General features: G+C 46.2%; 1 protein-coding gene across 7 annotated transcripts; it reads left to right on the forward strand.

Annotated features, from left to right (window-relative positions):
• The first annotated feature begins 19,729 nt into the window (after nt 1-19,729).
• On the forward strand, nt 19,730-56,472 carry SFXN1 (sideroflexin 1). Of its 7 annotated transcripts, none has more exons than XM_057312340.1 (12): nt 19,730-19,900; nt 30,933-31,107; nt 36,560-36,730; nt 37,473-37,571; nt 39,137-39,212; nt 39,786-39,871; nt 41,255-41,382; nt 43,198-43,247; nt 49,111-49,234; nt 50,200-50,249; nt 50,654-50,701; nt 54,331-56,472. In XM_057312340.1, exons 2-12 carry the CDS (start codon nt 30,944-30,946, stop codon nt 54,358-54,360), a joined length of 1,026 nt encoding a protein of 341 aa, XP_057168323.1. In that variant the 5' UTR covers nt 19,730-19,900; nt 30,933-30,943; the 3' UTR covers nt 54,361-56,472. The 7 variants fall into 7 exon arrangements, with proteins under 7 accessions (XP_057168323.1, XP_048080322.1, XP_048080321.1 ...); XM_048224364.2 differs by lacking the exon at nt 49,111-49,234 and adding an exon at nt 49,279-49,351 and having other exon boundaries at nt 19,820-19,900; XM_057312337.1 differs by lacking the exon at nt 19,730-19,900 and adding an exon at nt 27,879-28,397.
• Nucleotides 56,473-71,420: the final 14,948 nt, after the last annotated feature.

The following is a 71,420-nucleotide window of genomic DNA, read 5'->3' on the forward strand; positions in this document are numbered from 1 at the left end:
TAGAGCGCAGGGCGAAATGGAGCAAGAGGGCCTCGTAGAGAAGGATCTCCCCAGCTTCTTCCCAGCTGCCCAGGACAATGCCTCACAGGTCAGACTTGGAACGAATTGGTACAATTACAGGCACCATCGCTGTGCCTTCCTGTGCAAGGGGCATCCGAGTCAGGGTGCCCGGCTTCCCGCCCTTTCCCTGCCGCTGCTGCCTCTGTGGGCTCTCTCTCTTCCCGGAGCTTGGTTTCTTCCTCTGTAAAACGGTGGTGGCATCGCAGAAGTGTTCTAAGTATTAAATGAGATGATGTTTGCAGAGGGCTTGGCACTGAGCCTAGGTACTCAGCCCCCCATGGGCAGAAATCCCTGAGGACTCATTAGAAAACCAATAGCCTTAGCTCCTTGAGAACCTGGCACCACACTGGAAGCTACAATTTCCTCTGTAAAAACCCAGAACCTAAGTAATAATTCCATTCAATTAGCCGGTACAACCTGCACCTTGGTTTTAAAGGAAAGGCCTGTATTCCTGACACAGACCATCCTGTGCCTCCGCCCCCAGCTCTCTGCTCCCACCCTTAGCCTTGCTCTCACACCCAGCAACACCATGAGTCATGAGTCAAAATCACAGACGCAACTTTGCCACACACGTGCCCAAAGAACCAGGTTCTTGTAGAACCGTCAGCCACGCTTAACATAATACTTACAGATCATTTTCCTTAAAGCAGTCATTCCCCCAAGCTTCTTGACTTCATCTTTCTTTCCCTTTTACTAATAAGTACAAATTAAAGGTATGCTTCTGATTCAAGATGGTCACATGAGCTTGAACATTTAACTCCCCACATTCTACCCACCCCATCCTGAAATGTTTCCAGTGCATTCCACCTGGAAATACACAACTAGGAGAAATTCAGCATTAACCCTGGAAAACAGGAAAAAGTGAGGTCTTTTTTCCAGGATAAAGGGCAGATGGGATTGGACTAGAGGAAGGAGGACTTCCCTGGCATTTTCCATATGGGAAGAAACCCCCAAAAGAACACACTACCGAGATCGAGGTAACAGACACTGGAGGTCAGGATAAGGCCCACTGAGAAGTGCCCTCAATGTCCAAATCCTCCCAGAGCCGATAACCTTGGCAATGCCCACTGCTCTTTAACTTAAAACAAGGATGACAACTACACCCAGAATACCCAGGCCCCCGGAGTCTCGTCCATATAGAAAGCCCAGTGGTGACTGGTCAGGTTCCAGATGGCATCACATTTAATGAAATACCAGTCCAATGGCCAAAAAATACTTGATATGAAATTTAACTCTTACCCAAAAGCTTGTTGGAAACAAATGACATTCATAATTTACTCCTTCCCATCCTCGTTTCTCTCAAGCTAGGCGGCTGCTTCAGGGAAAAAAAAAAAAAAAAAAAAAAAAAAACAACTCTCTTTCTTTGCTTGAAAAATCCCCTAAATTCTTCCCAAACTAGTCCAGGCTGACCTTTGTCATTTTCTCTGAACTCATTCCCCGGACAGGTCTAGGTGATCAAATCAACATACAACCCTTCTGTGGTGGTGGAGAGATATTCCTCACCCACAGGTAAATGTCTGCCATTTTCAACGTCAGAACATCCAATCTCCTTACCCGTAATGCACAAAAAAGGCTCAGGAACCCAGCTAGAGAAGGAGGAAGGAATCTGCGAATACCCAAGGGGGTGATTTTGTTTCCTGTCACCAGGAAACCATGAGAGTTGAACAATTTCTCATGATTCCAAGACAAACACCAGAGATCTCGTTCTAGCAGACTTAGTTCACTCATTTTTGAACATGATTGCCGAGGGAGCAGGAAAGAGTAAAATGTATGTTAAATCCCATGGTTTTTTTTCACTTTGCAGAGTGTGAATTTCAGAGGAACTTACAATTTGGCTAGAGATTTCAGCTTTTTTTCCATTTTTTTTTTCTCTCTTGAAGCCAAGGTGAAACAAAGGCTTCCGTTTTGCTCTATAAAAGTCTCCCCCACAAACATCAAGAACGCGAATATAAATGGAACAGGTATTCGCATTAGATCATGCTGGGAATGTCAACCCAAACACAAAAGCACCTTTATTTCCCAAATTGGCATGTCTTTTAAGCACCGCCCGTGATTTATGCACTGCAGGAAGTAGGAAGTTAAAATGATGCTTTTCAACAAATTTTTATTTAGAGTTTGTAAATCAATACAAAAGGCACGTTATCACAGGGCTATCTTAATCTCATAAAAGAATAAATAAAACAACTGAACTGTCATGTATAACAAAGATACATTTGGGAGGCTTTGGGATTATTAAAGCTGATTTTATACCAAAAATGATGGCTTATAATGTCAATAAAAAAAAAAAGAAGCAAGCTTGGCTGACCTTGACTAAGTAACTGGAATGCTTGTTTTCGACCATAAATATAGCATCTCTGAAATTCCCAATCCCATGTCGTATTTTCTTTTCCTATAGTTACGATACAATTCAAAAATCAACACGATTAAAAATCTTGAAATCAACAAATAATACTTTGTGTAGTGGTTGAGATGTACGTCGGCACACATCATACTCTCTCTGTTATTGCATATAGTCCTGGCTCCCATGTCCTCTCCCTCTTTTTCTGCCTTCCTTAAGCTTAACTGAAGAGGTCTTATTTTATCTCCTGGTATTGCCTTATGTTCTATAATTCTTTGTTGTTTTCGTGGTTGCTTTAGAGTTTACACCCCATGTAAGATTTTCATGATATAACTTCTATAATAGGAGCCTAAGGCAGATGCTTAACGGACTGAGCCACCGAGGAGCCCCATCCCTGTACCATTTCTGATGCTCTTCATTCTTTTGTCTAGATTCCTACCATCATCTGGTACCATCTTTCTGCTTGCAGAACGACCTCTGACTTGTCTGGTGGTGCAGGTCCGCTGGTGATTGATTCTTTCAGCTTTTGTATCTCTGAAAAATCTTTATTTTCCCTTTGTTTTTGAGAGAGATTTTTGTTCAGGTTAGAATTCCAGATCGACAGAGCTTTTCTCTTGGTGCTCTAAGAGGTTGGCCCACTGTCTTCTCACTTGTACTGTTTGCAGTGAGAAATCTGCTGTTACTGGGTCCCTCTCTACCGAACACGTCTTTTTACCCCTGGGTGCTTTCAAGATTTTTTTTTTCTCTATCGCTGGTTTTGATCAATTTAATCGAGATGGACCTTTGTGTAGTTTTCTTCAACTTCTTGGTGTGCTGGGGATTCGTTGAGTTTCTCAGTTCTGTGGGTTTACAGTTTTTGTGTAGTTTGAAAGAATTATCTATTCAAGTATTTTTTTTTTGTTCGTTTTTTGTCTTCCCCCGTTCTTCTCTTTTTCAGGTTCTTCAAGTACATATATATTAGATGCTTGAGGCTGGTGAACACCTCGCTGATGCTCTTCTGTTTCATTCACTCTTTTTCCTCAGTATTTCCTCTTGGGTAGTTTCTATTGCTGTATCTTTAAGTTCACTGGTTTTTTTTCTTGAATGTCTAGTCTGTTGTTAATCTCATCCAGTGTATTTTTCATCTCACATTTTGTAGTTTTCATCTCTATTAATTCAGTTTGCATCTTTTTTTTTTACATCTGTGCCCCTACTTCACTTTCAGACTCTATGAAATATAACTGTTTTCATGTCCCTCTTCACTGACTCTAACCTCTATGTCTGTTCAATTGATTGCTGTTTCTTCTCATTGTGGGTTGTATTTTTCTCATTCTTTTCATGTTTGGTGATTCCTGATTGGATGCCACATCCTGTGAATTTTATCCTGTTGGGTGCTAGCTAGATCTTTTCGTATTCCTGCCAAGATTCTTGAGCCTCGCTCTAGAACACATTTATACTCAAAAACAGTTTGATCCTTTCAGGTCTTTGCTTTTAAGGCTCACTAGGTAGAACCAAAGCAGAGTTTATTCTGGGGCTAATATTGTCCAGGACTGAGGCAAGATTCCTTTGTGTACTCTACCAAACGACTCGTAAATTTTGAGGATTTTCCAGTCTGGCTGGTGGCAACAAGCACTGTTCGTGGCCCCTATGAGTTCCAGATACTATTCCCTATCATCGGCACACCCCCATTTCCTCATATCACGCACCAACTGGCTCTCTGCTGAATACTCAAAAGAACTCTGAAGGTATCTGGTGTTCTCTTTCTCTCTCTCTCTTTTTCTGCAGGTCTCCCCTCTCCAGTGGTCTATTCTGCAACCTCTAGATGCCTTGGTGTCCCTAGACTTGCCATTCTGTCTCTTCAGCTCAAGGAGTCCACCAGATTCCACCTGTGCTCCCTTTCCCTGTGCCATGGCCTGGAAATGCTCTTGAGTCAGTAAGCTAAGGTGGTTGTGAGGCTCACCTCATTTGTTTCCCATCTCTCCAGGATCACTGTCCTTTGTTGCCTGATGTCCGGTATCTTGAAAACCATTGTTTTGTGTGTTCTGCCCACTTCATCAGTTGTCCCGGATGAGAGGCTCAATCCAGCCCCTGTTACTCCACCTTGTTTGGAAATAGAAGTATTGACATTTTAGATCTCAAATCTAAAAGAGCAAAGGAATGTAAGCAGGCAACAGAAATTGGGATTGGAAGTGGAGGCTTGTTACACTATACTGATCTTCTTCTGTTTTTTTACACCCCAAAACTGCTACTGACCCACAGCTCGGGGCTGCCCTGAGCACCAGCTCTAGTCCTGGCCCACTTGTTATTACGACTCCAGAATTTTCCCTTTCCCTTGCCTAAACCCCTCAGTCTTGAGAGAAATATGGAATCAGTTTGGTCCGGCATGGCCTTCTGGGCTGTGAACAGAGTGAACTCTGAGAAAAGTTAGAGTGCTTACAAACGCCGTCATGCATTCCATAAATATTTATTGAGTGCCTGTTATTGGCCAAGTACCCTTCAGATGCTGGAAATGCAGCAGGGAACAAAATAAACATCCTTGACCTCACGGAGTTTATATTTCTATGCTAAACGATAGAGAGATTTCACACAACACAGCATAAACTTGTTACGAGTTTCAATTTTGTTGAAAAATATTAATGCTCTTGCTAGCAAGATCATAAACTAAGCTAGGATGAAAGACAGGCTAATTCAAGAAAATTGTTTATACTGAGTAAATACAGAATCTATTTCAGTCACCTTAAAGAGTCTTCCTCGGGGCATTTAGAGAACACATGAAGCCCAGGGGAGACGCTTTGCAGAGAAAATGCCTCAGCTGGCTCTTGAGGCTGTAAACCAGCGCTCTGTGGAGAAACAAAAGCTGCTGATTTGTGTGTTGGGTCCATGAGACCATAATGAGTGGACAGCCTCAGAGAATCCTTCACAACAGAATCCATGAGCTGAGGCCCTTCTCCCAGCCTACCTCTGCCATTGGGTAAGTGACTTCCCCTCCTCACAGCATAACCGCCAACCAGTCTTGCTGTTCCCACTCCCAGCTTCAGCTGCCTCACCTCTGAGAGAGGACAGCATGGCTTCTAGTAGAAGGAGTGATGAGTCAGACAGGCCCGGCTCTGAATCTTGGCTCTGCTAATATCTAGCTGTGGGAAATTAGTCAAGGTTTTTTCACCTTTCTGACCTCCTTGTTCTCCCCCCTTGAAAATGCAAATACTACTATTTGCCATCCAAGGTTGTTGAGATTAAATAAGACCCCAGCTAGGAAATGTCAGGTAGGCAGGTGGAGATCAGGAAATGTTACTTCGCTTTACATTCCGTCTTAGCAAAAGCTGTTTGTCGAATGTCATTTGTTGGGTTTTGCCAGCTCAGCATCCGTTTACCGTTCTCTGGTAAAAGCATCCCAGATTTATAGGAGGGAATTTCCTCTTCTTTATTGACTACACTCTGCCGGTGTGATACAGTAGCCTGCCCCTCTGTAGCTAAGTGGATGGACAATGGTCTTCCTCCCTAAGATCTGAATTTTAAGCAGAAAGACAGAGAAGCTGATGGGGCGCCTGGGTGGCACAGCGGTTAGGCGTCTGCCTTCGGCTCAGGGCGTGATCCCGGCGTTATGGGATCGAGCCCCACATCAGGCTCCTCCGCTATGAGCCTGCTTCTTCCTCTCCCGCTCCCCCTGCTTGTGTTCTCTCTCTCGCTGGCTGTCTCTATCTCTGTCAAATAAATAAATTAAATCTTTAAAAAAAAAAAGAAAGAAAGAAAGACAGAGAAGCTGAAAACGTTTCGCGGTCATTCATCCCACTGGTACCGCCCTGCCTGGACCGTTTCTGCTGTGAGATTCCATATGACTCCTGCTCCCAGAGAGCGCTTTGCTCCCCATCCACTCCCACGCCTGTCCTGCATCCTCCCCTCTGTTCAGTGTTACCTTTCCAGAGGAATTCCTTTCATTTAGGTTAACCATAGCGACTTTCTGTGACTTACAACCAGAGAGCTCTATCAGATGAGCAAAACAAAAAGCAAAAAACAAACAAAAACCCAAATTTCATGTTTTATTTGGATTTAAGTCAACTGGAGCCACCAGTTTTACTTGCCTGGCCGGCAAGGGGGACTATTAGACACAGGACGTGCCAGAATTTTCCTAATTAACTGAAGAACCTATATATTCTATGTACCAGTAGGTCTTCCCAATGACTTATTTCATTTAAAGCCATCATTCCCTGTAACAAACACATTTACTAGAGTAAGTGAATAATGTAGTGTGTTTACATATTTCTAGTGATCCCTAGAGTTGCCCCTGCTACCTCCACCTGGAATCCTTGGAGCCAACATGCACTGAATCCCCACGTTTTTGGACAATGGAATTTATCTGATTGACTGCTTCTCCAAAGAGTAGAAGCACCCATCCCAGCTTTTGGAGGCTGGATTGGAACCAAGGAGACTTCCCAGAGAAGACAACACCCAATCTCATTGTAAAATAAAGGTAGGAATTATCCAGATGAAAAAGGAGGGAAAAGTATGTTTGGCAGAGGGAACAATATATGCAAAGACTTGGAGGGAGTGATCGTGGTGGGGGGCAGGGAGAAGACGGGGGAAATGACAGATGAGGTTGGAAGATTGGAAGGCATATAAAGAGCACCTTCCCTTATTTTGGAAATCCAAAGCATTTTTAAGGTCAGTATGTTCTTACTCAGAGGCTTATGGGGGGGTCTCAACATATCCAACAGGTCTCAGTTCGTGAGGCAGAGAAGTTAGAGCAGAAGCCCCCGTATATCTCAGTGGTTGCAGTCTGGAAGACATGGGGAACTTTGAAAAGGACGGAGACAATGCCCAGCAATCTTACAGACAGAATCTGGGGGCCTCGAAAGCAGGTTTCCTCTCCATACTGCCCATAAGTTGTGCAGCCGCAGTCTTCAGCCACCCACCTCTCTGAAACTCTTGTGTTGCCAAATGTCTACTCAACATCTCCTCCATGTCTTACAGTTGCGTTGTTAGTTTCATCATCTTCCTTCAAAATTTGCTGTTCTTCTTGTGATTCCTGTCTTGAAGGAAGATACCTCAACTCTCCCAGGCACTACAGCAGAAACCTATGCATGACCTGATGTCTTCTCCTTTGGTCCAGTTCAAAGTCATACACTCCTGTCCATTCTTCTTCTGGGATTCTTGGAAACATCTGCCCCCTTTTCTCAACTCCTACAACTACTCTTCTAATCTGGTCTCAACATCTCTCACTTGGTCACCACAGCCAGCCTCTTAATCATCATCCCAGGATGTGCCCAGGACACCAGTTGTTAGGTCATGGGTTCTATAGCTTTAATCATCAGAGACACCTTGTGAAGGGAGATTAGCAGAGACGAGCAGAATCGTTCATCGATCCCTCCATATCACTACCGGAGGCTACCAGATATTGTAGCAAATATTATTCACCATTTGTCCCGTTTAAAAAAAATCTATTACTTATAAATTCATTTATTAGGCCTTATATTCCTTTAGGCATCACCCTGTCGATTTAATTCTAAGAAAAGGAATTTTATCTGCAGTCTTGCAAAGGAGTCCCTCCTAATTAACGGTAAAGGAACAACAACAACAAAAAAAGAGCTGGCACAGCTGTACTCAGGGGGGAAAACCCTAAACAAGACAGCCTTTTGGGAAACGAGTTTAAATATAGTTAGAGGCAGGAAATATTTACAAAAATCTAACTCAGTTTTCTGTTTAATAACCACGCAAGGGACCTCAAGTATCTATAAAATCTCTTTGGACGTGCCTGGGCTCAGGGTCTTCCCAGTGTGATGTACCTTTATTCACACAAGGCCTTTTGTAATGATTGGCCATCACAAGGAACACTATTCAAATTGGCATCTATCATTCCTGGAAGGTTTTTAAACTGCATTTTTCTTTGCCAGATTTTCTTTGCCACTTCTTAAAAAACCAGAGTTAGCAGGTGAACTAGAGAATATGAGACATAGGGGCAGAGCCATAGATCTCTAAGATCCACATGGGTCAAACTATGGCAAAGCACAGCCAATGTCAGATGAATGAGGTTTCTGAATCAAAGTAGCATAAAAATGTTACTCTGTATTTGCTGCAATACGGTAAGGGTTGTGTTGGTGCTCCCGTGTGCTAAAATGAAACACATCAGAAGAATGCTAGCCACTAAAGCAATAAAGTAGGCAAGAAACTGATGTCTTTAGCGCCATCTATGGGCCAGCTCTGGTGGAAGTTTTATTGTCCTTATTTTAAATAGGAAGAAACAAGCTCAGTAATATTTGTCAATTTCTCTGACATCACATACTAATGAGAGATAGGTCTGGACTTCACGCCTGATCCTATCTGATTGAAAAGACTTGGCTTTTTCCAGTTTCTTTACATTTATGTGTTCATTCATTCCATAATGATTTATCAAAAACCTACCCTGGGTCAGGACTCTGTCACATACGTGCGTGTGCACGCACACACACACACACACACACAGTTTTTAAATAAGCGTGGATTTATTTAAAATTTACAACTATAACTTGTCATGAATGAAAGAAAAAAGGGGAAATAATATAGGCTAGGGATGACCTTTTTTGTAGATTATATTATCATTCAAAATATTTGCTGTCCTTCCTTGGGAAAATATTATACTTCCCTAGCTCATTGACTTCAGGTTTGGCCATAGGACTCATGGTGCCTTCCATATAGGAGCATTAAACATCCACACCCTGTTGCACCAAGAAGTGTCCATGTGACTTATTTTGGCCAATAGAATGTAGCTGGAAGTGATATGCACTTTTGTCAGGCAGATACCTTAAAACCAGCTCACAGTTTACCATCTCTCTTTTCCCTGCCATGAGTCCACAATGTCCCAGGTAGAGGCTGTCCATCAGTCTGTCCCCGAATGAAGCCACTGTCGATCGAGCTGATCCCTGATGGACATGCTGTTGCTGTAAGCCACTGAGATCTGGGGGTCATTTGTTAGCATAGCATTATACAACCTATCCTGACTTATGCACCTTCTTAATTGAGGGTTGGTTAGTGAAGAGTCCTTTGTGGAAGTAACATATGAGCTGATACCTGAATGAAGGGTCCTGCTAGGTGAAAAGCAGGAGAGGAGAACTTTCCAGAAAGGACAAAACAGCTAGTGCACATGCCTTAAGATGAGAAAGAACTTGGCACATTTGAGGAAACAAGACCTGGGTGTCTGGAGTGGGCAAGAGTAGGGAGAGATGAAGCTGGAGAGATGTCTGGGCTTGAGCATAGGGAACTCGAGAGCCAAGTGAGAAGGCTGGATTTCATTCCATGTGTGATAGGAAGCTACTGAAAGATTCCAAGCAGTGGGATGAAGTGATCAGATTCAAGCGTTCATATATATTTTATATATATATAAAATATATATGAAATAGGTTCATTATAAATATACTGACACAAAGAATGTATAGAACAAAATTTATAAATGATAATAAATTATATAATATTTTTATAAGTTTCATAGAGGCAACTGATTTTTACAAGATGCTTCATTGATTTTTGCCAAACTCTTGTGTTCTTAGTCAAATTATGATTGCAATTGATCAGCAAGTTTAGTTCTGACATATTAGTTGATATGGTAAAACAAAAGTGAAATAATTAGATAAATGTTTGAATTTCAGCCAGCCCAGAATGTGAGCAACTTCCACAATTGAATTAAATCTCTATGTAGAGCTCCCATTCCAGTGAGGTGGTTGAAAGCTTATCTTCATTAAAGTTTTACCTACCTTCCCATTTTCTTGGGGTTGCATCTAAGTTCCAAGGCCCATTGAGAGGAAGGACCCATTGAGCTTTCATTATTTCAAAGAGGCCACTATTTACACATTTATATGCCCCAATGCAAATGTCAGCATTTACGTATCCCTCATTCCTATCTTCCAGGACTCTTCAGGTCTGCAAGAGCTGTTTTTACCACTCATCCTTAAGAACCTGACAATCTCTCCGAAGCTAAGATTCCATCTCCCTATATTCATTATAGAGTCTACCAGGGAAGCAGGAGACAGGTTCCCTCTCCCTGGAACATATTAATATCTGGATTTTCAATTTTTTCCCTCTTCTTTCCTCCACCTTCAGCCTGAGGAAATCATTTCCAGGCTTGGGGAGGAGTAAATCCCTACACTCCCTAAATATCCCAATCCACAGTTTACTAGATCGTATAGTAAAAACTGGCTCACTCTTCCCAGAAAAATAAAGTTGAATCCCTACCTCACACTATATACAAAAGTAGATTCTAGATGGATTCGAGATCTAAAGGTGAAGCATAAAACTACACAACTAAAGAGTTAAATATGGGAGAATATCTTTATGATTTAGTATCTGGGGAGGCTTTCTAAATCAAGACCTCGAAAGCTCAACATAAGGCAGCAAGTTGATGGATTTGATTACATTGACAGTGGCACAGATATGCCCCCAGCTAAGAGAATGAGGAGGAGCTACAATCCAGCATGAGCTCTGCTTAGGAGCCAGATGACCTGGAGTGGCTTCGGTCACAGGTAGGAGTGGCTTTTTGTAACTCATTTGCCAGAAAGGGTGACCACAAAGGCACTGTGTGTGCTGGCTGGAGCCCCAACTCTGTCTCATCAATATTCTTCTCGGAAATTCCCATATCAACTCCAAGGCTTCTCTGCAGCCTGTACTTTCGGTTTAGTCCTAAGGCTATTTGACTTGCCCTTACCTCTGCCTGGCATACTCTTCCCCTGATCTCTGCACGGCTCCTTCCCTCCCTTCATTCGGGTCTCTGCTCCAACGTCATCTCCGAAGAGAAGCCTTCCCTGAGCACCCCTTCGGAATTACCACCCCAGCTTTCTTCATTCCACTTTTCAGTCCCCGAAATCCCAAATGTCTTGGCTCAAAGCCATCTCCCCCTTGGGAACGTAAGCTCCACAAAGGAAGGGACTCAGCCTCACTGGCGTCTGTCCAGTGCCGGCGCAGAGTAGGTGCTCAGTAAATATGTGGTGGATGGATGAATGGATTGGATCTAAAGAGCAAGCAGGATATGGAATTCTTCTCCGAAGAGTTAAAAAAAACGGAACAGTGAATACTTAACCAGAGCAAAAAGAAATGTGAAGTGTTATTTCTCCCTCATTTCTGCCCTATTATGTTAAGATTAATTTGACTAATGAACCAGTTCCTTAAAACTCATAATGGAGTGAGTCAGCTTTCTCAGAATAATCAACATTGTGTTTAGCCTCCAGGACCTATTTAAAGACATAATTGGCTTCCAAGTGATATTTAGTGTTGCTTTATTTTTAAACAAAGGGCCAATTCATGATGTGTTTTTCAGATGCTTTGTGTGTGAGACACACTGGGCTTTCACTCCCAAACAGGAATGCTTTTAGGATTATCGTCTGCATATTTGAGGAACAAAAGTCTAAGGCCTGTCTACCTGCTGACAACCGTCCAGCCTTTCGAAAGGACAGACGGCAGGTCAACTCTGCAGTGACCACTTAGATCCTGAGGCAAACCCCCTGTGTCTCAAGAACGGACGGGCCACTTTGAATCAATTGAAGGATGATTTTGCTGCTTCTTTGGTGTTTGGTCCATCCTGTTACAGCAGCAGTTTCCATCCCTGGCTGCATATGGAAGCTTTAAAAATCCAGATTGCAGGTCCCAACTTTTAAGATTCTGATTTAATTTGTCTGGGGAATACGAAAAAAAAAAAAATGAGAATTTTCGAAAGCTCCCAGGTGCTTCTACGCTGGCGCTAGGGTTGAATCATTGCTTTAAAAGATCCCTCATAGGACTTGGACAAAACAGCATGATGTCTCACTGCCGTCTGTAGTCTGCCTGCGGAAATACCGTTGGTTTCCCATTCGTCCACTCTGCTACTCGGGCCTCTCTGTTTTGCCGGCCGCTCCTGGTCCCTGACCTCTGGCCCTGACCCTGTACTCTCCCTGACGTCTTCGGTGAAGGAACCTCATGAGGATACTCCTTCCAGCTTTGGCCTCAACCCTGGTCCCAGGCAGAATTCCTGCATGTCACCTAGCTACACACACCCCCATTGGGGTGGGAGAGGGTTACCCCTGCCCCTTCTTCACTCACCCCTGCCTTTTAAGATCTACCCCCAGGACGACCCCATGCATCACATTCCCCACGCGAGCCACAGCTCTCCCATCCACACCCAACTGGTTGGGCCTTTGTCCTATGACACCTACTATTCCCTCTGCAAAGACTCTCCTTTCGAACCTCTTCACCTCACTTTCTCTAACTTGTCCTTTGAGCCCTGGTTCAGCCATCACTTCTGCCAGGAGCTCTTTCCTGACACGTACCCAGAACAGGCCAGCTGTTTCTCCCTCTGGACTCCGTGTCTGCGGCTTAGACCACCTGGCCCGTGCCTGTGTGGTGCTCACTGCCTCCCTGGACCCTGAGCGTCTCACCGGCAAGACCGTGTCTAGCTCGCCTCGGTGCCCAGTGTCCTCCTGGGCCCTAACCCAGTACAGCAGCATCAGAGAGCGTGGCGAGTGACCCACTAAGCAAATGGGACATCAGGGAGAACTGGGAGATTCGGCTCTTTTCCCAGGTGAATCTGTGTTTGGGCCACAAGCAGTAATTTATCATTTTTATTTTTAACTTTCTAAAGGTTAGATTTATCAGAATGCAGACTTAGTACAATACAGCTTTGTGTGCAAGGAGGAAATGAGGGAACAAGGGCCTTGATCCAGCCCACATATGTCTTTGATTATCTTACCTGGTATTTAAAATCATAACTTAGTTGTTAACATTCAAAAATTAGGAAATTCTAGAGATTATGGGGCTCCTCAGAAAAGGAGACCCCACACACCCCATATTCCCAGGGCAACAATTTGCTGGGCTGGGCGGGCTCTGCCCCACCTGGTGGGTGTGCCCTGTTCCCTTGGCTCATCTCCATGCTCACTGCCGCTCTCATGACCACGACCCAGCTGACCCTCAAGGGCCGCGGAGCTCGAGCCCCTGGTCTCCATCAACCTGGTGCATGGCGATTGGCATGAGGTCCACCATGTGCCGAAGAGTTAGCAGCACCTAACCAGAGTCACCACAGCCGTGTGGCATTAGGGAGGTGAGTTCGCAGCTCTGAGCCCCTTCGCCGCCGTCTAGCTGCTCACCGATGAGAAGACAGACCGTGATCACAGAAATACATGCGATGAAATAAGTACTTTCACAATATTAATACCAAAGCATGATCAATGTCAAAGATTCACACCAAAGCACCCAATGGAAAGTACAATAAAGCACCTGGCAAATTGAAGGACAGCTTCCTGGAGGAGGCGTCTTTTGAGCCGGCCTTGGAAGAATGTGGATCAGTTTGTCCAAGAATCAAGACTCTCTGGGAGAAAGGCATTCTAGGCAACATGTGTGCAAAAACAGGAGGAAGAAAGCAGCCTGGTGCATTCTGGAAACAGTGAACTGGTAGGTGTACCTGCAGCAGGTGTAAGGCAGGAGGTGAAACTTACCAGAGGTCGAGATCAGTATCAAAAAGCCTTGACTGCCAGACCAAGGAGGTTGGACTTTATCTGGAGCGCAAAAACAGGCTTCCAGTTGCAGAGTAACATGAGCTTAGTGTCTTGGAAAGATCGCTCTGGAGGCAGAGCTTATGGGTCAAAGCACATCCACCAACCATGGAGAACTAAATGCAAAAAAAAGAAAAAATCTGCTCTCATATCTGTAAGAAGTTTGTATGTGAATGTCCATAGCAACTTTGTTCATAACTCTAAACTAGAAATGTTGTAAGTGTCCATTACCCAAAAATTACGGTAAATTCCTACAAAACAGAGTTCTACGCAATGAGAAGAAACAAACCACAACTAAACCCAGCAACACGGATAAATCTCAAAAACGTGCTGAGTGAAAGAAGCCAGACACGCACACACGAAAGCACATGCTGGCAATTCCATTTAGATGAGGTTTCAGAACAGACAAACCTAATTAGAAACGAGTGATAGAAATCTGAGAAAGCAGGTAATAGATATCAGGATAGTGTTATGTCTGGAGTGGGAGCATACTGACCGAGGAAGGGCACGAGGGAACTTTCTGGAGGGATTCAATTCCACATGACACGTTGGGGGGTGGGTGGGCAGAGAGCATCGGCCTTCACAGGAAAGGCTTCGTGTCCTGCTGGTACATGACCTCAGCTCGGCCAGTCCGAGGCTCCTGCCCAGCCGGCGGAGCATCCCGTCCGGTGGCGGCTGCAGCAAGCAGTTCCCAGAGCAGGAATAACTCTCATGTAAATGGCAGTGTCCAGTGGTCGGGGTGGAGGCCACAGGGTCCTCACCACAGCGGTGCTGTAGCATGATTCAGGCAGGGTGGGGAACTATGGCAGACACTGTTCAAGGAGCTGAGAATACAGTGGAGAACACAGCAGATAGAATCCTTGCCCTTAGTAGAACGTTCTAGCTGGAGACACAGAGATGAAACAAGTCAACAAATAAATAACCAAGGTCATTTCAGAGAGTGACAATGCAAAAAAGAAGTAAAAGAATGATGAGCTCCAATGGGAGTGGGAGAGGCTCTTCAGATAGGCAGTCAAGGAAGGCTTCTCTGAGGAGGTGACAATTGACCTGAAAGCATTCCAGGCAGTGAGAACCACTTTAGCAAATGCTGGGAGGTAGGAATACGTTGGCCTGTTCAGGGTTCAGAAAGTTTGGCGATATTAATATGAACAAGGGGGAAAGGGGCATATGGTCAAACCGAAGAAATAGGACAAGACAGAGAATGAGGGTCCATAGGCCATGGTGAGCAGTTTTATTGTCAATAAAAAATGTAAAACAGATTTTATCATCAACAAAATTGGGAGATTCTGAGGATTTTAAAATAGGAGACGACAGGATCTGATTCCCTTTTTCCAGAAGATCAGGGAATGGATTATGAGAGGCAAGAGTGGAAGTGGAGATGTAAAATCAGGCGAAGAAGAGCGTGATGTTTAGTTTTCTGTGTCAACCGGGCTAGACTGCAGACGCACTTACTCAGGGTACTGCCGCAAAGGAACTCTGTAGATGTGATTCACACACCTACAGCCAGTTGACTTCACAGCTTCAGTGGATGACGATTTATCTGCTCAACAGAATGTTCCACAGTCATTCAAATAACTAAGGACCCTTTCTCCAGAGGTCCGCCCTGAGGACACTCCCTGCCACCTCCCCCTGCTTTATCTGTCCATAGCACTTCCCACCACTCCTACACTGTCCTCATTCACTGTGTTTTATTGTCTGTCTCCTCCTTCTAGAATGTCAGTTGCCTGAGGGCAGGGGTTAAAAATTTATTCCCTTCAATGTAGAATCCCCAGCCCCTGGAACAATTACTAATATATAATTGGTGTTCAATAAGCATCGATTGAATAAAAGCAGGAATGAATGAACAATGAAGATTATAATGCAATCCGAGAAAAATGTTTATGAACTCTAACCTTATTTTATTTTTTTTATCAAATGATAGTAAAGGAAAGTTTATTGAGCAATAGTACAAAGCTCCCCAAGAGGGAGGGGACTGGAGAGGGTTGCCCTGAGCCCTAACTTTAATTGAAGACCGCAGATCATAAAATAATCACATCACAATCTAACCACGTGATCAGCAAGCGCGTGCTAAATCCGCCGCATGCCCTGCATTGTGCTAGACACTGGAGATAGAACTTTGAGTAAGATCGTGTTTTTTACAATTTTATTTTAAAGGGGTTCATGGTCTAGAGAGAAGACAGGACACTAAGACCACGGTGGAAGGCTGTGAGGTAAGTGCCCACATGAGATTTACGAAGTACAGACAGGGCCATGAAGCTGGGACCCCGGCAACAACAGCTCTCAAGCATTGAACTTCAAGCATTGAGCCTCACTGTGGCTGGCACCCTGATAAGCTCTGCCCATACCTCATCTCAGGTTATCTTCACGACAGCGCCATGGAGGCTTTAGAGAGAGAGCAGCTAAGGCGCAGAGAAGATCAGGAGCCAGCAGTTTAGGGTCTCCTAACCAATCAGGGTGGAGATAGACTCAGAAACCAGGTGGGTCTGCGTCCAGAGCCTGTGTTCTTAAGCACTGGGCCGCGTGTTTCCATCATATGTACAGAGAGTGGAAACTCAAGCGCAGGATGAACCGAAGTTTGATGGGTCAGAAAAGGAAAGAAAATGCTAGAAGAAGACTTCACTAAAAAAAATCTATCAGGGAGAGTGCTGAGAAAAAGCATGGAGTGTATGCATGAACTTTTCCATTCTTTTCAAATTCATACCATTGTGTACTTATTTTATCATCATAAATACCTGCTAATATAATCTGGAACTTAAAGTTTTCACTAGAATGTCAATATAAAAAAAATGATTCCCACCAAATTCCCTGTTCTAGAGTGAGGAAAACTTCATCTTGTGATATACTCAGCAAGATCTTCCTTCAGCTCCCTGAACTTTTACTGTGCTCAGAAATGTATCTCCTTCTTTGCTGACTTAAGCATTGTTTTTTTGCCATGCCCTGAACGGTTCAAAGTCCACATTAAAACGCAAGGGTTTTGCAACCTTTGTTGATGCAAGCCTAGCACGAATTCCCAAGCACTGTCTCCTCATCAACAAAGCTGGAAAATACTATTTTAGCTTCCATAGAAGCTGTTTCTGAAGGCTGTTTATTTGAAACAATGGTAGGAACACATGTGGACACTCACTTTTCATTCTTATATCTTCAGCTCATTTCTACTCCCTCCCTCTGCCTCCTTTTCCTACTTTTTCAAATTTAGTTACACTCAGCTCAGATATCACCATCTCTGCGAACCCTGCCCCAAGTCAATCAGGAATAGAAATCTAACTCGAAAGAGCTTTGTGACTTAAAAAAAAAAAAAAAAAAAAGTGTATGCTGGTGGCTTTATTGGCTCCCATAACTGGAAGCCCAGGAGCCCAGGTTGGCTGAGCCAGGGCCTGAAAGGATGTCATCTGAACTCTGTCTCTTTTGCATCTTTCAACTTGGCTTCTCTTCTGCAGAGTGGCAGAAAGTCTACCCCAACAGACAGCCCCTGATCCACATTCTCCCAGCTCAGTAACCCCAATAGGGGCAGTGGAGGAGCATGAGACCACATATAAATTCAGAACAGGGTTCTGTTCGGTCCAGCTTGGGTCTTGGAACCAGGACTGTGGCGGTGTGAGAAGATAAATGATTGACAATCTGACCAGGATCAAATGAAGTGAGTTGGGGGAGCTCTCCCAAAATAAACCGGGACACTTGGAAGGCAAAGAAAAACACGTGACAGAATTTTTGATAAAGAATGTCGCCAATTCTCCACCTGCCTATACATCTACACCTGTTCGCAATGTCACTTTACAGTTCCTCCCATCAAGAGAGAAAATCTATTTTCCCCTGAATCTGGGCTGGGCTTGTAACTTGACCAGTAGGATGAAGTGGAAGCGAAGGCGTGTCAGTCCCAAGCCTTGACCTTCAGAGGCCTTGAGTTTCCTTCCTCTATCTCTCTCTCCCTCCCTCTCTCCCTCCTCCATTCCCTTGTGGGTCCACTTGTCCCAGCTGAGGTCCCAGACATGTGAGAGAGCCCTGCTAAGATCCACAAAGCCACCGACAGCCCATAGCTGACCAGACACATGAGTAAGCCCTGCTGAGCCCAGCTTCCATCAGCACAACTGCCAGCCAACATAGACTGGGGAACAAACAAGTGTTCCTTGTTGTATATTCCTGAGGGTGTCTAGTTCTGGGGCAACTTTACTGTAGCAACAGATAACTGATACACTCTGCCTCTGCTCTGTCTCTTGCTACCCATTCTGCAGGCAAGTTAGGCAGTCCCTCCTCCAAGCCCTCATAGCCCGAGTCACATAGCCCACATTATACCGTTGCTATTTTTATATTGAATTATAAGCATTTCTTACAATTATTTGTTTACATACCTATCTTCTTGCCAATAAGCTCTGTGAGGGAGGGACTTTTTTTTTTTTTTTTTTAATCTTTTTGTGCCAAACATTTGGCACAAGGTATGGTAAAGAACAGAAACTGGTTCAACATTCATAGGAACTCTGAGGATAAGGAATGCTACCAAAAAACTATTTGTGAACCCTATGCTGAGTGCCCACATCACTGGCCAGTTTGAGTATCTTTACTTATGTATGGGGGCCATTTGTTTTCCCTTCTCTGTAAATTGTATATTCATGATTTTTGTATGTCTTTCCATTGGGTTATTTCTTCTTACTAGTTTTTAAATGGCTTTTCATAATATTTTCTGGGTAGGTGTTCTTTGCTATATCCATGCATTGAAAATATTTCCTCCCAGTCTGTGAACTTTTCACTTCTCTTATGCTATCATTGGTGAGCTATCAAATTAAATTCAATTTTTGAGTTTTCCTGAGGCTTAACTTTTCAGTCTTTCCTTTATATTTGGTACTTTTTGTGTTTATTTAAGAATGTCTCCTTATCCCAGGGTCATAAACATACCCTCCTACATGGTCTGCTAAAAACTTGGGAGTTTTGTTTCTCATATTCGGGTCTTTAATCCATCTGGAGCGGAGTTTCGTATATGACGTAAGGTAAAGATTCGATTGCCCCAGTATTATTTAGTGAATATTTATCCTACCCCCCTCACTTGGGATGCCAGCTCAGAGCACGTAGGGTCCTTGTCAGGTACCTGCATGTGGCTGCACCAAGCTATTTGTCGATTCCTGGGCAGCCACACTACCTGCCCGTATTCGTTAAATGAGTCATTCCACCTTACTCTTTTTTCTTCAGATCTGTGTTGGCTATTTCTGGTTCTTTATTTTTCCATATACACTTTATAGTCATCAAGTTGTACGTCCACACTCTCCTACACTAGATTTGTCAGAATTTTGTTTGGAATTGCATTGTATTTATAGGTTATTTGAGGAAGAAATTATGACTTTAAAAATGGAATCTTCTCCATGAACATGATGTAATTCACCATATATGAGATTAATTCTCACCGCTTCACCTGTATCAACCCGGTCCAAGCCAACCGGGTAGCCTCCCTCCTGGCCTCTGCCTCCACATCACCTCCCCTATTGCCTATTCTCCACACAGTAGCCAGAGCCACTCTTTTAAAGACACAAGTCAGTTCGTGGCCCTTGTACCGCCGAAAATTGCCTCGTGGCACCACCGGCGCCGAACTCCGCACTTTGGGAAACACGGGTTTAAATGAACAAATGAGTGAGTCAGTGAGTGGCTGCGGACTCTTTGCAAGGCCCTGGCAATAAACAAACGATCCAGTAAAGGGTAGTCCCCTCGGGGATACCCAAATGGAAAGCAGCGGCACCGGCCTGGGCGGAGAGAGCCCCGCCCGGCGGCGAGCACAAACTTGGGAGCGCACCGCGGAGACGGAGGGCGGGGAGGAGCCGTCAGCGAAAGCGCGGGCACGGGGGAGCGCGCGGGGCGCGGCGCGAGGCTGGGCGAAGAGCTCCGCGGCTCCGGGGCGGGTCCGAGGCTCCACGCGGCCGCCTAGCTCCGCTCGGGGACGCGCTCCGAAGGCGCGCACCGGGCGGCGGCGGCGCGCGGGGCGGCTCTGGCGGGAGAAGCGCTTCCGGTGGCGGCGCGGGCGGCGCGGAGCGGGTGCTGCGGGCGGCGCGGGCGGCGGGGAGCGGTGAGTCGCGGGCCGCGGGCCCGACGGGACTGGGTGGCGAGCGCGCGGGGAGCCCGGCGGAGGGGCGAGGGCGGGGGCGCGCGCCCGCGGGCCGGCGGCGCGTAGCCCCCCCCCCCGCCCGGGCGGGAGATCGGGAGCCCCCGCGCCGTGCTGGGGATTCCGGCCGGGGTCCCTGCACCTTGGCGACCCCTGCCCTCCGGCTGTCTGGCAGCTTCCCCGCCTGCAGCCGCCTGACTGCCCCTGAGGTTCCCCCTGAGCCCCGGTCGTGGCGTGCGTCTCGCCCCGCATGGGAAGGGGCTCACCCATCCACGCCGGCACGCGCCCTGCCACGCTGTGCCCGGCGGCCGCGTGACGAAACTCCCCGCGGTGAGGACACCCAAAATGGCTGCCGCGGGGATAGGCCACCGCGCTACGGGCGCGAGGGATTGCCTGGTGACCGGGTGTTACCGACCCCCGTGCCCCCACATTCCTAGCTCCAGGCTTCTCTTCCTGGCGCAGAGCGGGGCCCCGTGGTCAGAGAGGAGACCACCTGGCCCCTGCCCTGGAACCCGCAGTCTTGTAGGAAGGAGATGGGGGGAGAGTGGTCCTGGACCGACCTTGCATCTCCGTGCTCTCTTGATCTTTCCCATATGTCACAGGTCTCTAACCTTCCCAGAATGACAGCCATGGCATCCACTGAAGTGTGTATGCGGGTGACTTAGGTCCATTGACTTGTACATTCTTCCAGCCCTGTGAGGTTCTTGGTTTTGCTTTCATAATCCCGATGCGAAAGCTGGTACTCAGAGAGGTTGAGTAACATGCACAAGGTCACACAGTTGGCCGTCTGTAGAGCAAGGGCAAAGCTCAGCTTAAATGTTACTTGCTCAAAGATGCCTTTCCTTGACTGTGTTGCCTAAAATTGCCCCCTTCCGCACGCATTCTTTGTTAGACTACCCCTGTGATTTTTCTTAAATAGCATTTGTCATCAGTTGAAATTCGCTGTGTTTCCTTGCTCGTTTTTTTCTCATCTTGTGACCAGGGCCTATTTTTGTCTTGCTCACCTATCCCTCCCTGCATCCAGCAATTGCCTGTACCAGGTAGACCCTCAATGAGTATTTGCTGAGTGCCTGAATGAAAAAGCCTACTTCTCAGTGACTTCAGAGCTCAGGCACTTTACTTTGTGGACAACTGCCTTCTGAACCCCCAGTGCATTTTGTTTGTACTTTGCTCAAACTTATAATCTCTTCTTCTGCCTTGCCCTCTAGATTTTGACTTGGGCACCTCTTGATTTCCTTTTCCAGTGTCCTTCCCCGTTTCCAGGCATTATAATAGGTATTCAAGTAAATAAGGAGGGTTTGCAGCTCTTATGGTGCTGGACTCAGACTTGACATAGAGGATATATAAGATGAGAGGGGAACTCTTTGGGAGGATGGGTGGAGGCTCTACCAGGAAGTTCTGGGACCTCAGCAGGTCCTTTCTCCCCTTAGGACTGCCAGTGTCTAGCTTGCAAAAATGACAGTTGGGAAGGAAATATCTATCCATTCCTATCTAGCCTAACCCTACATATAATTGCTCTAAGTATGAATTCCAGTGTTAGATGGAGTTTGCAGATTTTTAAGCCCATGGGCCTTCAGGAAAGGGACAATATCTGTGGTTGGAGTCGTCAGAGAGGAACGTGTATAGCAGAGGCGGGCTATAGTTCAGGGTCATTCGGATATTTAGAATGCTCATAATACTCTGTAGGAGTTTTATGAAATCTCATGTGGATGGGTATAGAGAGGTGCCGACTGGGAGGAAGCATCCTTCCCCTTCTTTACTTCTTGGGGAGAAAGCTTAGAGGACAGCCAGAGCAGCGGTGACCTTAAGAGCCTGTCTGTCATCCAAACTTTTTGCTCTCCAGTATCTTAGAATAAAATATGGCATCTACATCCCCCCTACTGTACAAGCAGTGATCAGATGTATTTAGTTGGAGTATAATCATGGATGGAACAGACCTTTTGTGTGAGGTTAAAGGTAAGAAATCAGTAGCAATACGTCATAAAAAGGGGGGGGCTGACTTACAATGTGAAAAATTGTTAAGTTAGAATAAGTATCATACCTATACGTAATTATACGAAGTTCAAAGTTAACGAAGTTTTTAGTTAACTATTACTTCGTCAAATGTTTTCAGAGACATTATATGTAACCTGATTTGACTCTTTAAAGTAGTAAATACTCAACTGAATACATCCAAAATACCACAGTTTGGTGGTATTTTAACATTTTTATAGGCTGATGCCACCATCTTGAGTAAAAACCAATAGAATTTTTTTTAAAAAAATGGATGAGAACTTCACCCATCGTAAGAAATCGATTAAGAAACCCAAGCCCAAAGTTGATCTTGAGGACTGGAATACGTCCGATGATTGCATTGTCACCGGGATGTTTTCAAGTTAATCCAAGAGTAGGATCTGCATTGTGGGCTGGGAGGTAGGGGGTGAGGAGGATGCCGGCAGGGAGACAGGCAGAAGGCAGTAATGCTCCATGCCGTCTTGATTCTAGAAAAGCCCCCTGGAATAGAGGAGAGTGTGCAACAGAAAGCCATTGATGGGTGGAAATTCACTTTGAAGGAGTCTAGTTCTTTGCCCAGGATTCAACTTTCTGGTCTATAATTTGATCTCCTGTGTGGCCACACCCATGAGAAAGGAATGGGGTGTGTGTGCACAACCAACCCAAAGCCAAATGAATTAGTAAATGTGCTATTTAGGCTCCTCGAGTTAGGGTGATTGCCCTTGGCCGCCACATCACCCCTGGCCTCCCAAGGGTCAGAAGCGTGGCAGAAAGTCAGACAGAAGCAACACCTCCAGGCTCTGCCATCTTGGGGTGATACTTGATTTTTCTGAGCAGCTCTTCAAAACAAGAAACATTTTCTTGGAGGACTGAAATGAGGATTTGGCATTAATAATGCCGGGAAAGCCTAGTGTCTGGCACATAATGGGCACTCAGTCATGTCCCCCAGATAGTGATGTTGGAAGGCCGTGTTGCACCTGCCTGGCCCTAACTAAGCAAACCAGGGCGACCAGGCTTTCTTACCTATTTCAAGCCTCTCTCAAAGTTGTTTCAATCACAAGCAAGTTTCCAGTTTAATAATTTAATTTCCATTGTTAATTTTTAGCCAAGGTTAAAGGTCTTTGTTAGTAAGTCCCTGATGAAAAGCACATTCTCTGCTAACTTGTTACTTGCAAAATTTTGGAAGAAAATTTTTTTTGCCAGTTTAAGCATTTTCTTGACATGTAGCTAAAAGTTGGAAAACAAAGTTTATCTTGGAAAAAAAGTGATTTTTGTTCGACATTTCTTTTTTTTTTTTTTTTTTTTAAGATTTTATTTATTTGTTCGACAGGATAGAGACAGCCAGCGAGAGAGGGAACACAAGCAGGGGGAGTGGGAGAGGAAGAAGCAGGCTCATAGTGGAGGAGCCTGATGTGGGGCTCGATCCCATAACGCCGGGATCACGCCCTGAGCCGAAGGCAGACGCTCAACCGCTGTGCCACCCAGGCGCCCCTTGTTCGACATTTCTGATCCTCTTCTTCAGGCAGCCAAGCGCCAGTCCATTGCTCCCCCGACCCCATCACCACCACCACCACCAGCAGCAACTGCATTTACGGGCAGGACTTCAGCCAGTGAGGCCAGGAGCTCCCACTCATGGGGAACTGGCTCGTTAGACATGTGCCCTGCCTTTGTTTAGCATTTTACAATTAATAAAGGTTTAAAAGCTGTCTCGTACACCTCAGCTTACTAATCCTACCCACTCTGTGAGCCAACTCTTTCCTCCATCTTGTAGTTAAAATATTGACGCTCAGAGATGTGAAATGACTCACCCAGGGACATGCCTAGAAAGGAGTGACGGAGTCAGGACTCCAATCCACAGTGCATTCGGTCCAGTCCAGTTCTGATTCCAGAGGTTGTCCGGGCAGGTGCTCACAGGACCAGGCCACAGGGCAGGGAGCTAGCCTTAACAGGAACCTGCCAGAAAGACCAGGCCCAGCAATCAGCATTAACGGCCAGGGAGTCATCTAAATGTGTCCTGGCCCTACAAGAGGGTCAGCATCTTCCCTCAACTGGCAGGGGAGTGGGTCTTTATTTATTTATTTGTTATTTTTATGTTTTTCCAGACTTACCTACATAGGGTACCCCTGGTGTGCTTCTGAAACATCTAATTGCTAGGCCCCACCGCAGCTCGCCTGAATCCGAATCTCCAGGGAGATACTTTCCTGGTCACAACTGCTTCCCCAGCGAGCCGGGTTCTGGAGCCAGACAAGTTAGGTTCACATTCTAGCCCCCGTGCTTACTCGAGCAAGTTCGCTACCACCCTGGAACCTGAACTGCTGTGAGGCTTGGATGGGATGACAATCCAAGGAGAGCTCTAAGAACACATGGTTCTTAGGTTAGGGTTATCGTGGATAAATAACCTCATTTTGTGGATAAAGCTCCAGGAGCTTGGAGCAGTGGGCTACCGTATACGAGGCCACAGAGCCATTGGTGGATCTGGGATGTGAGCTCAGATCTGCTGTCTCCACAGACACAGTCGCCTGACCCAGTACTCACCACTTCCCTCCTTCCATCCATCCAGGGATCCCCAGTCACAGGACAGTTGGAAAGGTACAGCTTGGAGCCAGGAATTCGGGCTCAGCTCTCGAGCTCGTTCCGTGAACTTATTTGGAAGCGAAACTGATCACCATAGTCTCATCGGTGCAGACTTCAGCAGCCCTGAGGCTTATATGTGGTGGGAGGTGGTCCTGGGCCGAGGATCGAGGGGGTGGTCTTCACCCTTGCGTAGCTGTGCGCTGACTGTGTGACATCTAACCTACAAGGAAGGCAGAAATGCCCTCCCAGAATTGTTCATAAAGATTGTGGTGTAGTTTAAATGATGATTTGGGGAAAGATGGCGTTCATGAGCATTGCAGTAGGCCTATAATCGGTAATGTATTACTGTGTTATGAGGAGAAGGTCTTTGTCACGGCACTCATTTGGGCTTTAAAAGTTTATAAACTCGGAGTACATGGGTGGTGCCGTTGGTTGAGCGTCCAACTCATGGTTTCAGTTCAGGTCATGATCTCAGGGTCGTGAGGTCGAGCCCCGAGTTTGGCTCTGCACTCAGCATGGAGTCTGCTTAGGAGTATCTCTCCCTTTGCCACTCCCCCCACGTGCCTGCTATGTCTCTCTTTCTCAAATAAATAAATAAAATCTTTTTTTTAAAAAGATTTATTTTTGGAGAGAGAAGGAGCAGGAGGAGCAGCAGGCAAACGGAGAGGGAGGAGCAGACTCCCTGCTGAGCAGGGAGCCTGACTCGGGGCTCGAAACCAGGACCCCGGGACCATGACCAGAGCCGACCAGCTGAGCCACCCGGGTGCCCCTAAAAATAAATCTTAAAAAAAAAAAGCTTATAAACTCTGTGACTTGGTTATTATGGATTTCAGAGCAGGCTTACTCCATTGAAATCATGGTTATTTTGAAAAGTGTATAGATTTGGAAACCAGAGTCATTCAGCAAGATTAGTGATCTGATAACTCAGTACAAGACTTCATGAGCACGTCTGAGTCATGTCCATACGCAGTAAGCTCTATGTGTGAAGCATGTCTACGAGTTTTTTGGGGGAAATTTGGGCTGCATTCATTAAAATATGTTTGTTTTTCAACTTACTGTTCACTGTGTGTTGGGTCTTTCCAACCCAGGATCAAGCCAGTGTTGGGTACAAGAGAGGCCTTCAGTCGGTAGTGAATGCATAAAGTAATTTTGTTTGTGAATGAATGAATAAAAAGACTGAGAAATTTATTTTGACAAGGCTCTCTGAGACTATATTTATCTAAAACCTTAGCTAAGAGGTTGAATTTTAAGTTATTTTCCTCCGAAGCAATTATTTCTGTCCCCTTTCTGGGGTCAAGTAATGAATCAATATAATATGTAAAATAATCTCTTTAGAAGTGACTCATTTAAATGCAGTCTAACTCTCTAATAATTAACGGTCCCAGGTAGTCACATCCCGAATTCATCGCAAGTGAGTTTGTCTTTACGTGATAAAGCCTTGGCTTTCTTCTGATAGCAAAATGATGTCCGTCAACCACAGAAAACTTTTTAAAAGCTCACTATTTTTTTTCTCCTACAAAAAGATATTTTAATACCTCTAAAATACAAATTTTTCTTTGAAATTCCTCATGGAAAAGATTAAGTCATAATTAACACCTCAGTTGGTGAAACTTCAGGAAGCTCCTTACAGCTATTTAAGCATACAAGGAGGTCCCCTTCACCAGCCATTTCCCTGTCATGTCTCTGTTCTGGACCCTTACAGCCTCTGTCCCTCCTCAGCACCCCCTATTCCTTCAGTTCAGATCATGAAAGCTGAATCCATCGAACATCAGAAATGTGCCAGGATGACGTGGTGTAAACCGTAGCATTTTGCTGTTGACCAGTTATCTGCAGTTATCAAACCCGCTGGTCAGTGGCTGGGAAGTTGCTGCGGGGGAAGCTCGTCGCTTAGTTCCCCTGCGGCTGTGATGGGCCACCCCTCCTGCCTCTCTCTTCATGGCCTCTCCGAATTTCCGAAGATGTTTCAGCCGTTGCGCGTAACTGTCCAAGCCTCGGGTAGACACGCACGGGGAGTAGCCTCCCCACAGATGGCTTCTGATTCTCGACGCGGCAGCCTTCACTTGCTTCCGGTGTGATAAAGCCGGTCAACTCACACAGTCTTGACCACGTTCTTTGGCATCCTGTGCCATCTGTCCCTTGAAGGTATGGCATTTTTCCTTATCCATGCTACTTCTATAATCCAAAGATATATATGTTGTTCACTGAAACTTTTTTTTTTTTTTTTTTGAGAGAGAGAGGAAGCGAGCAAGAGTGAGGGCAGCGGCAGAGGGGAAGGGAGAGAGAGAATCTTAAACAGATTCCATGCCTAGCACGGAGCCCAACATGGGGCTCGATTTCACAACCCTGAGATCATGACAGCCAAAATCAAGAGTCGGATGCTTAAATGAGTGAGCCACCTAGGTGCCCCTCTCTGAAGCTTTCTTTTGAACCATTTTGGCTTCTCGATCATTCCTGCCGTCCCCAGTATCATCATAAAGTTGTACAACATAATGGCTTTATCCAGTGTTCTCTGCAGAAATTCCTAGGTGATGAGTACCTGTCATAAAACTGCCAGAACCTTGTGCTCAGCCGTGTTTGGGAACAGCTCTCTATAAAGGTGTCTGATCTTTGACCAGGTTCACCCTGGGCGGGGTGAAGAGCGAGCCCAGGAACCGCAAACCTCCAGATGGCTGTGCACTTTATGGCTGAACCAGACTGCAAGCAAACCAAACCGGTTCCTTCCTCTCCCGTCCCTGGGGACTTGGCTTCCTCCCCACAAAGGTGCCCAAGTTGGCTTTGGTACCCCCAACCCTCTGACCCGAACAGCTGTCCCCAGTATGCAGGGACCAGTGCTGCCCACCAGCCAGTGGACGCCCAGGACACGGTGGTTTGACCAAGTAGTCAGGGCCACGGCCCAGCCAGCTGATGGAAAGGGGGCGTGCCCCAGGGAACCCCCCCAACGTGGTGGCAAAGGCAATGTGGGCACATTCGCCTTGGAGGTAGCTGCAGGGTCAGAGGCCCAGGTGAGCCGCAGCCTCCTCTCTTCACCAGCTCCAGGTACAAAATGCAGCATGCCTGTGATGCTGATGGGAAGAGAGGTCCCCAGCAGCGCCTCAGGGCCCCCTCCCCCAGCACCCTGACTCAGTGCGCAAAGAGCTGCTGCTTGGTCTGCAATCAGAGGGCCTGGGGCTGGGGGTGGACGGGAGGCCCCGCTGTTTAATGTGGAATAGGACACAGATTTTTAAAAAGAAAAAAAAAAAATGAAAGTAGGACTCCTGATTATAGAAACTGGTTGATTTATTTAGAGTAGAGAAAGTGAAGTGTGCTTGAAGGTTCATGCATGAAAAGGCTTGTCTAATTGAAACATGGGAGTCACAGTTAATAATTAAAATTTTACCTGGCTTGAGGTCAGCTGTCTTTGTAAGAATGTTAATATGGCATTCCTGATTAGGCTTTGTGTTTTTGAAATTCGTAGGGGCAGAGACAGCTTATCGAGGCTAGTTGGTATTTCTTATGCCAGGTTATAGTGTTACTTGAAATCCTTTCCAATTAGGGGAAATAGTGCTGTTTTAGTTTCCTATCGCTGCTGTGACAAATAACCACAAAGTTAGCAGTTGTAAAATAGCACGTTATCTTACAGTTTTGGAGGTTGGAAGTCTAAAATGAGTCTGTGTGACTTTTGGAGGCTCTTTGCCTTTTCCAGCTTCCAGAAGCTGCAGGCCCTCCTTGGCTCACCGCCCCACATCACCCCAGTCTCTGCGTGTCTCACTTCTGTCCCTTGGACTCTGCCTCTCCTGCCTCCCTCTTTCTCTTGCAGGGGCTCTTGTGATTACATCAGGCCCCCCTGAATAAGCCAGAGTGGTTTCCCAGTCTCGAGATCCTTAATCACACCAGCAAAGTCCCTTTGCCACAGAAGGTAACATACTTGCAGTGTGCGGGGATAGGATGTGCACATCTTGGGAAGGGGCATTATTCTGCCTAGCACGAGTCCCATTTAAGGCCCATCACTGTATGCTCTCAGTGTCGGCTTGGGTGGGCTTGGCCGGGAGTGTGAAGACCCGCCTCCTTCCTCTTTGGCCAGGTAGATAAGGGTCAGCTGGGAGCAACACTTCCGGTTCGCACCTTCCTCTTCCGTAAAATGTGTGTAGTATTCCCAGAGCACAGCGTCGTGAGAGCTGAGGTAGAACGTTCCGCCACGGCTCAGAGTGGGGCTGGCACTCTTAGGCAGGCATCTAGCCCAGTCCCCAGACCAAACATGTTGAGATGCCTTTCCCCATCTCTCTCCTTTGTCTTTGCCTGTTAGAGACTTTGCCAGGCCTCCACAGCCTTCTTGCTCACGTGGTCCAGAGTCCCACAGGGTCCTTGTAGGGCAGAACTTCACAGCATCAGTAGAAACGTTTGCATTTGGAGCAAGGAGGAGGGCCTCAGAGAACAGTTCTGCGCAGGCGCTAGTTGGCGTACTTTGAGGGGAGCCTAGCTAACAGGGAGTGGTAAAGTAGAGAGAGGGGGCTGGCAGACCGGTGCCCAGGAGTGCAGTCCTGCTCTGGTCCTGCGGCTTTTCTTCTGCCACCAGCACCAGTCACACAACCTGGGCGGGGTATCTGCCCCCCGACCCCGGGCCTGTTTCCTCATCTGTATGGAGCGGTTAAACATGGTGGGTCTTTTTTAGAGATCCTGTCCAGCTCTCACGCAATTAGGACGTTTTGATTTTATAAAGTGACCACGTTTTAAACCCAGATCATGTTTGTGGCAACTTGACCTAAATGCTGCTTTCTATTTCACGAGTTGGAGATGGTTTGTTATTAAGAACTAGAATTCTATGAAAGCAACGTGTTATTTTTGGGGAGGATGCATGTTAGGGGTAAAGGACAAGTAGTGATGGTGAGGGTTCTATTGAAGGGAAGAAAGATGACTTGGTACTCAGTTATATGAGAACAGTCCATGTCAGCTATCCACTGGGGAACACGGTGATTGCTCAGGCCTGAGGGGCGGCAGAGGCAGCGCAGAGAAACGCCGGGAAGGAAACGGCTCCAGCGGCACGTACGGCCTGGTGCCCAGACTGCTGGAGGGCCGGGGCCGGAGCGCCACTGTCCCGTGCCTGGCCTCATGCTAGGCCTACGCAATCTCTTCCCTCAAAGCTGGTGCTCTCCTTAGACTAGATCTGTCTGTGACATTAGCAGACCGAAGGGTCAAATAGCTAAGGAGGCTTCAAACGACTGCTTTGTTATTCCTGTTGCCCTCCCCTACATTTCTAATACCAGTTCGAAGAGCAGCTTTCTTTTCCAGGTCATTTTTCACTAAGTTATTTTTTAGCGCTTCTCAAGTTCTTAGGTACCTTAAGATGCCAGGTGCAGGCATTTATACTTCATACAGCTTTGAGGGAAAAGATCGTAGACAAGGATACGTTCTTTATCATGGTGAAAAACTGAAAATAATTTAAACACTAGAGGTGTTATAAACGCAAAATGAATATTTAGTGCCATGTAGAATGCTCATGAAGTAAGCGCAAAAAAAATTAAAAAACAAAATGAAAATACAGAGTATGACATCAACCTTAGTTTTTTATTCATATGATATGTATAAAAAATGTCTGCAAGGAATTACCAAAACATGATGGTTATCTCAGTGTGGCTAACTTATCAGAAATTTTGTTTCTTTATTCTGTATTTTCTACAGTAAGCTTATATTATTCAGAACACTATCGTAAGTATGCATTACAGTAAGACAGTGCAGTTCTAAAAATAAGTGTATATCACTCAGAGAAAGAAATTAGTTACTTTTGGGAAAATAGTAATGGTTCTTAGCCATAAAATAGGTATCATGGGAGGGAAACGATACGCCACAGTGTTACTTGTATTCATGGGCTTGTCCGAATGTGTTTTTCCCACCGTGTCCCTGTTAGATCGAGGAACATTACTCTGCATTTTTGACTGGGTGGTGTATACGCTGAACAAGGCTGACTGAATCTGAGTCTTTTTCTAGTTGTAGAATTTTTAGCACGTAGCCCTTTTGTGCATAATTAGTCACTTCTACCGCTAGAAATAACAAATTTAGTAGAGCGGAGTGGTGTAGTCGTATGGTGTTGGCTGTTGCACCCAGAAAAGGGGTTTCAAACTTCAGACCCTGTTACTGCTGACGTTATTTTTAACTTTTTCTATTTCTACTTTTTCTAGAGTATTTCTAGGCTTCCGAAAGTTAAGGAATGATGAAATACTGTGTATCTGTAAGGAGAAATATGTGGGAAATTATTGAAATTTGGTTAAGATCAGTTGGGATTTATGGATAAAGTAAGCTTTGGATTTAGATGGTCTTTCTGCCATTTATAGCAAAGTTATTTTTCTAAAGAGGAATGTACATAAATCTTTACCTGGAAATTAATGTGACTATAGAGTTTCCAAAATGTGTAGCAACATCGTAAATCTTAACTCGACTTGTCTTTTTGACCCTCTAGAGTCCAGGACGATGTCTGGAGAACTTCCACCGAACATTAACATCAAGGAACCTCGATGGGATCAAAGCACTTTTGTTGGACGAGCTAGTCATTTCTTCACTGTAACAGATCCCAGGAATATCCTGTTAACCAACGAACAACTAGAGAATGCAAGAAAAGTAGTGCATGATTACAGGTAACATTAATGATCATGCTTTTTGATTAATACTGTAATAGGTCATCATGTTAGCCCACTGCCTTGACACCTTCACTTAGTCATTTTACAACTTTTCTCTTTTTTGCAATGGAATCCTCTTTACCAAAAAAAAGAGGAAGTAGGAAGACAGACGTGCTTTACCCCCTGAGGCTGAGCCTTAATGCAGATATCCGGTGTTCACAGTGACCTGAAAATAAGAGCTGTCCCTCCGACTCCTAGGTACCGATCTGTGAGGTCCCCTTTCCCAGCGCTCTGCCTCCTCTCCAGCACATCCCTGTATCTGTAGCCCCCGTGCATCTTCTGTCTCCGGGTGCAGACAGCATCGTGCAGAAAGCAAATTGTCGAGAATTAGAGTAGGTTGGTTGCTTCTGAAATAAAGTGTCAAGGAATGAACCTCGCAGGCAGGAGCTCAGGTGGAAGGATGCTGGCGGCAGTTTGTAGGTTTGGGCTGTAGTTCATCAGTTCGAAGAGCCAGTCATGCCGTCGGGGAGGAGCTGCTCTAAGGAGGCGGTGGTCACAACCATCTCCGTAAAAGAGCACATAAGAAATATTTCAGGCTTTGTGGGCCACAGAGGGTTTCTGCCCCAGAGTTTGCTTAGTTTTTTGTTTTTGTTTTTTGGGGTTTTTTTTTACTTTTTATTTTTTTTAAAACAATCCTTTTAAAAAATTAAAAGGCACTCTTAGCTAGTGAGGCAGACAGGCCACAGACAGGAGTTTACAGACTCCTGCTCTAGGGGGGAGTCAGCCAGAAGGTGAGACTTGGAGCAGTGGACGCTCCAAGCATGCTGGGAGCAGCGCACACAGGCGGGGATTTGACGGTCTCGTGGGTGGTTAGGGAAGGAACCAAGGGCAGTCTGTAAAGTTAATCGCCAAACACTGAGGCTGGCCAGATGTTAGCATGTGCCAGCGCATCAAGAGAGAAGAGCCGAGGAACAGAACATCTTAGAACCTTACGCGAAAGTACTGAAGGACAAGCAGAGAGAGAGCAGAAGCACGTGTCAGGAATTCAGGAAAGTAAATGTCCTATGAATCTGGAGCAGTAGCCCTAAAAGGGAGAGGTGCAGAGGAAAAGACAGCTAGAGGAGTTGAAGAGAAGACATAAAAACACTGCAAAGAAGCTAACACTGTAGGAGCGAGACGGGGCAGTGGGAGGCACTAATGACAGAGCTGGCTCAATGAAAAAGGAGGGACAAAGACGTGGAAGGTAAACCCGACACACTCTTCCAGTGGGGAAGAGCAGAGGTGGGCACACTTTTCCCACAGAGGACCAGACGGCAAATATTTTCAGCTTTGCAGGCCATACGTTCTCTCCTGCATATTCTTCTTGTTGTTCCTGCTTGTTTTACAACCCCCTAAAAACGTAAAAACCATTCCTAGTGCACAAGCCATTCAGAAACAGGCCACGGGGGGGCTCCTGGGTGGCACAGCGGTTAAGCCTCTGCCTTCTGCTCAGGGCGTGATCCCGGCGTTATGGGATCGAGCCCCACATCAGGCTCCTCCACTGGGAGCCTGCTTCTTCCTCTCCCACTCCCCTTGCTTTTGTTCCCTCTCTCGCTGGCTGTCTCTATCTCTGTCAAATAAATAAATAAAATCTTAAAAAAAAAAAAAAAAAGAAAGAAACAGGCCACGGGCTATACTTTGTCAGTTCCCGGTACAGGCGTAAAGGTGGGAGCAGATTGGGGGTTGCCAAGAAATGGGGGAATGACTCCAGAGGATCCTGCAGGAACTTTGGGGGAGACGAAAATATTCCATACCATGATTCTGGAGGTGGCTGCAACACTGTACCTTTTCCAAAGCACATCAGATCGTACGCTTAAAATGGGTAACTTTTATTGCATCCGTAAAGCTGATTTAATTTTTTGAAAAAGGAGACGCTTCCCAATTCATTTGCAACACTGATACTATAAATGACAGAAGTACACTGAAAGAATACAGTGATCCATCTTGCAAATTAATAACATAAAAATCCAAAATAAAATACCAGCACATCAAATCCAGACTTTCATTAAAGTATGAACAAGCAGGATTTATTCCAGGAATAAAAAGTTGATTTATTTTAGGACATCTATCAGTGTAATTTGTCACATCAAAGCAGGAAAGGCACATCTTGATAGATGCCCGAAAGAAGGTTAAATTATCCATGTGTTTCTCAGAAAATAATTAATCAGCTAGGAATAATGTACTGTATTTCTTTAATATGGTAAAGAATACACACCCACGTTAGCAGCCAGCATCACACTAAGTAATGAAACAGTAGAGCTGAACTCCCCAGACAGTTCCTTAGAAGAGCAATCCTGTGAAATATTTCCCCCCAACACCAGAGGGAGAGAGAGAGAAAGATAAAAAGAAAGGCAGAAAGAGAAAGATAGGAAGATAGGAAGGAAGGGGGGAAGGGGGAAAGAAAGAAGAGAGAAGGTGGCTTTCATAGTCAAAATTTGGAAAAGTTTATAGCCCATTCTTTTGTTTTTTCTTAAGATTTTATTTTTAAGTAATCTCCATACCCAACACGGGGCTCGAACTTACAACCCTGAGATCAAGAGTTGCATGTCTCACTTACTGAGCCAGACAGGCACCCCTACATCCTGTCGACTTCTGAAAAATTCCAAGAAGTATCAGAATAAAGAAAGCCGTTAGTAGTCCGTTTTCCCTAACTTGAACATGGGCCTTTTTTCTTTCCCGTAAACCTTATAACATCTAAGAACACTCCTCTAAAAACCTTGCTCTACAAGTCATTCTCTTTAAAGTCAGGAGCAAGTCCAGGGATACCTTTATCCTCACTGTTGTGTGGTATTGTTCTGGAAGCCCTAACCAATTCAGTAAGACATAAAAAAGAAATAAGAGGAGGGGCGCCTGGGTGGCTCAGATGGTTAAGTGTCTGCCTTGGGCTCAGGTCATGATCTTCGGGTCCTGGGACCGAGCCCCACGTCTGGCTCCCACCTCAGCAGGGAGTCTGCTTCTCCCTCTCCCTCTGCTTGTGCTCTCTCTGTCTTCCTCTCAAATGAATAAATAAAACCTTTAAAAAGAAATAAGAGGGGTGCCTGACTGACATACTGGTGGAACTTGGGGTCCTGAGTTTGAGCTGCATGTTGAGTGTAGAGATTGCTTAAATAAATAGACGTAAAAAGAAAAGAAAGAAGATGTACAAATATTAAAAATGTGACAATTTCTTTCTCCTTCCTTTTTTTTTTTTTTTGCAAATGATTTTTCTCACCAATCAACTAAAAAAACAATGGAACAAAGAGAATATGACAAGTGGGCTACACAAAAAAGTCAGCAGTTTCCCATACACCAGCAATAACCAATTAGACAATATTATTTTAATATCATTCGTCAGATAGATAGATAGATATAAATAAAATATCTGGGAATACACTTACCCGGAAATGTGAAGCAGTTCCAAGCCCACTCATTAAAAGGAGCATTTGATAACTGGAGAAACGTGCAGTAAGTCTGGATGGAAAGTCTTAGTACAGTAGAAGTGTCGATTCTCTCTAAATCAATACAGTTCTGGTCCAAATATAATTGTGCTCACCTATAAAATTGACAGAATAATTCTAAGCATTGTCCGAAAAAGTAATGAGCATAACTCAGTCACTTTTGAGAGAGGAGGGACTGCTGTTCTACCAGGCACAGAATGGATTGTCATTTGGAGGTGGGCATCGGCCCCACAAGCTGAAGATAGTAGGAACTCTCTAGAAATCCCCAAAACCAAGCCCAGCGTTCAAAGAATCTCAACTGATGATGGGGGCTATGGCATTTAAATCTTGGTGTTAGGGTAGCGGAGCCGCCAGTGGGGAAGTCAAGGTAAGCAAGTTTCACATTTTCATATCTTAAGATAAATTCCAAATGAGTTAAAAACCTCAGTGACAATTAAAAAAAAAACCTGTTACGAAAGTGCAAGACGTAGAGGCGAATATTTGTATAACCCTCAAGCAGGTCAGGCCTTTCTAGGCAAAGACTTCGTCTGTTCCTGCCTGACTACATCCAGATAAAAATGTTCAGGGGCACAGATGACACGGCTAACAAGAGTCACCCACAGCGGGTCACGTTTACATGGGAGCCGCTTAAACAGTGGGGATGCCGCTGCTGATCGACAGACGTACTCAAGTAGAGAAAAAGGACAAAAGGTGCATTAACAGCCTCAGTATTTTACATAACTTTTGTCTCAGCCAATGTACTCGTTTGTTTCTGATTAATCTTGGATGCAGGGAAAGATTTATTTGTAAGGAGATTGACGTCCTCATCCTTTACAAATGAAAAGATTAGTGGCAATTAAAGTGCCCAGTAATAGGGATCGGGATAATCTACTATCTCATAATCGCCGGTGGAAGATTGGAGCATTTAAAAGGATGATGTGTTAGTTCCATTTCCTAAGGCGGCTGTAACTAATTACCACCAGCTGAGTGGCTTCAAACAACGGAAAGTGTTATTTTACTGTTCTGGAGGCTAAAGTCCGAAACCAGGGTGTTGGGAGGGCCACCTCTCTCTGAAGGCTCTCCGGAGAACCTTTCCTCCTCCCTTCCAGCTTCTGGTGGCCCGAGGCGTTCCCTGACGCTCCCTGACTTGGAGCGACATTATTCCAATCTCCGCCTCTGTCTCTGTCGTCACAGGGCCTTCTTTGTCTGCGTGTGGCTGGCTTGTAAGGGCTCCCGTCATTGGATTTAGGGCCCCCCTCATCAGCATGACCTCATTTTAACCATTACATCCACGAAGACCTTGATTCCAAATAAGGTTCTGAGGTTCTGGGTGGATATGAATTTGGGGGAACACTATTTAACCCAGTATAGGTGATAGAGAAGAAGTTCTAAAGATACAGAAAAGCATTTACAAAATAGTATTCATTTTAAAAGGGTCATAAAACAACAGGGTGGCGGTAATAGGGACCCTAAGTGGCGAATACAGATCCTGCGAGACCCGGGCCGTGTCTTCGCAAAACAGCATCAGTGGAAATGGGCACTCAGAGGCTTGAGTGGTTTTAATTGCACTGATGAATGTCTGTATTTTCTAAATTTAGCCATGAACCTGTGTTTCTTTGATCAGGTAAAATAATGAGCCTTTCTAATCCAGGGTTTCAAACCGTCGGTATAAAAATGAATTAATGTTCTTGATTGCCACAGCTTTTGTCTAATTGGTTGAAAATATAGAGTTTGCAAAGTTCAAAATACATTTTTAAATATGTCATTTAAAACAAGGAATATTTCAAAGTTGAATAAGATACAAGATAAGTTTTTGTTTTTCAAAATTACAGACCATTTGCGATATGTGGGTTTGAAATGTTCATTGTGTTTACCGTCTCTTGTACTAAAATTCCACTGCAGGCACAGTTGTTTGAGGTAAGGGTAAACTTAAAAACTTTCTAGCTACATGTCTCTAAGAGCACTGGTGAGATATTGGAAATGAACGGTTCCCTTGTTATTTCTTGTTTCCCTAGGCAAGGAATCATTCCTCCAGGTCTTACGGAAAATGAATTATGGAGAGCAAAGTACGTCTATGATTCAGCTTTTCATCCCGACACGGGTGAGAAGATGATTTTGATAGGAAGAATGTCAGCTCAGGTTCCAATGAACATGACCATCACAGGTTGTATGATGACATTTTACAGGTAAGTTATGGAAACATCACAACAGTTCATTTTATATTGCAGAAGCTTAACGTACATTTTGGTATATAAATAGTTTTATTGAAATAAATGTCATTTCACGTTGAGTTCCATTTTGTATAAATGTCGCAACTGTCTAGGGGGTTGTTTTAACTTTTCCTGGTGCTAAATAAATAGTATTCTCTTTGTTGTTCAAAGGAGACTGAATTTTTCCCTAACTCTCAACACCCAAAAGGAAATGAGATGGAGAAAGACAATTAAAAAGTCTCTAAGCAAATTCTCTTTCTAGTCAACTCGTAAGACGCAGATGTGCGTGCAGATGAGCCGTAGGCGCAGACGTTGAGGCTTTTGCACGAGCCGTTAGGGGGATCAGGGCTGCTCCCCCGCACACAGCTTGCTTCTCTGCCTAAGAGAGGGGGCCTGACATGTGTTGAGTGCCTGGTGTACGCCAGGCTCTCTACAGATTTAAGATCAAATTTAAGGAGGATGCCTTGATCCCCACCGTGGCCCTTTGAGCTTGGGGTTACCCGTATCCAAAGAAGGAGGAAGATGCTGAGATCCAGAGGGTGCCCAGCTGCCCCGCCACACAGGTCCGAAGCCTTCGCCGCGGAGCGCAGGGTCTCGGACCTCGCGTGCTCCTTCTGCAGTCCGTCTCCTCTGGGGTTACTGGTGTTGACGTTTTCTGTTCTGCACAGCGGCTAGGTCTCCGGCAATGGCCGGTATGTGATGGACCGCTCTGTTTTAGGACCGCACCGGCGGTGCTCTTCTGGCAGTGGATCAACCAGTCCTTCAACGCCGTGGTCAATTACACCAACAGAAGTGGAGACGCTCCCCTCACTGTAAAGTAAGACCGTTAGAGTTCATCATTCTCTGTCCTTCCCCAGTGTGCATTCGGTTCAGTGGCGTAGAAATGGTTGACGTTCAGAATATCATGGGGCATATTTTCCAGTAGCGTTTCTTCTGCTTCCTTCCCACCCAGATGCCCGTCTTGTCCAGCCTCCCTTCTCAGACATAACTCATGCTGTTAGGGACGCTGGTAGGTAGATTTGTCCCCCACACCCTCAGGCTCCCCCTGCGGAACACAAGGCAGGCAGTTCAGGGCCGGCCCGTGGCAGACGACAGGCTGTGCGCCCATCTACCCTGAGCCTGTGGCCTAATAACAACATCAAAAGTAGCGGCGTCAAGACTGTGATCTCTGCAGGAACCAAGGGGACGTTTATTTAGGATCTGTCTTTAAGCCGCCTGTAGAGCCAAACGGAAGGTGAATAGGTTTAAAATGGTGCCTCCTGTAAGAAACTGGGCAGGCTAAAGTGATTAGTGAACCAAAACTTTTAGTTCAAACTTGGAGAATACTTCAAAGTGTTTTCTTTTTTGTCAGTTTAAACGGCTTCTGACAGTTCATAGTCTTCTCTTGTCCCCACATGGAATGAAGGCTGTGGAAGTCTGCCACCAGCAGTGTTTATCACACCTTCATTTCTTCCAGCCCTATAAAGTAAAACTTATTTATTTTTATTTATTATCATTATTATTTTTTTTTTTTTTTTTTAGAGAGAAAGCACACAAGGCAGGGGGTAGACAGAGGGAGAGGGATAGAGAACCTTAAGCAGACTCCATGCCCAGCACAGAGCCCACCATGGGGCTCGATCTCACGACCCTGAGATAATGACCTGAGCCAAAATCAAAAGTCAGACGCTTAACTGTCTAAGCCACCCAGGCACCCCTAAAACTTTATTTAAAATAAGAGAAAACACGGGGCGCCTGGGTGGCTCAGTCGTTAAGCATCTGCCTTCGGCCCAGGGCGTGATCCTGGATCCCTGGGATCAAGCCCCACATTGGGCTCCTCCGCTATGAGCCTGCTTCTTCCTCTCCCACTCCCCCTGCTTGTGTTCCCTCTCTCGCTGGCTGTCTCTCTCTCTGTCAAATAAATAAATAAAATCTTTAAAAAAAATAAAATAAGAGAAAACAGCTGTGCTTAACTGCCTATTGCAGATGGGACTTTTAGTATTTCGATACAATAAGTTATAATTTTAAGAACAGCAACATGGCAGTTTTACTTCCAGTATGTGTATTTACATTTTGAGAAGTACTTTTTATTTACGCCATATGCTGCCCACTCTTAGGCCAAGATGCTGTTCCCTGCACGCTCACAGCCCCTCAGTACCCCCAATACCTACTCCCTACAGCCGCTGCTATAGTTGGTGGCCGGCTTGTCTGCAAGGAAGGCCACTCTTCCAAGGACTGCTTGCTTCCAGTCTGCGTTTGTCTGTTTGTAGAGTGATAATGAGTGGCGTTTTGTGGGCTCTCCCTTCTTAATCACTCTTTCACATTGTCCCCTCATTTCCTCAAAAAATGTCGAACCCAGGTTTCCTGACAGCCACTCGTTTTTCACACACTGTTCTTTCTTTTCAGTGAATTGGGAACAGCTTACGTTTCCGCGACAACTGGTGCCGTAGCAACAGCTCTAGGACTCAACGCATTAACCAAGGTACTTGGATTTTTATTTCCCTAGTAAGGCTTACTAATTTGTTCTCACCCGCCTGGCTCCAAGTCTCTCCATTATTTCTCAAAATAGTTCAAGTCCTGGGGCTTTCTTATTACCATCATTATCTTCGCCCGCCTCCGTTGGTTGGGTCTTCCAGTGAGTTTCGGAAGGGCTGTCACCAGCAACCTCTGCCAGGCCCCTGGCCTGTCCCTGGCACCGCGTCTGACATGCTCAGTGCTCCCCAACCCTAACTGGCCGCTAGAGGCTATGTGCCGAGGAGTGTGCCCACACCCACAGCTCTGGAGAGGCGGAGACGCCCTGCCTGAACTCCAGACCCCGCGACTCCAGAGCCCCCCAGTCCATCAGCCGGGCCAGTCTGGCCAATGTCTTGTCCCAGTGCGCCCGTGCTGGAAACTGACAACCACCACCAGGAAACGAGTTCTCAGAGTACTCCTGGCCTCAGTTTCCGTACCAGTAAGACTCTGTGTTTTTAGCAGTTTTCAAGGAGAAATAATTATTTGCATTCAGTCATACGGGCGAAGTAAGATAACCTTCTTGGGATTTTTCTTTCTGCAGCATGTCTCACCGCTCATAGGACGTTTTGTTCCCTTTGCGGCCGTAGCTGCTGCTAATTGCATTAATATCCCATTAATGAGGCAAAGGTAAGATTCATATGCGGTCTTAGAAAGGACTGGCGCTTGAGAGTAGAGTCTGTAATAATTAGTTTTGTTGAAACTTTTAACAATTCGTTTTAATATTTACAGATGGAATTATATGGGACCCTAGGTTTGCGTCAAAGTAACCTATCCTGGCACAGGGATGGATCCATTAATGAAACAAGCTTAGCCATGAGTTGCTAATTATTGAAGTAGGCTGCTGAGTATGTGGGGGGTTAGAATACTCTTTCTACTTCTCTGTAAGAAAAAGTTTGAAACATATATCTCAGACTAACACTTAGTTGTTCTAGAGCTGGGCAGAGAAGACCTGTGCACAGAAAGTTTATTCTCTAAAATAGGTGACCCCCCACTGTCTTATCGGGTTTAAAATAATATTAATCTGTATTTTCAGAAGTATGTTATAGGACTGGCAAAAATTAAAAAAGAAAAAAGAATAGGAAAAAGCATTTTGGAATGGATAACAAAACACAGGAGTGGGAGCTGTAATTTTAGTGTCAGTAACTGGAGTTGAATACCCAGTGGTACCGTGTACTGGTGATTCCTGTCAGTACAGTTAGTTTACTTAGTAATGTCATGTATTGTATTTGTCTCATTTGGAAGGTTGCTCAGATTTACATGTGAGCCTAGAAATTAGCCTTATCTTTAAGTTAAGCGTATTCACCCTTTGAATTATATTGTTATTAAAAATGCAACACTTTTTTTTCATGGAGTTTACTAGTGTTGTTTTACCTTTTTTTTTTTTTTAAGATTTTATGTATTTACTTGAGAGAGAGATTGAGAGCGTGCAAGGGGAGAGGCAGAGGGCAAGGGAGAAAAAGGGAGAAAGAGAGAATCTCCAGCAGACTCTGTGCTGAGTGTGGAGCCAGACGCTGGGCTTGATCCCACAACCCTGAGATCATGACCTGAGCTGAAATCAAGAGTCAGATGCTCAACCGACTGAGCCACCCAGGCGCCCCGTGTTATTTTACTTTTGTGCCTATCACACAAGGATTAGACTTGTTCATGGTATTTAAAAATAGACCTGTTAGGGGTGCCTGGGTGGCTCAGTCAGTTGGGCATCTGCCTTCAGCTTGGGTCATGGTCTCTGGGTCTCGGAATCGAGTCCCATGTTGGTCTCCCTACCCGGTGGGAGTCTGCTGTTCTCTCTCTCTCCCCCTTCTGCCCCTCCCCACTGCTCATTCTCTTTCTCTTTCTCTCTCTCAAATAAATAAAATCTTTAAAAAATAAAAATACACCTGTTAGTGCCAAAAATGACACTCGAATGGGTATTTGGATTCAATATGGACTTGGTCTTCCATAGCCCAGTGCTGTTTCCAGCTGTTTCATGAAGGCATCTGTGAACTTCTTTGCCTGTGTTTTGCTCGGCAGGGAACTCAAAGTTGGCATTCCCGTCACAGATGAGAATGGGAACCGCTTGGGCGAGTCGGCCAATGCTGCAAAACAAGCCATCACGCAAGTAGTCGTCTCCCGGATTCTCATGGCAGCCCCGGGCATGGGTTAGTAGCCCTTGTCGGCGAGCCCCGGCCGGAGTCTCTGGGGTGGGAAGCCGCAGCACAGTTTAAGCAGCGGAGCAGGGTAATCCTTAGGCTTTAGTGGCACGACGCCGGGTGCTGTGTCGGGAGCAGAGTGAAGAGGGCCGAGAGTGATGGTTAGAGACTGGCCAGGAGGCTGGCGCGCGGTAGCAGGCCAGGGATGGGCCAGGTTTGGCCCAGAGCAGTGACAGTATGGACGATGAGAACTTGAAGGCAAACAATTTGATTTTCATAATTCTTAAGAAGAAACTTCTAAAAGTTCTTGAATCAGAGAAATTTCCGCCGAGCTTATTTATATCAGTTAGAAACCCTTGGAGCACAAACCAAGTTGGGTTGGTTAGGGCAGCTGCAAGATGTGTGCCGAGCTTCTACTCAGTTCTGTCCACACGGCTTGGAGTCAGCATGACCCACAGCCAAAATCTGCTTTGTGTGTAGTTCCTCTGAGAATCTCTGGCCTTCTCCTAGGGCTTCCTAGAGCTGCCCTCAGACCAAAGGTCGAGAGAAGATTCTCAGACTTACTCAGAAACCAGAGGCCCTGGGAAGTCTAGTGCTCTGTTAAAAAAAAAAAAAAAAAAAAAAAAATTGAAATTAGTAGGATTAATTTCATCATCTAAACTGACCACAAAAAGCACTTGGCTATTAACCAAGCTCTCAAAAGAAGCACACGTAATCAATTGCTGTCAGGTTGTCCTGCTGTTATCTTTGGTTGTCTTTAAGTTCTTTTTGTCATTGTGAGTCTCACCAGCGCATAAGTAGGAGTGGGTAAGCAAAGCTGAAGAAGAGGGCCTGAAGGAAAACTTTGAGGAACATTGTAGTGGCATCAGTCGTAATCCCAGATAATTGGGATTATGTGATTTAGCCACCGTGGATGGATTGAACAAAGGGACCCCTTGGCGCCCTCAGGAGACAGCGGTGCGCGCTGTGGGGGCGGGGGCGCCGTCACTCACCTGCGAGGGGCTGCGGGGCCTGCCCCAACACGCCCGCCGTGCCCGGACTTCCACATCTGCCGATGTCAGGCTGGCAGCTCCAGCCTCTACCCTGCATTTGCTTTTGGTTTGGGTTTTGTTCTTTCTCATTTTGAAATATGAGGTTTCCCTTTGGAGTTCAGCCAGCCCAGTGGATCCATTTCTAGAGGCTTGGTTATTTTAAACATTAATTAGTCCCGAGAGAAGAAACACAGCCTTTCTGTCCTAGTGAAATCTATAGAGGTAATTGCCAGATGGAAGTGGTTGATGTGACAGTCGGGTCTGATAGAAACTGTGAGTAAATAATAAATGAACTACCACTACCCGAGGTGTTACGTACATTACTGTCTCCAGCCATCGCAGCCAGTTGGGTAGAATTCTCCCCGTTTTATCGATGAGGAAAACAGAAAACTGAGGCTCAGAGAAGTTAGGTAACTTTTGTTCCTCAAGGCAGTACTCTTTTTCTTAAGGCAGAATCTTTATACTGGACTCCACGTGGGATGGATGCCTGGAGGAGGCTGCATCTGTTTAATTAGCACAGAAGGGGAAAGTTCTGGGTGTTTATACTATTGTATATTTAAAGTTAAATATAAAGTTCTCTTCAAGATTATAAAATTTTCCAGCTGGTAAAGAGCATTGCATTGTTTTTAATTTTTTTAAGTGCTGAAGTATTTTGAAGAATTATTGCAAATAATTTCGCTCTGCCAGTGTGAAAATAGCCTAAAAGTAACATAAGCCTTTTGTAAAGTGGTTGAAAAAGATGTGAGCTGAAAATAAATATTAAAGATTTAAATGGCTCTATCTTCTCTTGCAGCCATCCCTCCATTTATCATGAACACTTTGGAGAAGAAAGCCTTCCTAAAGGTAAGCCTCAGTTCCGTTAATCTTTGTCTCAATCCTTTCAGTTCCTTTTCAGACTTCAAACAATACAGAATATTCCCGGCACAGCGAGTAAAGAATTTGAAGGCCGTTGGCACTTGGGCACTTACATAAATAAAAAGGTGTTTCCAGGAACATCTTACTTCCGATCTCAGATATTTGACAGAGCTTTCGTACATGAAGGCGGCTGGCTGCCCGCTCCTCTTGAGAGGTTATATCAGTTACAGCTGGTCTTAGCCATCCCTTGGGTGCCCAGCCAGGTGGTAATGAAGAGGTGAGTGTGAACTTGGGGTGATGTGTTTATAAGTCACTACACGTACCATCAGTTTGGACTAGTAGCTTTGTAGGACCCTGAATATAGTGCCCGGTGTAGTTTTCTTTGGTGATCATATCTACTGATCCATTAATCTACCAGCCGCCTCCCTTCAAGGTCTGAAAATATTAGAGGATGAAACTGTGACCAAGGACTCGCGATGCTTCTACGTTGCTTTTTGTGGCTTCCCGGTTTAAAGCAATAGTGTTCGTGCATCACCGTCATTTTCCAGTTCTTTCACCAGAGGGATTCGGTAGAACAGGGTGACTCACTTGGCTCGTGCGTTGTTACATCTGCCAAGAGGAAGGAGCCGGGTTCCTCGCTCGCCGGAGGAACAGGCATGTTGTGGGGCAGACCGCAGCTCTCTTACGGTGAATTGTTTGGAGTCTTAGAACTGTAACATCGAGGGGACAATATAAAGCTTCAAAAACGGACGTAGTTCACAAGCCACACACTTCCTAAATGATTCCATTGATTAGGGGTATTCTAAAAGTGCAGCGGGTGTGTTCACTGACCCCTGTACTCCCCGTGCACCCCAGAGGCAAAGCCACGGTCAACACCAAGTGAACCCTTCGTAAATACTCTCATGTAACAATGTTCTTAGGAAAGTAAGCCAGAAAGTCTGCTGTGAGGCAACAGTAATGTTGAGTGCCTCATTTGACCCATGTAGCCAGGGTGTCACCTGTCACTGCACCAACCCCATGTTAGGGAAGGGGGACCGTCTCTCCAGCACCTTCTCTCATATTCTTTTTTGCGTGCTGCGTGCTTTGGGCACGTGGAAGAATTCTTTCCCTGAGCGTCCTCCTCTAGGAGTCTTACACGTCGGTGGGTCGGTGGGAATTGTGCAGCAGAGTGTCGTCATGGCTCTGCAGCGACTGCACTGTCCCCAAATTCAGAACAGTTACATGTAAGGAAGCAGTAAAGCTATTGGTGTAGACCAAAGTGTCATCGTGCACTAACATTTTACCTACTTCAGTAAGCTCTTCTTTTGAGAATTGATGACCAAGTTTTGCCCAAATCTGTTTCTGGTGCAAAGCTTAGAAAAGGATTAACTCTTAAAAGCTGCTAATGGATTAGTTTATCTACTAGAACTGTGACTATATCCTAAAGCCACCAAATTATATACACATTTGGAATGCGTCAGCTTTGACACCTCTGTGATTTTCAGATAATCTGAGAAAAACGAGTGCTCCTTCCTCTCTCCATCCCTGCTTTACTTATGGGAAGTGATTCAGGCTTTGAAGGAAGAAGCCTATCGAAGTAACTTAAATGGGGTTTGTCCGCGTCACTCTCCAGCTTACTGGTAGTAAGGGGTCTACCCAGTACGTCCATAACCTTGCAGACGTTGACCTGATGCCCTGCGTTCTTCTCTGCCGGCTCTCGATCTGGGAAGCCATTACGATTAGGGTTGTAGTAGTTCAGCGAGGGCCTGTGTTGACCGAGGCAACCTGTTGACTCACCCGGTGGTTATTAGCTCCTCAGGCAGTGACATGCCAACCTCAGGAGCCAAGGAGGATCAAAACAAACCTAACCCACCCCCCCCCCACCCCCCCCACTGAACTGAAGCAAAACTCGGGTTTTGGAAGCAAGACCAGATGTCTAGGTCAGTGACAGGGCTTGGAAATCGTCATGTGATGTGAGGTTGTCTGATGTAGAAGCGACAGCTTTTGCAAGAGGGGAGTCGTAAGTGTGGCCCGTTCACCCGCAGTGCGGTGAGGTTAGGATTGTCGTGAGTCTGCAGGTAACCGTGGAAGCAGATGGGAGGCCACTTTCGGCAGCAGCATCCCCACGGCTGAGGCCTCCCTGATCTTTTCTCTCTGCCTCTCAAATGCCGCCCAGCACCTCTTTACCAGAAGGGTCTCCGCAGCCTGCCTCTGGATAGAGGCTCCGAATCTCGCCACCTGCCCCCGCGGGTGGTACTTTATCCTGCAGAGTCTGGCTCTGGCCTGTGGGCATCGGGCTCCCGCCTGTGGGCCTTGGGCACACTCTGGCCGCTAACATGTATCCTGGCCATGGCTGGGGATTCCAGAAATTCTGTGAGAAAGTCTGCATCTGAAGCTCCATTAATGCTGAGAAGTTAGGTCCCTGGGGAACACACAAAATGAGGTTGGTACATTATTCTAGAGCAGTCGTGCCTTGGCACTCCTGGGGTCTCAGCATTATTGGAAAAGTTGCTGGAGTTTCTCTGATCTCTGAGCGACAAACACTGGACAGAAGACCTAGTTGAGCATCTCGCATCATTTTCTTGCTCTGACGGTTAGAAGTTGCTGCACATACAGCCTAATAGCATTTTCTACGTGAAGGAACCAGCAAACGATACAAGCAGCCAGTCCCCCATCGCCACTCCGTTGTGGGCTTTTTCACCTTAGTAACTGAATGCATATTGTGTTGTCCTCCCCCACCTCAGTATGCCGTTTTTAGCTTTGCTTGATACCGTACATGTCAGTGAGAACTTGGAAGTGTGCCCCCTCACCTGTCCTTCACAAAGCAGCCCGCTGCCTGCCCCACTTTCCAACAGCGAAGGGCCTCACCTGGAGCTGGGAGAGGCCAGTGGCCTCAGAACCCCGAGGCAGGGCCGGGAGCGGTGGTCAGAGTAGTCCACGCTCGGTCCCAGCGTCTCGCCAGCTACAGGGGGTCTGGGGTAGCTGTCCCGCTCCAGGCCTCAGCAGGGGGTGTTGCTTTGAAAAAGGAGTGGTGAACTGTCGAGCTGTTCGTACGCACACACCGCTCCCCAAGTACGGCGTGGCCTTACCCTGCGATACTGCATTTTGCCGGCGTAGAGTGTTCCGTAGGACCTAACCGAGCGTCTAGCTGCCGCTAAAACACAGGCAGGGGTGGCTTGTATTCATATCCATACATTTCCATCTTCAGAGCACCTTCACGCGCATCGGGAAAGGCAGGCGTTACCGCGCCCCTTTTACAGAGGCTCCGGAGATCATTGTCCAGCAGCTCATAACGTCCACGTGGGTAATGCTGGCCTCGCTTGGCCCCTGAGTCTTCCCACAGCTCCCCCGGCTGGCTGTGCCCCTCTGCAAGTGTGTACTCATCTGGGCTTTTACCTTGGACATGACCAGCCTCCTCTGCAAACATGAAACAAATTGAACGTTCTTGGCTCTTTTAGCACTGAGCTTGCGGAGCGCTTAGTATGACTCATCCCTCCCCCTACACCGTGTCGTTTCCCAAGTGCGGTGCTGGAAAAAAGCACCAGCGGTGGGCAGGTGACTCACAGAAATCTCTGCAATAAACCAAAAAGCTCACTGCGGGAAATCTGGCCCTTCCAAGAATGGTATTCTTGAAGAATAGCTCCTGTGGTCTCTTTGCCTTGCTGGTACTTTCACTGGGAATAAGTCAGTTAATATGGTTTGGGTCAGATAATGGTTCCGCATTCCTTAAGTTCTACTTCTTCCCTAGTCCCTTTAATAAAAGCAGACTGCTCTGTCTACTCTGTAGATTTTCAGGACTTTCTGTTAACTAAATGTGAGGGTAGCATTTATTTATCCATTCACTCATTTATTTATTTACTCAGCTGCCCTTTGCTGAGTGCCTGTTACATGCCAGGCAATGTGTTAGGTGCTTGAGTCGTAGACGCGGGGCTTGAGCCCTGCTCGCAGGGACCGTATAGCACAGTGATGGGAAGAGGTGCAGGGCAGTGGTTCTAACACTGGGTGGTTACAGCACAGAGGGAATAGAGGAGGTGTCTCCTTCAACTGCAGGGCGTGGCAGAGACTTGAAGAGGATGGGTCAAGGGTACACGCTTTGCAGAAGCTCAGAGAGGACACACAGCACGGCTTATTGGGAGACTTGTGGATGGCCAGGTTGCCTTGCGGGCCTTGTACAGGGAATTGACTGTACCATATATAAAAATTAATTTCCTGTGGTTCATAGATTCTAAATGTAAAAATCGACAACTGTAAAACTAGCAAAAAATATAGTAAGTATTTTTGAGATCGAGATTAGGCCAAGATTTCTTAGACACAACAGGAAAGGCAGTCCACAAAAGAAAAATTGATAAATTGGACTTCATCAAAATGGTAAAATTCTGTTTTTTGAAAACTATAAAAGATGAAAAGACAAATAGACTGGGAGAAAATCTACACAAAGCTTGCATCTGATAAAGGATTTATATCTTGAAGATACAAATCACTCTAATACTCATTTAAGGAAACAACCCAGTTTTAAAAATGAGCAGAAGGTTTGAATGGACGTTTCACCTAACACATATCTATATCAAATAAGCACATGAAAAGATGCTCAGTATCTTTATTTACTGGGGAAATTCACATTAAAATTACATGAGCTACCACTGAACACCTACAAGAATGGCTAAAATCAAAAGGACTGAGCATAGCATGTGTTGGTGAGGACGCAGAGGAACTGAAACTCTCCTGTCCTGCTGGTGGGAATTAGAAATGGTACAACCACTTTGAAAAATAGTTTGGTAGTTTCTTAAAAAGTGAAATAGATGCTTACCATGTCATCCAGCCATTTCACTCCTAGGTGTTTACCTAGGAGAAATGAAAGCTTATGTCCATAAAAGACAAATGGTTCACAGCAGCTGTATTTGCAATAGTCAAAAACTAGCAACAACCCAGACGTTCATCAGCAGGGGAAGAGATTATCAACGGTGCTGTATCCGTACAAGGGAGTACTTCTCTCAGCAAGGAAGGGTAATGAACTATTGACACATGCCACAACCCGAATGAATCTCCAAACAATTACACAAAAGAATAGATACCGTACATAAAATGCTAGAAAACAGAAACTGATACATAGTGGCAAAAAGGAGAGGAGAGGTTGCCAGGGGATGGGGTGCAGGGTTTAGGAAGGAGGGAGGAATTGCCAAGGGCACAAGTAACAAGGACGGCATTAGAGGTGAGGGGTATGTTCATGGCCCTGATCGTGGAGATGGCTTCACAGCTGAATACATGTATAAAAATGTACGCTGTGCACAGCAAAAATGTGCAGTTTACTGTATGTCAGCAAAGCTATTAGAAAAAAGATCTTGGCGGAGGGAAGACTTCAGAGTCACATTAACTTTTTGAGTTTTTACCTTATTGAATATTTATCTTTTGCACTTATGATTGCCGTCTTTAATTCATTGAAACTTTCATTTACCGTATCCTCTGTTTGCACGATTCTAAGTGTGTGAGTACGTAGGGGAAGACCAGACACCCACAGCTCACTGAGTCTCCTGTGAAGTACTATTTAAGAGGTAGGGGCGAATCAAGTGGAGGGGGTGCTGGAGAGGAGTCAGGAGACTGCGGGATGGCATCCAGGTTGGGTTAAGTCAGAATTCTCCAGGATCCTTGTCATTACTCAGAGCCTTTCCGTCAGAACCTTCGGCACGAGCCACAGTCTGCCTTCCGCTCTCACGCATCCTTCTTTGAGATCACTCACAGCTGCTCCCTGGGGTAACTGGTTAGCCCCGTTTGCTTCAGACAAGAGTCCACTTGAAATCAGAAGGCCGCTCTCAGGGGCTCAAGTTCATCCTCCACAAAGTCTCCTTCAGTACTTAGTCTGCCTTCTCATCACCAGTGCAGATGTCACGTCTGGAAAGTGCCGGGGCGAGGATGTACATCTCCTTATGAAAATCCGTCATCATCACATGGAGCCAGTTACCCAAGATACAACATGTCCTCTTCTTGCTGTCCTTTGAGGGGTGGGTCTGTCCCCTCTTGGTGACATTTCTCCCTTCCTCTCTAGTACATGCCTCTCTCCTCTCACGTGAACTTGCGTGACGTACCTTTTCGCCGGAGGAGTCTTCTCGGGGACCAGGGTACGCCTCTCATGCAAGCGTCTTTGGGATCATGATCTTTTAACAACTTGTGGTGACTCTGCACTAAGTTGGCTGATTTCTTAACAACCAGTTCATGACTCGGCTGCCGCTGTTTCAGGGGCCTTGTTTCTAGAGCCCTCTGTCCCATCGTTCTCTATATCGCATGTTTTGGTACCACTCCTTTTTGAAAACTAAAAATCTAACCGTGCTTATTCTCCAAAAGACCAACCAACTCCTTCATGTCCGTTAAAAGAAAAAAAGCGACAGGCAAAAATTTTCTATGCCAGCTGTAGTTTTAACCATATTGACAACAACTAAACCCAAAAAGGGAAGCTGCTGGGAAGGAGGGAAATGTTTGCTGGGTTTCGGCTACGTTCCGGTCACCGTCCTGGGTGCTTGACGCGTGTTACGTGGCACGTCTCCCACACACTGTTGTGATCCTCATTTCGCAGATAAGGAAACCAAAGCTTGGAGAGCTTGGGCTCTGCCTGCCCCGTCCCCAGTCAGGAACCAGGCGGCAGGGCAGAGAGTTGAGTACAAGGTTGTGTGTCTTCCAACCTGGGCAGCGGGAGGTGATGATTCTTCCACGTGTTCAGGGCCGAGCATCTCTCAGGTGATATGTGCAAGAGACAAAACTGAGAAGCCGCTTGATCTTTGCATGTGCATTCATTGACAGATCAAGGAGGCTGCAGGAAGTCAGGACTAACATGCTTGTTGCAGCGTTACCCCCAAATTTCACTAATCTGGAGCTTGTAACGTGGAGAGTTTCCTCCCTATTAACCAGCAGAAGAAATTGTCTCTAAGAGCCTGTATGAAAAGTAGTCAAAGTAATTTCTCTCTCAACACAGAGGTTCCCATGGATGAGCGCACCTATACAAGTTGGATTAGTTGGCTTTTGGTGAGTGGAATTACTTTTATGTAATTAATTTCTTTTTTAAAAGTAAATACACAGCATATGAAAGGTGAAGGAACGGGTAGATAATGTGGGATCCCAGTTTTGAAAGTGAGACCACCGCAGGACATCTGGAACTTGTCGTCCCCAAAAATTACCCAGAAGTGAAGAGAAACCTACAATGTTTGGGACTATTTGCGTGATTCTTTTTTAAACTCCTGATATTTCTCTGATTTTTAAAAAAAATTATCTTGACAGTCCTTGGTAAGAAAATTACACAAACAGAACATATTTTTATAAGGAAATACAATGCTCAAAAGAAAGGGGATTGTTGCAAAAGTAAAATAGAAGAATCTGAAACTCATCCATTTGAAAATGCTCTGATTTGGCTTTTTTTTTCTTTTCTCAAGCTTGGTATTTGCCACACCTCTGTGTTGTGCTCTGTTTCCTCAGAAAAGGTATGTATTTGCTGTTCTTCAGAATGATCACGAGTTTTAATCCTAAAAACCAGTTGAAGACGCAGGTGTTGTTACTCCTTCTCACTTGAAGGGAAGTTGAGATTCAAAAAGATTAATGAAGCCGAGTCTCTAAAAGGAAGAGAGAGAGAGGCAGAGGTCAAACACACATCTGTTTAATTTCAAAACTCTCTTTATCCAGCTCTACCATTACATTTGAAAATGCTTTATTTTTTGTAAGAGTCAGGTTAACTCTGGTACGAATTTGCTTTTATAAAACATTTAAATATGGCTTCTTGCCATCCAGTCCATTGGCCGGTGCCGCTGTAACACAGACACACTCGAGTTTAAGGTCTACCCCAGGGATAGCGGTTATGTGCACTTAGCCTCAACAGGTGGTTTATTTGCTGCCCTTCTTCCTACTCAGTTTCTCACCTTAAAATCCATATTGCGTACTTTCATCACAAGCTACCCTTAAATCTCGCTTGATGTAAGAACTGGATTGATGGGCGTTAAGTCAGCATGGGCTAAAACTGGGTCTTCAGCCTCTTGCTGATCTGACGTGAAAGCACAGAGAGCAGCATTGTTGTTTTGCTTTTGTCTAAGGGTTCTCAGGCTCCTGCCTTTGTAATACCCCCTGCACCAACAGCTCCCAGACACAGGGTCTTTCATACCTGAGGCTTTCAAAGACGGTGGGGTGTACTGGAACTAACTTTTTCAGGTCTACTCCACCTGATCAAGAACTCCTCCTTTATTGGCTCTTTCACATCCGTCTTTGACTCCTGCTGGTCTCAAATAGGGCATTAAATCTCAAGGAGAGGGAGCCTTGAAATTACCTTGATGCCTGGAGCCATACCCCCTGGGAGGGGGCAGGACCTTCAGAATTTATTCTCTAAGCCCACTACAGATGCATGGCCTCAAATCCAAAGAGGGGTAGTTACACCTATTTACTTTTCAAACCCCAGAAGCTCAGGACTTAGTATAAGAGAAGTTTATTTCTCTAGTATATAGCAGTGTCCAGCAGTTGACCTTGTATTCAGTGACTTAGAAATAGTATATGTGAACATCTAATACACGGTAAGCCCTTAATAAATGTAGCTGTTATAATTTTGAGATTAAAGGATTTGAAAACCCATAAAGGGGCTTCCTATATAGGCCTTGGTTTCAGTGAATCGCATTCCTGGGTTTTTGCTTAGACATTTGTTTATTTTTCTTTTTGTTTCTTACCCATCAGTTGGATAGAATAGGATTACTCCTATTCTTTGGTTCATTGCACACCATCCTCCAAGCATGACCCTATTTCGTTTACTTTAATGATACAATGCACGTCCACTGCCCACTCATAAAGAAAAATATTGCCAATAAGTTATATGTTTTGTAGGTTCTTCCCAGTCCGTACCCCGCCCTGCTGCAGATTTAACCATTATGCTGCATTTTGTATTTATAATACAATTGCATTTAAAATTTTTTATTTTATGTGTGTGTGTGTATTCCCAATGTTGTTTAGTTTTGCCTCTTCGGGAACTTTTTAGGCAAGGGCGTCATACTATATATAGTCTTCTGCTACTCACTCTTTTTCATTCACTATCATGTAGCTAAGATTCATCCACATTATTGCATGAGGCTAAGTTCGTTCACTGTTTACTGCTGTATAATAGTCCGTTGTATAAATATGTCACCGCTCTCCGTTCTCCTGCACACATGAGAAATAATGAAAACGCTCCTTATCAGAATTTGTGGGAAACAGCAAAAGCGTTGCTTTGAGAGAAGTTTATAGCTTTAAATGTATATATTAGAAAGGAAGAATGGCTGAAAATCAGTGCACTAAATGTCCAGCTTCGGGTCAAAAAGGAACAAAAAGAATAAACTGCAGGGAAAGACAAAGGAAGGAGATAAGAAATAGAGGAGGCTCCAGGAAGTCAAAAGTTGGCTCTTCGAAAATAGCAACAAAACAGTAACAAATAGTAACAAAATCATCGTGATGTCAGTCACAACAAAAGGAAAACTGTTGTGAATGAAGAGATGGTATAACTACAAATATTACTACAAGTATTGTCAACATCTGGAGATTTGAAAAGAGGCAGATGGACAAATGCCTGGAAACATATGAACAGTGCTGAAAACTTAGAAAGTCTGAGTTGGCATATCGACATTAAGGAAATTGAAGTATTTAAACGTCTTCGTACAAAGTAAACACGAGAACCAGGTGGTTTTACAGGTGGAGTTTACACATCTGTCAAGAAACACATTACTCCAGTTTTAAACAAACTCTCCCAGAAGATTTTAAAAAAGAGAGTTTCCCCACCATCCAGGAGGTTTGAATAACTTTAATTCCAAAATCGGAGTTGGCCTTTATAATATATTAATAGTAATTATGAGTATTTCTAGATCAGTGGAAAAACAGGACCAAGAGGCCGTATAGCGTGTTGGTTAGAGGCGTGGCTTTTGGGTCGAGAAAGACCCGGTTTTGAATCAAGTGTCCCTCCAGTCTCCTTATTTGTAAAACTAGGATAATACCTGACTTTCAGGGTTCTTACAAGGATGAAAATGCATCATATCTGGTCCAACAAATGATCGATAAGTCAAAGCCATTATCGTTATCAGCGGCCTCATTTTAAGACCACCCTACATCCTACTGTGCAGAACGTAACCATGGTGGTACTTTTTTTCTGTGTTCACAATATTTCTTTTATTTTTTTACATGTCTTTATATAGCTCTATCCTTTTTTTTTTTTTTTAAAGATTTTATTTATTTATTTGACAGAGATAGAGACAGCCAGCGAGAGAGGGAACACAAGCAGGGGGAGTGGGAGAGGAAGAAGCAGGCTCATAGCGGAGGAGCCTGATGTGGGGCTCGATCCCAGAACGCCGGGATCACGCCCTGAGCCGAAGGCAGACGCCCAACCGCTGTGCCACCCAGGCACCCCTATCCTACCTTTTTTTTTAACCTTATATTTTCCCACATCTCAACTATATTACAGAACAATTTTTTTAAAAGACTAATTACGTATCAAAATATTACCAGGTTTTCTAGTAGTAAGCATTCTGGACAATTTTTCTTCATACTTTCATAGAATAAGTATGCATTTATAACAAAAAACCAAGCTTTAATACATATACACATATAAGACATTCAAGTACTTTTTTTTAAATGCATAAAGCAAAGACTAACGGAGGTCATCACTCAGTGGTGTGTAACTGAGTGATGGTTTTTTCTTGTAGTGTTTAGTATTTTCTAAAAGGTTTACAATAAGCATTTATTATCATACAATGGAGAAAAGCATATTCGTGCAAATGAATTTTTAGTGTTAAAAATCCCACTAAGTACATATGTCTTTTTTACTAATGGTGAACATTTATTTTGTTTTCCTTGGGGAAGCGGCATTACCACACAGTGCTTCCCAGTACCATCAGGGGCTGAGAGTGTCCTTGCTCGCCTTCTTCCCACCAATGAACAGTTTTTAAGCTTTTAATAATTTTTGGGCTCTGAAGGTGCATTTCTTTGATTATTAGCAACAATTAATTTTCCAAAAAGAACCAGGCACTCCGTTTCAAGGCAGGGGAAGAATTTTTCTAACAGGACTCTAGTTGCCTGCTCGTGTAATAATCCTGTCGTTTCTCCCTTATCCCAGTTCCATGTCTGTGACGAGCTTGGAGCCTGAGTTGCAAGCCAAGATCCAGGAGACCTATCCCGAATTACGACGTGTATACTTTAATAAGGGCTTGTAAAGTAGCGGAAGAAACTCCACAGCTTATCCCGCCTCCTGCAAACCTGGTGAGGAAAAGCCTGTTCGGCCTGGGTTCTCCCGTTACAGAAGCCTTTTAAAGACCCACATTAGCCTTTTAGAGTCAAGCTGCTCCTTACAGCACAGCACCTGGTAGGGCCAGGTGCCCAACACCCATTGGCTCCCTTACATTTGAACCACGATGTGATTTACAGAAATACCCTTCCTCTAGCTTTTATAGTAATTGTTTTTCAAAGACAATATACCAGCCCTCACCCAGAGTTTTAAAAAGCAGTGCTAGGCATAGAGTAGATGTTCAGTATACGCTCAATAAATATGTATTGATTATCAGTGAGTGAAAAGGAAATCTGTTTGAAATATTGAATTTTTATCCCATTCTTGTTTCAAATCACTCAGCAGCGATTGGGGAAAATACAAAAGCTCTGAGCCTAAGCTGTAAAAAATGGCTCGTAAATATTAAGGACATTTGCTTCCACTTTGGGCAGTGGGCAGCCCAAAGTAGATGAGGCATCTTTTGGATTTATGGGATAAAAAGCTCTTCCATCTGCTTCCCAAAAGTCACAGTAATAGACAAGTGCGATGTGCCCCCCTGCTGTCAGCAGCTGTGTGCAGTCATTGCTGGTGGATTTCTTTAGTTCACTTGTTAAGTTTGTTCTGTTTCACATTCCTTTCAAGTTAATCTTACTTTGCACTTGTTGACCCGCTATTCAATTCTTTACATCGAATCATCAAATAACTGAAATGTACAAATGTCACATTTTGGAGGCATATTCGATGCCAATGCTGTATGACTGGGTTGAATCCGGTTTGTTTGATTTTTTTAGAAGTGAGAGCACAGTTCCAGCTGGCTACATGTCTCTTCTTATCATTCTCATAGACCTCTTTGGCTCTCAGAAAGATGCGGAAATCATGTGTATGTGAATCAGTGAGTGAGTGAATTGTACTTGAATATTGCGTACTACACCCCACCCCTGTGACAGTAAGGAACCCATGGACCACTGTTTACATCATCTGTAGTAGCTTCACATATATTTAATGTAACAGATGATGTTTCAAGTCTGAAGATGTTCAAGGCATATTCTAGGTGGTGGTTCTGTTGACTGAGACCACTCCATTCAATTGTAATTCAGAGACTTGTAAGTGAGAAAAAAAATGTAGAAGCTAGTTTTGACAGATTTTTCCAGACAATGTGACCAGACTGAATTTCCTCATAAAGAAAAAATGGCGTGCCTTGTGTCCGTGTTTCTCTTTTCTCTGAAAGGATTAATGGATCTGAAGCTTGGGGCCACTCTGAGCCTTCCTTTGTGCCACCAGAATTTTCTCATTTAGATTTACTGTCTTAAACCATTTGAGGCAAAATAGCTTCTCCGTGACATTCTGGCCTTGGATGTATTTTGTTGCCATAGACACGTCTCTTTAAAAAGTGGTAAGAGCCTGAAATTCAAGGCAGATCTCCATGAGGTGCTGAAAGGGTGCTTTTAAGGAGAAACCGAACCCCCCCCACAACCTGCCCCACTTGATCTCAGAATTCTGCCCCCCAGTCCCCTTAACTGGTAGCTCCATCTCAGAATCGTAACCTTCGTTGAGAGATTAATCAACAACTGGCCTGAAGATTGATGAACTAACCGAAACTTTATACATACCAGGAAGGGGTAACGAACATGGAGATGTGTCTTTTTAAACATTACTTATTGAAGCTTCCAACTCTTGATGCTTTTATATAGAATTATTAACTGTATCGTTGAATCGTGGTTTATAAAAAGGAACAAATGAACCAAGATTGGCAGTTTTGCCGATCTCTTAGAAATACCTTTTCTGGAGAAAAGTCCACATGAAGTGCAATGAGCTTATAAAGGTAAATAGTTATTCATATTTCTATTAACATTATAAAGAATTATGATTGTGCGCATTTACGGACTGGCAGTTTTTTTATTTCAGTATTAGCCCAGTGTCTCGCCAGTGTTGGAATCAATGTATTATTTCAGTTCAACTGGATGAAATGTTAAATAAACTCAGAATGAAAGTAAATTCTCTCTTTTATTTGTATGTAAAGGGTAATGCAGTTTTTATGTTACAGTCGATGGTACCTTTCGTTCAGACTTAACATCTGGGTACCGTCAGTAACTCCTCATGAACGATAGTTTTGTCTTATACTTTCCTGTCCCGGCTCCCAGTCTTGACCTCGGTGGACACCGTATGCACAGAGCACGTGCCCCCTCCCAGCCCCACGCAGTGTGATTCCAGGAATGTTCGAGAAGAGCACAGGGGGACGTGTGATTCTGCTTTAGATGCTGACAATGAACACCACAGCGCATGGTGGGGAGGGAAGTTCGCGCTCCTGTTGTCCGTCAGGTTCTGTTGTAGAGCTAGCCCCCGGCATGGTTCACCAAGAAAAATCTCAGTTAACCCAGGGTCGGGGAGTGCCTTTTGACCAGACTTCATAAAGGACTGAGCACTTTAACCTTCTTGTTCCTGTCTCCGCATCTGTTTTGCTGTGGTAACCCTGTTCGTCACTGGAGTGAGTTAACTGTCTTCGAGAGCTTGGGTCTAGAAGTCAGACAGAGCCGGGATAATCTTGGTCATACCCACTTTTAAAATATATGTGTTTGGGCGACTGACATTCTCCATAACCTTCAGTTTTGTTTGTTTGCTTTGGTTTTGGAGAAGATAACTGAAGCCCCTCACAGAGCCGTCGTAAAGATGAACGAGGCCATCCCTGCACAGCAGTTAATACGTTGCCCGGCTCATAGTCAACACTCCGTGAATGGCTGCCCAGCATATACTCATTTGTTCTAGAGACACTGCTTGTGCGTTCAGAGTACCAGTTTATCAGTGTTCGTGGCAAGATTTTAGAGCCCCAGCAGCTCCCCAGAGATAACCCACAACCCAACCAAAAGTATCCAATTAAAATGGTCAGATGGAGACACTTGAATCCATCCTGTTAAAATGTCCAGCAATTAAGGTTTTGCCTGAATCAGACAGAGGTGGGAAAAGTCTGCTCACAGATGAGAAAACCGGGCCCCCCAGGGGTGAAGCGCAAACTCAAGGCCACGTCTGGTCACTTGGAAACTACAGTGGGAGCCGAGGTCCGATGCCCAGACCTTCAGCCCTCTCCAAAAATGTAAACAACTGAAACACTCGAATAACTTTAATTTTCCCTTTGTGTATGCAGAATTTCACTGAAAGCTGAAGAAAAATAAGGTTATGTTTCGTAGTGATGAATATAAGGTGTCCCTTCAAACATAGATACTCGGAGTGTGGTCCATAGACCAGAACATCCAAATTTGTTAGAAATGCAAGTTCTTGGGCCCCTCCCCTAGACCTACCAAACCAGAACCTGCAGGATAACAGGAGCCCTGTTCACGCCACAGCGTGAGAAGTTCCGGCTGGAGCCATATCTCCGGTGTTCCCAGACATCTGAGCGTCATTGGGCCCCTTTCAAGATCAACTTACAATTTTCTATGAATTTGCATGTTTTGCCCCTCACCGGATCCCAAGAAAGTATCAAGGCTTGGTGTTGACACTCTTAGGGACACAGTATCAATAAGCTTACGAGGGCAGGATGTCTTTTGCCCACTGACCTGTCTCCAGCACCTAGAACAGTTGGTACCAGCCGAGGGCCCACGTGATCACGGGTTCACACTGGACCCTTTCCAGGAGTCTAGAAAAGCGTCCTCCCATTTCCTTGCAGAAAAGAACCCATTGTGTGTCATAAAGAGGAGGTCATTGCCAGGATGTGGAAAGAACAGGGAATGTGAGATTTTCTGGGAATGGAGCCCAAAACAAACATCGTCCCTGGAAAGTGAGAGGGAAAATGGCTGTCAGCAAGCGAGCTGCATCCATCGTTATGGAGACACCCCTTTGTCACTGGGGAAGCCACCCCCCAAAGCCTCTGGAGCAGAAAGAGCACTTGGGAGGATACGTATTTAATCCCCAAGATTACTAAGTGTCATATCCCCAGCTCTGAAAAGAGAAGGACTTTGAGGCTCAGCGAAGTGCACCAACTTGTCTCGTATCACACAGTGGCCCTACCGCCATCTCAGTCCAGGCCTGTCACACTCGACTATTTCCCACTGCATTTCACGTGGGCGTGACGTGGGCGGCCACGGCTTCTCCTTCTTCCATTCATCACTCCTTATATTTCCCCCAAGGGTTTCCTCTCCATTCAAAGGTGGGGAAACAGATTTGAAGAAGAGGAATCACTTGCCACAAACCTAACTGGGTTCATTCAAGGGACTGTGGAAGACAACTCCCATTCCCGCCTACGCACCCGCACACGCACACAAGGGTTGTGGAACCCGTAGGTCAGCGAGGTCATTTCCAGATAGAGTCCCGGATTAGAGTAAGAGTGAGGAGCAATGACTCTCGAAATGTGGTCCCCGGACCAGCAGCCACAGCAGCATCACTGGGAACTAGAAATGCATGTTCTCAGGCCCTTTCCATAAGCACTGAGTCACAAGCTCTGAAGGGGAGGGCGCAGCCAACTTTAGCGAGCCCTCTGAGCGATTCTGATCCGTCCAAGGTGGGGCCCCTGGGTGGCTGTTGGGGTGATCGCTGCAGTTGAATCCAGCTCAGGTCTGTGCCTTGAGGCAGCAGCAGTCTCCACCTCAGCTTCCTCGCCTGTCGCATGAGCAGAGCCCTGCTTCCCGCACTGGGTACTTGCGAGGCTTCGGGAGTATTAATAAATAGCATCCGGCCGGTGCCTGGCACGGTGCACGCTCGCCCAGCACATTGGAGCTAAACTGCAAATGTGTGATCCCCGGGGCTGCAAGTTTGGCAACACTGTGCTGGTGATCTTGCCGGGAAACAGGCACTCATGACTGCGGGTGGGTGTGCAAGTCGCTATGACTTCTCTGCAAGACAGTTTGGCAGTAGTGATCAAAACTTACAAAAGCACATGCCCTCTTTTAAGCAATTCCACTGCTAAGAATTAATCCCACAGATGAACACAGTCGGGTTCATGGGAGGCCTGGCTACTCCCATGGGAGCCATATGGATGCAATGTGTCAGGCAGAAGCTGGAGGAAGGGGGAGGTTGGAGGGTGTTTCCAGAGAAATTGCTAGGCAGGAAGAAAAAAAGATACTGTACTGTGAGGTAATCTAAAATACAAGAATACATTTTCCCCTGGGAACTTTTTAACATTTTTCTGATTTGGATTCTTGCAAGATAGATAAGTGGATTAATAGCAACCGGACGTCACAGATATAAATAAACTAAGCTGAGGAGGAAGCCTATCTCTGGATGGTGGGATGATTGTAGGTGATTTTTAAATTCTTTTATGCTTTTCAGATTTTTCAGACTTTCTTCTGCTTCAGAATTCAGGACATAATAAATAGTATTTTTAAAACATCTATGTATGATAATCCCAATTTTCTAATAAATGCACTGATATGTATAAAAGACATGTTAGAAGGATATACACCAAAATGGTTAACCGTCATCTCTGGGTTTACCGGTAATCTGTATTTTCTTTACAGTTCCCTGTGTCTCAGATTTTCTGGAATGCATCTGTATTCATTTTATAATCAGATAAACGTCAAGTTCATTCTGATGAGTAATGCCATGGCTTGATGCCTCACAGGGTCATTGCCAGCTCCAAGCAGGCTCCCCGGTTTCCGAGCTCCCGTGGGGCGGGAGCTGCAGCTCTGAGCGGCGCCGCTAGGGTGCAGCATTGCCTGCAAGATCGCGCGGCTCAGCCCCGCGCCACCCCCAGCTGCCCGCAGGTGTCCCAAGGCAAGGGACTGCGGCCAGATTGGAGAACACGGACCTCTGAATTTCCGTGGCCACCTCAGGAAGAGGGTAGAGGAAGCTAGGGGAAGGCAATGAGATGGCCTAGTTTGGCATGTGACAGGCAGGAATGATTTAGCCACCGGAGCACCTGATCCGGGCGGGTGGGGGTGGAGCAGAACACAGACAATGGTAGACCCACCCAGTCCATACTGGCAGGCCCAAGAGTGCTGTGACACAGGCCGGTGACACCAGGAAGATGAACCCCGAAACCAGGCTCGGAGAGGGGAGCTGGGAATCAGGGAGGGCTTTAGGGACCAGCACATCAGCAAGATGAGTAGGAATTACTGAAGGAGAGGAGAGGGGGCAGGAAGAAAGCCAGGGCCTCTAGTTAGAAGGAACAGCCGCTGGGAAGATCTGGAGACCAGAGAAAGTGTGACTATATTGTGTGTGCAAGGGAGGGAGCTTTCAGAAAGATGCCACCGGGTCCTGGGGTGGGAGGGGAGGGAGTGAGAGCCCTTCAGTGCTCAGAGAAGGAGCTTGGTCTTCATCCGGAAACCCCGGGCTCGGTCCGAAGGGTTTTGTGCAGGGAAGAAATAGTAGTCAAATCCTAGCTCTGCCACTTACTATTTTCATGATATGGGAAAAGCCAGTTCCCCTCTCTGAGCCTGTTTTCTCCTCTGTAAAATAGAGACAGTAAAACCCACTTTATGGTCTTGTGGAGCTTTAAAGGGGTAAATGGAGATCCCTAAATCATGACTTCCCTTCCCTTGTCTTTTTATTTTATTGCTATTTCTGCAATAGCGTTCAAATGGAAAAGCCAGACAAACAGGCCATTTCTAGATTACCCACAGTGTCGGCTTGGCAAACATTAGTAGTCCAGAAGAGTCATCCTGGCTGGCTTCCAGGGGCAGGAAATCATTTCATCATGTGTGATTGCAATCAAGAACACGTTCTGCCGTCTTATTCCCGTTTATAATGAAAATGTATTTTAATCATGTGCAATCTCCAGGAAAGACGGTAACAGGGAACAGTTTAAAAAAAAACATAATAAAAAAGCTAAAAATAGAGATAAAACCGTCTACTCTATTGAAATGCTAAAGGACGAAACCTCCTGACACAGATTGAATGAATAATAAAGCCAGTTTGGAATGCCAGGGTGGGTTGGGGGTGCCAGGACCCCATCCCTCCCCAGAGCCTAAGCCCCCATCAGGTGAACTTTCCAGGGTGGGTGCAGGTGTGGACAGGCGCAGGGAGCCCAGGAGCACAGCTGACCACGTCTTCCTCTAGCCAGGGCTCCTCGCCAGAAGAATGCATCCCGTGGGAAAGTCCAGTGATGATGCCCCAATGAGGAGAAAGAGAAGCTGGAACCTGATCCCACTTCCCCAGGTGAACTTCCAGTTTTGCAAGGGCAAAATCTGGACAGTAGAGGAAAAAAACAAAGGCATCTCAAGCTGCTAGGTAGAGCCTGACAATAAAAAGTAGAGGGAGGAAGAGGAGGCAGAGAACAGAAAAATGTGGACCGCAGCTCTAAGTTGGGAAGTTGAGAGTAAGGAAGAGAGGGTTTGAGGCACAGGGCACAGAGAGGGGCAGCTATGGGGAAATGCATCCTTAAAAGTCCACTGGGTCTTCAGAGGGCATCCCATTTGCGTAGGGTCTCTCACGCCCCGTTTCACTCCAGAATCACCTGAGCAGCATTTCCCAATTCCTACTGCTCAGGCGTCCTCAACACCTACTGCATCGGCACCTGGGGGTGGCCTGGGACTGGCATTTTAAGCTCCCCAGGTCATTCCGAGGTGCAGCCAGGATCGAGAACTGCTGCTCTGAAGGTTGACGAGTACTTGCAAATAATTTCATGACTTTGGGGGTGCTGCGTGGGGTTCTCAATGCACTCTGGCGCACGAACGTTCCACACCAAGCTAACACTGTGGACATGCGTTACTTAGCCACAAGGGAGCTCCCGTTTTCAGAGATGGCTAACGTTCATTGAGTAGTTACAGTGCCTCTCACCACCTCAATCTCACAGCACCCGGGGCAATAACCACTGCACAGATGAAATTGTGACTTTTCAGGCACGGGCTGAAAGCAGCCAGCTAAAACGCACGGCGGGGGGGGGGGGGGGGGTGCGGGCGACTGCGCTCAAGCCCAGGCATCTGGCTCTAGCCCCTCCTGGCCGTGCAGCAGGGCCCCCCACGTCCTGCCTAGGCCCACCCTCCCTTCAGCCTGCCTTCCCCCTGCGGGAGGGGCCGGAGCCAGCCTCTGACAGGCTGAATGCCAACAGTAGGTGGCCCCAAGACCGCAGCTTATTAGTTCTGGAGCGCATGGCTTGCAACAGACTCCAGCAGCAATGGAGCTGGGGATTTGAGGAGAAAAAAAAAATGAAGCTTCTGGACCTCAGTCTGGGGAACGGACCTGTTTCCCAGCAGCCGCCCTGCCTCCAACTTGCTCTCCCCCTCCTCACCCTGCTGTTCTCTCAAGCCTCAACCTCTCTGGCCTAAAAGCTCTTAACTTTTATTACAAAATAAGAGATGTTTAGAAGAATAAACTAAGAGAACACAGAAGTGGGTAAAGTGATAGCTCCCCTCTTCTCGTTTCCTGATCCCACCCCCAACACCAGCACCTCCCAGAACAACTGCGGAATAATGTTGTCTGCGTTTATCCAGACCTCGTCCGTGCTCTTGCAAACACGCATGCTCAGCTGTAAATGGACGTGGCTTGGCTTTGTCTATAAAAGGGAAATCTTAGTATCCGTATTGAACTACATACAACCTCATTCTTTCCCTTCAAAAAATCGACTATGGATGTTTTTCTGTTTTTTTAAGTTTTTATTTATTTAAGTAATCTCTGCACCCAATGTGGGGCTTGAACTCACAACCCCAAGATCAAGCGTCACATACTAGGGCGCCTGGGTGGCTCAGTTGGTTAAGTGACTGCCTTCGGCTCAGGTCCTGATCCCAGGGTCCTGGGATCGAGGCCCATGTCAGGCTCCCTGCTCCGCGGAGAACCTGCTTCTCCGTCTCTCTCTGCCTGCTTCTCCCCTGCTTGTGCTCACTCTCTCTGTGTCAAATAAATAAATAAAATCTTAAAAAAAAAAAAAAAGTTGCATACTGCATCCGACTGAGCCAGGCAGGTGCCCCTACCATGGATCTTTCTCAAGGCAACATAGATCTTCATTCTTGTTTAGAGCTTTACAGAATCTCAAAATATTAATTTCTATAATGTATTTGTCATTCCCCTATCAATGGACACTTCCATTATTTCCAGGTTTTGCTATTACCAAAAAAAAAAAAAATGCTTTTGGAAATATTCATGTGTGTAGCTTTCTATTCTCTTACCACTGTTTCTTTAAGAGAAGTTCCTAGAAGTGAGATTAGCTAGGTCAGAGGATGTGACCTTTTCAAATTTGGTAACAGTGGTGGTGAGGGTGATGATGAGAGCTGACTATATTTAGATTGATTTTGATGCGCCAGGTGTTATAAGCACATTTTACTCCCTATTTCGTTTAAGCCTTTTATCAAGTCTATAAGATAGAGTCTATTATTATCCTCATTTTTCATGCAACGTCCTTTGAGGCCCACAGAGATTGACTCCCTTGCCCCAAATCGCACAGCTGGTAACCAGACTATCTTCCAAAAAGGGAGGGCTGGTTTTCACTGCAGCAACAGGGCCCATTTTCTGGAATCCTCTCCAACAGAAGATCTAATGGTCTTTGTAAGAACTAACAAGGGAAAGATCCCTGTCTTTGGGCTTGCTTCTCACTCCTTCGGGTCAAGGATCATCTGTGGTCTTCACTGCTACCAACCTATTCCAGACTATTGTCTCCTCCCCTTGAACCAGAGCCTTCGCCGGCTCCTGCTGCCAGGCTGCCCCCTTCCAGTTCATCCTTCGTGCTATCTGAACAGGCACACCTTCCCCCGAAGCCCCCTGACAAAGTTCTCATTCCTCGGTCTGACAGTTGAGGTCCCGCCAGCCTGTCCACGTCAACATTCTTTCTCTGGCCCTCCTGTCCCTGTCCCATCAGCTTTTACAAACCATGTCCATGTACTGCCACATCTCTGGGCCTATGTATGCACCATTCCCTCTTCCTGGAAGGCCCTTCCGTCTCTGACATGCCTGGAAAACTCCTACTCATCCTTCAAAGCACGGTAAAAAATGGCTCTTCTTAAAACCGGGTGAAACCAAGAAGGAGAACACCAAAATGTTAGTAATGACTGACAGTGAGATGGCAAGTGATATTTCTCTGTCTTATACTTTGTTTTCTAAATGCTTTGCAATGAGTAACTATTACTTTCATAATTAGAAAAAATAAAACGATTTAAATTTTTGAACGTTTCTCAGTTGAAATGTCTTCGTCTGTGCTTTATAAAGTAGTGCTTTGGGACCCTGACCCAAATCATTCTCAATGACTCTCTGAGAGGAATTTTGGCCTTGCTTCTTGTTATATTTCGGTCAAAGGAGGTGTCCTTTTCCTCTGAGAAAATTTCCAGGGTCGTTGCCACATAGTTGAGCCTCAAGAGGTGGTTATGGAATGCGTTAATGAATCAGCAGTAAGTCAAGCACACGCATCCTGGCTGACTTCTACGGCGTAAGCTCCGCGTGCATCGAAGGAAGGCTGCTCCCTGGTCCCCCTCCCACGGCAATCAGGGGTGGGCATGACCTCCAGCCAGCCCTTACATGTGATCGTTTCAGGGCTCCCCTGGGGCGCTGCTGGCTGAGAGAGCGGACATTACATACGGGGCTCCGCGATGGGCCTGTGTCCCCCTCCCAAGTGTGGGAGGCCCGGCTTGAGAGCAAAAAAGACAGAAGAGAGGCATCAACTCTGCTCTGCACTGTGATGTGAAATTCTGACCCCTCTGATCCCTTGTGTGACCCCAGGGGTGAGGTGCAGCCTTACAAATTATGCAGCAGTGAGGAAACCTATCTCATCTTCCGGGGAGGGGGGGAGGGCTCTTAAGGTTTCAGAGAATTCTCTTTTCTCCTTGGGAGGTGTTTATATGGGTACACGTCTATCAGCTCTGTATTGCTGCCTAATGAACCACTCCAAGCAGTATCTTAAAACAACGATGATTCACTACTTTGCCTCATTCTGTGGGCTGGCAGGTGATTCTTCCGCTGGCTCACCTGGCCTCACTCAGGTAGCTGCGCTGGCTGCCAGGAGGTCCAAGGTGGCCTCTGCCCCTGCTCGTTCACGGCCGCCGTGGTCTGGGACATCTTGGTGCTCCTCTCGGGGCCTCTCATCTTCCAACAGGCTAGACTGGCTTCCTTGCATGGGCCTCAGGATGGTGTTCAAGAGGACAAAGTCCCGGTGCACCAGCACTTACGGAGCCTCCGTTTACACCATGTGTGCTGGTAACCCCCTGCCCAAAGCAGGTCACGTGGCCAAGACCAGCGCTGGCTGCACAGGGGGCTCAGCTCCCGCCCCTCGACGGGAGCGGTGGCAGCGGGGACAGAGTCGGATCCCCACTTCGCTGCCGGACCAGTGAGGTTGAAGAATGCACACAGGTGGGGAGATGTCCAAGGGAGCAGGTTTGGGTGACACCCGCATCCGCTCCAGGAACGGGAGACAGACCAGAAGAATGAGCGGCATCGTCCTCAGGAAGCTGCAGACCAGAGCGCCTTGGGACCCGGGCGTGCTTGGGAGGGGCTCGCCGGTGGCAGCCACGCGGGTGCGTGCTCCCGGTTTTCCTTCCGAAAACTTGCCTTTCAGTGACAAGAAGGGAGCCGGGCTGCCGGTCTCTTCCCTGACAGCCCTCGGGACCCAGCTCTAGGTGAGGCCACGCTCTTTTTGGGAAGTCCCCACCAGGGATGGGACATGGCAGGACACTTGGGCGATTTCTGTCCAGTGCGACTCTTCTAAAACCGATCTTGGCTCTACAGCATCCCGCTGCGCTGGCCACATGTCAGATCCGTACCCCGGCCAGGGCTTCCTGACTCCCCCCACCTTCGTCTTTCATGGGCGCTCTGCCCAATGAGCCCTTGCCTCTGCTGTGGTTACAGAGCGCTTATCCTGCCTCAGACACGGTGCTAAGTGACCCGCATGCATTGCCATTTCTGAGGTAGGAGCCGATATCAGCCCCACAACGGAGGAGCAGGGACCTTATACGGACCTTCTAGGGCCGGCCTGGAGGCTCCCGGCCCGCGAGAGGCGGAGCCCGCCTTGGACTGGAGTTGGCGTCTGTGTCTCTGGAAGGCAGGTCCACTAGGCAGTGAATCATCATTCTCCCTTCTCTGGCCTCTCACCCGGAGATTTTCCAGACTTTCATTCCTTCCAGATTAAAAACAAAACAAAACAAAACAAAAAAACACTTTCCTTCTTGGAATTTATCTAATTCTGAAATGAAGTTTCCTGGTAATCCGGTCATACATTCATTAGCAAGAGCTAAAATTAAAGGCTTCTCCTCAGCACCCTTGCATCAGAAGTGCCACGGCGGAGACTCGAGTCTGACCATGGGAAGGTAAGCACTCCACGCACGGGGAGCATGGGAAGGGCTCCGCTTCCCCAAGCTCAGCAGGTCCTTAAAGGCCAAAGACTTGAGTTTGGTGGATGCTGTAGGTTCGAGGAAGAACAGGGTTTGTGACTCTTCGCACTAGAAATGTGCCCCCACGAATGACCATTTCCCGCATGGTGCCGGCCTCGCTGCAGAAGCACAGGGTTCCCTGCCTCTCCTGCCCCGGAGAGGACTACCCCTGTTGCCATGAGAATGGTCTCTGTTAGAGACCTGAGCTCTTTATGCCTTCAGGAATACCATTAGAACACACTGGCAGCCTCTCCCTAAGGCCCCATAGACTCTTCTATGCATCAGAACCCCAATTTCCTCTGTAACTTCTGCCCCATCGATCTCTCCAGTTTAGATATTCTCCAGCCCACTACCGCGCCCAAGGAGGTAGTCTTCAAAATCCCCCAGAGATTTCCCACATCAAATGAATGAAATAGATGTCTCAGAACAGGATTGAAAGGCAGCAGAAGATACCACCCCTCCAAAGGGCCACTTTGACATGTGATCGACTTTGAGCTGAAGACAATCTGGACCCAGCAGACTCAGGAAAACTTTCCCCTTTCCCGTGAGTGCCTGAAAGAATTTACGTAGGGTTTCTATGCCAGAGAGAGAGCTACTGCCAAAGAAACTTTTATCTGAAAGACTTTTGTACGTGGCAGGGCAAACATCTGATTACCATACATCTGCTCTTTTCATCTGTCTGTGAATCGCTCTTCTCCCCTTCGAAGCCCCAGTCCCCAACTCACCTGAGCACCCTGTCTGAGTGCCTCTGGCCCGCGCCACCTCCACGTGCCAGACCACCCAGCCCTTGACCTATGTCCTGCCCCGCCGAGTAGACCCCGGACCCGCAGCCGACACAGATACCGAGCTGTAGATGTCAGACCTTGCCGTCAAAGTGAAGCCCAGCCAAAGGCACGGATTCTAGAGGCCCCGGGGCTGGGACCCCTTCTCCCTGAAGGAGGTGCCCACCGCCAGGGCAGTCCAAGTGAGAACCCCGACACTCCCTGGGCCCCCGTGGGGGGCCCCCTCCACGCCCTGGGCGCATAGAAGCAGTGGGTGCCGTGGGCACCACTGATCCTCAACCCTCAGGACTGCCCTCCCGGGACCCACAAACACTCAGACCTGTTGACCTGCGGCGGCTGCCTGCTAGCCTTTCCGTTGGAGGCCGCCACTGCTCTCATGGACCACAAGAAGCTGGACTGCCGCTTTCCAGAAACCCCAGCCCCTGCCAGGGCACAGAACGCAAACACCCCAAGGCTGTGAGCTGCCTCTGTTCCTTCACCTGAGCCCAGAGCAGCAAATGCTACCCCCACCACCACCTGCATGGTCTGGAGCCCGGCAGCACCTGCTTCGAGAGTCCCCCCCACCTCCCCCACCCCCAGTCCGGACAAACACCCGCAGCAGAAACACCCTGAGGGGGCAGGGAGGCCTGAGCCACAGGAATGCCCTCTGCTGTCCTTGGTACTATTTCCACTTCTGTCGACCTCCTTGTCCTTCCCCTGCTATGAGTAAATCCTTCTACCTAGTTACCAAAAAAAAAAAAAAAAAGATGGCATATAAGTCTCAGTTGCTTGATTGCCTTTGGGTCTTTCTTGTATTTTTATGGGGCAGGCTCCCGTATGTACAAATTAAATTTGTTTTCCTCCTGTTAGTCTGTCTTATGTCAATGTAATTATTAGATCAGCCAAAGAACCGAGAAGGGAGAAGGGAAAAACTTTTCCACCCCAATAAATCAACCACTGCAGAGCTGGCGTCTGGCCCGGGTACTCGGTCTTGGAAAAGGGCTAAGTCACTGTGTGAACTTGGGGAAGTCACTTACTTCTCTGAGCCTCGGTTTTCTCATCTGTAAAAGGAGCATAAAACTAATACCAATCTCCTAACATTTTTGTGAGGATTTATTTTGCACAAAGCGGTGCTTGTAAAGTGCTCAGCACAGCACCGGGCACACAGCCAACACTTCCATGTTAGTCACTGTCTCGGTCTGTTGGGGCCGCTCTAATGATACTATAGACCAGGCGGCTTATCAACAACAGAAATTTATTTCTTATGGTTCTGGAGTCCAAGGTCAAAGCGCAGGTAGCTTTGGTGTCTGGAGACAGCATGCTTCGTCTTGGTGGCCATCCTCACGTGGCATCCACTCGTGGTAGAAGGGGCACGGGGCTCTCTGAAGTCTCCTGTATAACGTAGATTATCCCAATCACAAGGGCTCTGCCCTCATGACATAATCAGGTCCCAAAGGCCCCACCTCCGAGCATCACCACCTTGGGAGTTAGGATTTCTACATATGAATTTGGGGGCCACACAAACATACAGATTGTAACAATCACTGGTTACCCTCTCACTTTCAGTTCTTCAAAGAATAAGACTTGGGTTCATTGTTTATTTATACGTGACCCCAGGAAGGGCAGAGGGAACTGGGAGAATGAAGAGAGAAGGGCCAGAACAAGGTATTGTCCTGAGTGAGTTCCTGCTGTGAGCACCTGGGGCTCAGGCCCTCCAGAGACCCTCTGAGAAACAGTGTAGAATCACGTCAGGATCGTCAGGATCGTCAGGATCGTTCCCCTGAGGCGGGGAGGCTGGGCCTTTATCAGGACTCTCCTCCCCCTACCTCCAGGGGTTGCCCTGGGAGGCAGTGACAGCCCGCTGTACCTCTGAGCGCATCTGCCTGAGGAGAGAAGCCTGAGCGGAGAAGAGATGTGTGTGCTTGAGGAGGAAGAGGTCAGCCTGGGAGCCAACCCTGGAGGGCCGCAGGGGTGTGGAGTGGAGCGTCCAGCATTTCTGCTCTGGTTATAGATTTTCACACAACCATACAATCTAATTTCACTGTTCTCTATGCTGCTCAAATTCCAATACTCAAACTGGCCCCATGGTTCGCTGGAAGGGAAGAATGGAAACTCCAGTTATCAAGAGCTTCTGTGTGTTAGGGACTGCGCTAAGCACCCCATAAGCTTGGGGGTTAACGTCCCCATTTTGTAGGGAACATAACTGAGGCAAAGAGAGGTTACATACCTTATCCAAGATCATACAGCCGGTAAGAGGCAGAAATGGGACTCCGACATACAAAATAAGACCTAACATCAATCATCTCGACTTCTGCTGAATTTAACTGAAATAGCATGATTCTGTGAAGTGGCCTGAGCCTGGTGAGTGGCTAGGACAGAGCCAGGTGCCAAGAAGGCTAAGTTAATGACCTTCCTGAACACTTCCCAAAGCTCCTCCTCCTGAAACATCGCTCAGCTTAGGGAAGCCGAAGAAGCCACCATTTGCATTTAGAAGGAGAATGGCCTGCATTCAGATGGACTGGGTGTCATTTTTAATAGCGCCCTCTCCCGTTCCCAGGATCCCAGGTGTTTTGTTCAAAACATGCTCAGAGATGGAGATTGTCTTTGCCAATAATTTATTTATTTATTTATTTATTTATTTATTTATTTATTTGTTTATAAAGATTTTATTTATTTATGTGACAGAGACACAGCCAGCGAGAGAGGCAACACAGCAGGGGAGTGGGAGAGGAAGAAGCAGGCTCCCAGCGGAGGAGCCCGATGTGGGACTCGATCCCGGAACGCCGGGATCACGCCCTGAGCCGAAGGCAGACGCTTAACGACTGCGCAACCCAGGTGCCCCTGCCAATAATTTATTTCACACAGGTTCACGGTGGGAGTTATAGTTTATAATAATAATATTTCACAACCAATACCATGCAGGATAACGTCGCTTCATAAACCGGTGGAGAAATAACACGCCTCAATGATAGATTAATTACACTATTGTTCCAGGCCAAGGGGAGACGGAAGAAATAAGAAATTAGCTGAGGGAGAGCTTTCTAAGGGGCGGTTCTTGGAAGAGCTGGCTTAGCCAACCAAGAGCTGATGTCCAGCGGCCAGTGCGACTTGGAAGCCGGCTGGTGCTCGAGCGCGATGTTTAGTGGGACTCAGACACCAGCGTTGCAGGTAAGATGATCTCCGTCATGGGGCCTCTGAATGGTTTTCACCACTGCCGGCAAAGAGTAGCCTTGCCATGGCAGGCACTATTGTCCCATGGTCTTTGGAGAGGTGCTTAGATCAGCAACGAGTAGCCTTGCCCAAACGGACCGCTCTCGGTATGTCTTCCCAAATTCTTAGTCATCAAGGCTCAAATGTCCATGACGTCGCAGTAGTTCCTTCATCCGTTCACGCGCATAAGCGCTCGGTAGCACAACGGTTGTGATGACATCATCCCGACACGGCTTCCCCAGTGTAAACGAAGTCACCCTCGGAACAGAACAAGTGCACTGAAGCCATAAACAAGTGGACCTGAAATCACAGCAAACCAACACACAACACCTGGTTTGAAGAACAAATTGTATGTCTCCCTCTACAAAGTGCTGTTATTAACAAGGCGCTTCCCTGTGGATTTTTAAACTTTATCCTCCCCACAACCTTGAGATAGGGCTGTTTCTGGCACCATTTGATAGATGAGCAGATTGAGACCCAGAGAGACTAGATAATTGTACAAAACCCCCGTGCAAGCCTCTGGCATGGCTGGGACTGGAACCCAGATGCGGGGGTCCAAAGCCGCTGTTCTTCCCTCTCTCCGGTCCTGCGTGGTTCTCAGATTGGTACCCATTCATTCACTCCTTCATTCACTCCTTCGTTCTTTCCTTTCCTTTTGAGCACATGATGCCGTCCTCCTGTTTGGCTCTGTTTCTGCCAACTCAGGGTCCAGAATGACACCAAAACCCAGGCTGGGGCCCCCGTCCCTTTGCCCGGTGGG

This window comes from Ursus arctos, unplaced genomic scaffold, assembly GCF_023065955.2.
Source record: "Ursus arctos isolate Adak ecotype North America unplaced genomic scaffold, UrsArc2.0 scaffold_15, whole genome shotgun sequence".
Classification (NCBI taxonomy): Eukaryota; Metazoa; Chordata; class Mammalia; order Carnivora; family Ursidae; genus Ursus; species Ursus arctos.

Excerpts from the sequence above, each read along its gene's own strand:
- SFXN1 (XM_057312340.1), top strand. The coding sequence starts at position 30,944 with ATGTCTGGAGAACTTCCACCGAACATTAACATCAAGGAACCTCGATGG. Across the intron at positions 39,872-41,254 it reads ATCCCATTAATGAGGCAAAG|GGAACTCAAAGTTGGCATTC; the intron begins GTAAGATTCATA and ends TTTGCTCGGCAG. Across the intron at positions 49,235-50,199 it reads TTCTTGCTGTCCTTTGAGGG|AGGTTCCCATGGATGAGCGC; the intron begins GTGGGTCTGTCC and ends CTCTCAACACAG.